General features: G+C 42.0%; 5 protein-coding genes across 9 annotated transcripts in view; all 5 read left to right on the forward strand.

Moving 5' to 3' along the window:
- Window positions 1–3138, forward strand: part of LOC117541008 — a 12041-nt gene extending 8903 nt beyond the window's left edge. For all 3 annotated transcript variants that reach the window (XM_034208042.1, XM_034208041.1, XM_034208040.1), the window contains exon 6: window positions 1–3138. This exon is cut by the window's left edge and continues 43 nt beyond it. In XM_034208042.1, the coding sequence (XP_034063933.1) occupies window positions 1–560 (560 nt within the window). In that variant the 3' untranslated portion in view covers window positions 561–3138.
- Window positions 3139–8359: 5221 nt separating this feature from the next.
- prpf3 (PRP3 pre-mRNA processing factor 3 homolog (yeast)) lies at window positions 8360–16765 on the forward strand. 2 transcript variants are annotated; one of them, XM_034207994.1, is made up of 17 exons: window positions 8360–8544; window positions 9275–9428; window positions 9608–9738; window positions 11229–11396; window positions 11501–11587; window positions 11712–11971; window positions 12082–12200; window positions 12291–12478; window positions 12589–12755; window positions 12888–12970; window positions 14425–14568; window positions 14657–14756; window positions 14886–14999; window positions 15083–15201; window positions 15614–15691; window positions 15787–15842; window positions 15929–16765. In XM_034207994.1, exons 2-17 carry the CDS (start codon window positions 9284–9286, stop codon window positions 16079–16081), a joined length of 2112 nt encoding a protein of 703 aa, XP_034063885.1. In that variant the 5' UTR covers window positions 8360–8544; window positions 9275–9283; the 3' UTR covers window positions 16082–16765. The 2 variants fall into 2 exon arrangements, with proteins under 2 accessions (XP_034063885.1, XP_034063886.1); XM_034207995.1 differs by having other exon boundaries at window positions 11715–11971.
- A 566-nt stretch (window positions 16766–17331) lies between these two features.
- rprd2b (regulation of nuclear pre-mRNA domain containing 2b) lies at window positions 17332–42714 on the forward strand. Its single transcript, XM_034207993.1, is given in 12 exon segments — window positions 17332–17548; window positions 24479–24608; window positions 24741–24964; window positions 25098–25150; window positions 25263–25389; window positions 35366–35541; window positions 35826–36138; window positions 36524–36754; window positions 37992–38159; window positions 38299–39308; window positions 39310–39431; window positions 39433–42714. Coding segments are annotated over 12 exon segments (3537 nt in total). The 5' UTR covers window positions 17332–17361; the 3' UTR covers window positions 40229–42714.
- A 1894-nt stretch (window positions 42715–44608) lies between these two features.
- Window positions 44609–58482, forward strand: tars2 (threonyl-tRNA synthetase 2, mitochondrial). 2 transcript variants are annotated; one of them, XM_034207998.1, is made up of 18 exons: window positions 44609–44785; window positions 46274–46449; window positions 46550–46664; window positions 46967–47088; window positions 47555–47663; window positions 49207–49271; window positions 49362–49440; window positions 50082–50228; window positions 50324–50422; window positions 50899–51068; window positions 51151–51313; window positions 53019–53156; window positions 53513–53587; window positions 56813–56913; window positions 57542–57643; window positions 57737–57809; window positions 57947–58061; window positions 58205–58482. In XM_034207998.1, the coding sequence occupies exons 1-18, from the start codon at window positions 44702–44704 to the stop codon at window positions 58345–58347; spliced, it is 2076 nt and encodes a 691-aa protein (XP_034063889.1). In that variant the 5' UTR covers window positions 44609–44701; the 3' UTR covers window positions 58348–58482. The 2 variants fall into 2 exon arrangements, with proteins under 2 accessions (XP_034063889.1, XP_034063887.1); XM_034207996.1 differs by having other exon boundaries at window positions 44610–44785; window positions 53510–53587.
- A 12158-nt stretch (window positions 58483–70640) lies between these two features.
- Window positions 70641–71535, forward strand: part of adamtsl4 (ADAMTS-like 4) — a 39506-nt gene continuing 38611 nt past the window's right edge. Inside the window, 1 exon segment of the mRNA XM_034208029.1 lies at window positions 70641–71094. Coding sequence (XP_034063920.1) covers window positions 71072–71094 — 23 coding nt within the window. The 5' untranslated portion in view covers window positions 70641–71071.

The raw sequence follows: 71535 nt of genomic DNA on the forward strand, positions 1-71535 counted from the left end.
CCCCGGTGCTTTTCAAGTGCTCTCGTATCAGTGTGGAGGAGAAGAAGGTGAATCAAGAGTGTGATGAAAGGAAGAGCCCTCTTTCTTCGTCATTGGCACCTGATGCAAACCCAGACTCACCAATGGCGGGTAAGGACCAGCTAAATGGGGACACAAAGGGAAAGGACAGTGACAGAGAGGAACTAGGCAAACAATTAAAATACAAAGCAGGGCAAAACTCCGAGCCAAGCCTGACGTGGGTCCACGTTGCCCCCATCCTTTCCCCCCGAAAGCCCTGCGCTTCACATGAGGGCACAACAGTGGGAGGAAACAATGAAAACAAGCCCGTAAACGCCGTCCTACTCCCGCTCAGGAGGAGGGGCCAACCAGCCACACAAGACAGATCCGTCACTTCTTCCTCCGTCGCCAAGCACCCCAAACATCTGAAGAAGCCGAGCCAGCCTGTCACTGGGCAACAGAGTGGGAGTGATACAGCTGAGACATGTCAGGGTCAAAGTGCGGCTCCTCAGGTCATGCTCACTCCTTTGCCCGAGGTGTGCCCCACCCCCTTAAAGACCTGAAGAAGATTTTCACACCAATGGGCTAAAAGCTGCTGTGTGAGGAAGAGGAGAAGAGGATGAAGATGATTATAGATGCATTAAAGGGAGGAAGGGGAGGAAAGAATTATCGGTGATAAATGTTGATGTTTGATCATACATAACACCTCATCAAAACCTCCATTGAAACTAGTATCTCAAACAACAAGACAACATGTGTTTATGAGGAATCAGATCTAGTAGAGTTGATAATCACAACTACGTTATAATATTAACATTTGCACAAAAACAGTTGTGGTTGAGGCGGGTAGGAAAGAACATCTAAAGCCCAACGGCTATTAGCAGCTTATTGAGTGATAATCTAAAGGAGAGATTTGAAGAATTTTAAGGAGCAGTTTCTCCTCAGCTTACAAGCAATCACTTTACTTAAAGATGACTGACAGCCATCTTAACCGAGGCACACACTTTATCCAAAATGTTATGATGTCAATTTTCAGAATGAGAGCTTCCAAGGTTATTGTGATGAGGTAACTTTAATCCAGAGTGAGTGACACAGGGTGAGCTGAATCTGAATCGTCACATTTGACGTTACATACACTTGTAGATAGAGTTGAGTCATCCGGCTGGAAGAGGGATCGTGAGTTTTTGTCATTGCAAATCTTGTAGCTAGAGATGTGAAAAACACAATGTACAGAGCACAGCGTTATACTGTACATGTGGTGGGTGAGAGTCTTTGGAAACTGTGGAAAACATGACGTCATCAATTCATGAATGTAATCCGGGCATAGCATGGAGAGGTGTGTCATCACAGCGATCAGAACTCAAGTTTTCTTGTCAAGCTGTTGATCAGAAGTTTCTTCCCGGTCCTCGACTGCAAACTGAGCTGCAATCATGTCATAAAACTCCAAGAAAGACTTTTAAATACCAGCCAGAGGAAAAAACAAGGACCACTCAAAGACATGCGACTCTCGAGTCCCACAGTTAATTTATTCCGGTGTTGATCAGACACTGCATTTATTTATTGTTTGTGTTTATTCATTGGGCAGCTGATATCGCCTGCTGTGCTCATGCACAGGTTGGCCTACAATTGTATTGAGTGGATTGGGAAGATGCTGTTGAAAGTTGTTTTTTTGCTATCATAACGAGAGAAAAAACTTGAAACGTTTTTGATTGGACTTTTGGACTACTGTGCCTTTTTACCAAATAGGATGTGTTCAGAAAAGCATTTGGTGCTTTCTCAGTCCATTCATACTGCATTTTGATTGTTTGCTTGTATTTCACAAAACCAGGACAAATTCAATCCTGAAAGCCAACATGTAGTCATTTTCATCTTGCTTCCAAATGTACACACAGCATCCAGACCTACAGTATCATAAAATATATTCAAAACCGGAGTCTAAAACTCCATCCACAGTTACATTAACTGCCTACATCTTCAACCTTTATACACACACTAACTGTGGTGTGCTGATATTTGTAGTATTATCAGGCCCTTCCTACAGGAGTGTGGGGCCTCACCTCGCGGAGGGGGCCCTCATCTTGCGGAGGGGGCCGCAAATGCGGCGCACCTATGCGTTTATGCGGCGCAATTAGTGTGGCACGGCTCCACTAGCCTCGCCGTCCGTCGACGCTCGCGAAACAGAGGGCCATCATCTAACTTTGCGTGGGGCCTCAAGTTCGCCAGGGACGGCCCTGAGTATTATTAAGTGTAGCTTTCTTTTGGTGCTTTTCTTTGGGTGCTCTTGATAAACTTGAAATAATATAGAGAGATTCTAAATGTAAGAGAGGAAATCTTTATTTGTACCACCCTCTACTGCTGCTATTGTTATTCGAATTCCAGTCCTAAGTTAGATGTTCGATAGGAGAAATCTGGAAATCTCTATCAATATTCTTCTCAAAGTAGGAGGGGATTAAGCGATGTGATTGGATTTACCTATATTGCAAAAGTATTGTAAATATTTAGAAAACCATTTTTTTAAATTGGTAGGAGTGTGAATTGGAAATCTGTACCTTTCTCTTCCCTAAAAGTGAACACGTGATCACAGAGCCACTGGCAGCCTCCATTTTCCTGCCAATGTTTGTGGAGTTAGGAGTGTAGACCTGTAGACAGACCCAGAGTCTCAGACTAACCCCATCCCGTCTGCAAACGTGATGGTACAATGAGCCAGACGCTGACTCACGATCCGAGGCGGCGGGGGGGGTCGTCCTCCTCCCCACTCCTGTTTTTATACGGTTGTGGTATGACAGAGAAACCAATTGCACTTATTTTACATTGTTTGTGTCCTATTTTCATGTGTGTTTTCTACTGCAGCGACCACTGCTGATTGGCCAGAAATAATGTCTTGTTTAATTTAGCTGCCTTCGTTCTTCCTAAACTGTAAAAGCTGACCGTAGTTCTCTCCCCTCCCCCACTCTGCTGCATTTGTCTGCCCTTGCCCTCTCTCCTTCATCTCCCTCAATCCCGTTAGTATCTTTTCTTTCTTCACTAAACCCTGTCTTTATCTCTTCCCATCTTTACATGCTATTACTCTTCTGGCTACTTTTTCAATAATGATAAATGGGAACAACTCTTTTAATAAATTACACATTTTGGAAATCTGAACTGTCTGTCATTTTGTGCCTGTTTTGTGAACTTTTATATATTATTTGTGTATTTTCTATTTGATGTATTATGTGAGTGAGACTCATATTTGGGAACGCAGCTCTCACTAAACAGATGTGTGGCACAGTGGGGGGGGGGGGCAGATTTACAGACTGTACATTTTGGAGTGAGGGAGGGCAGGGGGTGATGAGGGGAGGGCAGGGGGTGATGAGGGGAAGGAGAGGGTAGTGAGAAGGAGGGGCGGCATGGTGTGAGACTACAGCCTCTGTAATCTGACTGGCACTAATGGGGGGGGTTCTGGCTGATCCTCCTACCAGCTGCTTCCCCACCGATGTAGTTTATATGTGTGTTGTTTATTCCATGATATCAATGAGTAAATACCTCCTGGTAGCAGAGAAGAGCCTGGCACGGTGGACTCTGCGGTACATTCCTGGTGCAGTCTCATCTCTGGACCCCGGCCTGGTGTTTTTAGGCTTCTAAAATAAACCACAGGGTAAAAGTCAAAAATGAACCTCACCCATCACTCCCAAAAGTGCCCCGTGCTGCCGTGACAGTCTGTAACATCTCTGTTGCCAGGGATAGACTTTCTATACAAACACAATATTATGTCTTTGAATGCTGCTGTTAACTCAAACACACACTGAGTGCCCATAAATGTAATATTGTGTAAAACCCATTCATTTTTTCACTTAAATATACTATAGGTTATTGGTGAACATCAGTAAAGCTGTCAACACAACGTTGTGACTATTGGTGAAAATGTAATAATTCATGGGAAACTATTTTGACAATTAACTAATTGTTTGTTATTTAGTGAAGCAAACAATCACATATTCTCTGATTAAAGCTTCACGGATGAAGGATTTGCTGCTTTTTTCTCTTATTGATATATTGGTAAACTGCGTGTCTGGGATTTGGATTATGGTCTGAAAAAACAACAATATGGACTAATTATCTGGCTTTTTATATAGCAAAACATTTATATTTTAAAATAGAAACTGTCATATGTGTAATCCCATTCACATTCCTGAATCAAAGACAGGAGACATTCACCATTTTCTTTCCACCTCAGCATCACATCCATGGATACAGCGTGCACATGGGCACGAGAGTGGCACATTTTAGGAGGGTGTGGTTTGATCTGCTCGTAGGGGATGAAGTCAGCCAAGCCGCATACACACTCATACACACATTTACACACTCACACACAAAAACATGCCCATAGCCAGAATTGTAAACACGCGATAGTGCCACTCCCCTCCACACGCTCTGACACAGTGACTGGCTGATTTTGTGATGGGCCTGTCTCTGACACACTGACTGCTACGCTACAACAACAGAGAGTGCCCTCCCTCCCTCCCTCCCTCCACCCGGCACCCCCCACCCCCATGCCTCCCTCCACCCCCCACCCCCATGCCTCCCTCCCTTCCAGCCCCCCCTTGTATCCATGCAGTTTTTAGCAGAGAAGCCCTTGCCCTCCATCTCCCCCCTCTACTACTTCTCTCTTCCTCCTTTGTAGGATGGAAATGAGGAGCAAGAGGAAAAGGACGGGGAGAGGATGAGTGGAGGGCACAGGGAGGAGACACGACCTCACTCCTTTTTGGGGAGCATGAAGGACATTTGTTGTTTTTCCCACTAAATAATAATCATAATTTTTAGAAGCTTTACTCACTTGTTTTCACTGTTTTTATTTTTTCCTGCTACAATTTTGTTTGAAAACATATTTTATCTTCCTACTAAAAAACAAAACAAATTGATCATGCTGTGTTTGTCTATATTGCACCACCAGTATGCAGAGTATACACCATCCATTCAATTTGTTATTGAGTCATACATGTCTTTGGCTGTTTTCACTTCTGTGAGTATCCTGCCAGCATGTGTTGGATTAGCTGAGCGTGTGTGTGTGCGACTGTGCGTGCATCAATAGGATTGCACATAATGAACTTAATGCCCCTTTTATCCCTCGCTGTGTTGGTTTTAATTGTGGTTCCAAGTCCTCTTATTGGTTTTAACAACTTAATGATTTAAGGGTGTCTGTGCTGTTCCGCTGCATGTGAAATGTACGTTATGACGGGATTGACACAATGAGGTGCTTCTTTACTTGTTCGGAGCTCCCCTCCTCCACATTACACTCACTGAACTCCAGTCAAACTCACGTGAGGGGAAGCCACGCTGTGACTTTACTACTACACAGTCGTGTACCAGCAAAGGCTCACACACTTGCTCTTACTCACCCAAAGTGCTGGGGGGTTTAAGTGCTGGCTAGTCCCAAAACCGCCCCGAAGCTCATTAAAATTGCACAGTGGCCAGCCCTGGGATGGAAATCTGAGCTTCATGGAAGTCATATCTGCCTCGCTTGAGCTCACAGCGATCACAGGCCTTGATGTGTGGGGTTGAAGATGCTGCTCTGCCCCCTGTGGACCCCATCACTGTGAGGGGACACGATAAAAACAAGAGATAACAGGACGACATTCTCAAGGACGCACGTGTATCTCATGACATTGTGTGTGATATTTGGGGTACAGCCAAGCTACAGGCAAATAACATCCTCATAATTTTCTTTGCCCTGAATGTGTTCAAGGGAGCCTGCTCGTGGTGACGCCATCTTACACGACTGCTCAATTATTCAAGTGCAGTGAGTGAAAGGGAATCACCAGATAGAATATACTGAGGAGAGAAAAAAAGATGCATAAAGTAGGAATATTTGGCAAATAAGTGAGAGATAAAAGCTTACACTCTTATGACTTGGGATTCAATGCAAGCACGTGCACTCATACTGATACTCACTCTGAGGTCCTTCCTCTCGGCCCATGTGTGAAGTAAAGACAGCTGATTCCCTGAGATTATACCTTCCAAGATGATTTACAGACCCTGTCAGATGCAATAAAAATAAAACTGGGTCAGCATGATGAAATATACCATAACAATATTTGATGATTCAAAAACTTGTCTGATGAAATAGAGGGAATATCTTAATATGCACTTATGTAATATTCATAGTGTGGCAATAATGAACATCCAACTGACATACCATGTTGATTTTGCGCATTTAGGATTAAATTGTTCACCATATAAAAGGGAAAATGTGGCCATATGGGACTTGAAAAAAATGCAGGCTAAATGGCATTCCAGTAATATATGAATATATTAAAATTATAATAGATTCATTCACACAGCTATCTCCACATGATACTGTAACACTTCAGCTGCACAGACAAATGGATAGCACTGCCTGTGTGTGTGTTTTGTTGTTGCTGTGTGTACTTATATAGAAATATCTGTGGCATTGTTATAATATGGGCTGAGGTGTTGTTGCATAATACAGTTGGCTGGAGAGAGAGGGGCAGACAGTAGCTCAGTGTGTACATGTGAGTAAAAGTGTTGTTTACTGGCTCGCTGACTGTTTGATCACAACCAGATTAAGGATTAACCAGGTTTAACTATAGGTTCTTGTTGTTTTACAAAAATGAAGGTCATAATTGGAGCGAGCATTTCCCAATTGAAAGACAAGCTCGGTTGCAATTGCTGTCTCAAAGAGTGCTAAAATTATAATCAATTTGATATTGATCAATATTGGTTCTGGTTTTTAATACATAAAGATTTGCTGTAATTCTAAATGTAACGTCATTGTAAATTGCATGCAAGATAAAATTCAATCTGAAGACAATTAACTTATTACTCACATTATTAAGTATTACCACCAATTACTCGACTTGGGTAGAACCAACAATTCAAAGCCCCCCACAAATATCAAATTAATGGTCATAGTAATAAAGAAAAGTAGCAATTAGTCACATTTGAGACGTTTTAAATCAGTTTAGCTTAAAAAGATACACTTCATCAATGATCAAAATAATCGTTGATGAATCTCCTCTCTATTGACCTCCTATCTTCTTTGACCATAAAGTCTGATTCCCTATTTAGGTTTTTGTTGGCACACACAGCTGAAAGGTCACAGAGTTAACTGGGTCCAAAGTTGTGTTTCTATACACAGAGGGGCCTGTGGTGGTAGAAAGCTCATATTTCAGCATTGAGAAAAAGAGTTTCACAAATGTCCTCCTAGTTTTCTATATCATCTCATGTAGGAAATTGGCTGACCTCTTCAAACTGAGTAAAAGCACAAACTGGTTATTCACAGAGGCTGGTGTAGCCTCAGGCGTACTGCAGTAGTGCTCAAACTACTACCAATGCACTCAGTTGACCCCATAGGTTGACCCACATCATACAAAGATAGAACAAATGAGGGGGTGGGCCTACAGGGTAAGAAAAACAGAGATCACCTGATAGTGGGATAATGTTTTTAAAAGGGTGTTTCCATGACTAGTCAGTGATTAGTTTGGCTACAGCTAGGCAATGTTTCACTATATTGACTGATAAAAAGGAGATTATGGATACGTTTTATTTTATTGTAAACAAAGACTCAAATCATAACCTTAGCCTACTCAAACGCATATTGTGGACTGTTTGCTTTAGTTTATCCTGTATTTTCCAGTTAATAGTCTATTGAATGCATTTAATCAACTTTGTGAAACAAACCAAATTACAACTCTGACAACCTTTGCATTACAATTATAATTAGACCTGGTTAATAGTTGCAACCAATAATAGTTATTACAAAGGATTATACTTAAATATCACACAAATATTAACTTTGAGTTATAGTAAGTAGGCCTACTGAGTTTTGTTTTTTTAATGCTAAGGTGTGTAGGCTACATGTGTTGCGGATATAGTTACCAGCTGATGTGGTAGACGTTAACTATGGTCTGTAGTTTAAAACAAACGTATGAGCTGATTCTAGTTGCCCCTTTCCCTATAGTTAACTTGCTAGCTAGCCAACTCACATGTCATTTGTTAGACGCTTTTATCCAAAGCGACTTACATACATAATACATTCAGTACTGTGGACAATCCCCACAGGAGCAATTTGGGGTGAAGTGTCTTGCCCAGGGACAAAACGACATGCTGACTGCAGTGGGACTCGGACTTGCCACATGGGACATTTCAACCTGGGTGTATTGGACAAATTAATGGATGAAGATGTCTGTCAATCCTAGTAATACAAAAATGTAACTATTTTGGGTAAATTAAACTTTAAAAAAATAGATGACTTTACTAAACACTGATTTTTCACCACATTCCTACCTTGATACTTTCCTCCATGTGCAGCTAGGTGGAAACGACGAACATTTGACCGAGAAGACTACGCAGAAATGGTCACGAAGAAATAACATTCTCCATTTCCGGTTCCGGGTCTTGAAACAGTAACGTCGTGTGAACGGCGCGACCAAACAGAAACTTTTACAGAAAACTTAAGCATTTTTGAGTTATTTACGCTACCGAAACCTGCTTGTTTCTATTTAAAGTATACAACGTAAACCCGATAGAGGATAAAGGCAGATTCGAAAGGTTTGTAACTCTTTATTGAGCAGTTATTTTCTGATTGTTAGTGGTTCGCAGACAGCACTATGCTAACATGAATTAGCATTTAACGTTAGCCGAGAAGTTGTGGCGGTTGCGATTGATTTATGTTGATTGTGTTGCTCATGTTTGCACATTTTCAGCCAGTCGACTCACAAACTACTGCATGCTTTAGACTGTTTGTGTGTATACATTCATATAATTATTGGATTAGATGTTTGTAAGTGGATGAGTGAGAGCGGATGTATGGTGTCCAGGGCATGCGTGTTCTGATACCTACATTGTTTATGATTTGTCAAGGCTATATTTTACACTGCAAAATAACGAAGGGAGAAGTTTCAACTCCAGTTTGAATGGTAAAACAGTGTTCAACCACTGTGGAGATTTAAATGTCAAAATTCAAGAAAGCTGTCTTGCATGCACATTTTAATATAGCATAGTCTACAGCGGTAAACTGTAACTAGTGTTGAACAATCAACAACATTACATTCCTGACAACCATAAACCGTTTGAAAGATCTCCTTGATGCGTCATATTAAATGTATGCTGATCAGGACTCTTGGAGTAGACACATGTTGCTGTTGTTATTATGTAGCCCTGTTAAGGACTGCATTAAGACTCAGAGGGTTAGAATTCATGGAGAAATAGGCTGATTATTTTTGTTGATCAGCATTAACAAACAATTGTTATATATTATAAATGTTGCAATGTTTTGTAGGATTGGAAGATGTCTCTTCCCAAGCGGGAGGTGGAGGAGCTGAGGCCATGGGTGGAGCGGACTGTGAAGAAGGTGCTTGGTTTCTCAGAGCCCACAGTGGTTACTGCTGCTTTGCACTGTGTTGGAAAGGGACTCGACAAACGAAAGACCATAGGTAACTGTATTGACCTTTTTCATTCATAATGTGTTTTATCCAGATACTTGAAGATGTAATAAATATAGAATTATGACTTGTTTACTTTTACACTTGACTACAGAGGTTAACATAATTAAGACAATGGTCTCAGTACTCCTACATTTGTGCACATTTGTTGACTCTCATTCCCACCGCAGACCAGCTGCGCCCCTTCCTTGATGACTCGGCAGGAGGTTTTGTGGAGCGTCTTTTTGAAGCTTTGGAGGAAAGCCGCAGTGCACGTGGCCACAAAGGATCAGGAGAAAAACACCGCAAGAGAGACCTCAAGGTAAGCAATCAATTTCCCTTGAATTAGCTAAATCTGCATAATACAAAATTGGATTAATAGAAATAGAAATGACAGTCACCACGTCATTTACATGAGCTGTTATGATAGTGAGAACATCTGAGAATGTCTGTACACATGCAGGGCTCAACGCTAACTTTCAAAAGTGGTTGCCAGGCTGGCAACCAGGCATCAGCTTTTGGTTGCCAAAACTGAAAATACGGTTGTCATTTTTAGTCACCTTATATTTTAAATAATTAAGATACTATACAGTTATACATCAACTTAATAATGAACAAGTGACACAAAAGAATGTTCAAATGCTTTACAATAAGTAATTAACACAATTATTTGAAACTTAAGTGGTTTTAAACTTGTCCACCCTCAATTGCTGGTATACAAAATGCCAGCAGTGCAGCTGCTGTCATGTTCTTCACAGATCCACAAATGAATTGAGCAAGTCACTAGTTTCTTGGTCATCCGTTGTCTTCCTTTCAAATGTGGGTTTTCTTGACCTTTGTGCTGACCCCACCCCACCATAGATCCATTGGCCCTTCAGCATTGATTGTGGTTCTGTCATTGGCCAGAATAATACATTTCTAATGTTAAATAAATGAAAACCATTCACAGTTAAGAATTAGATATTAATTAGTAATGCTGTAAATTACCTTTAATATGTCTAACTATATTTAAAATGTGTTGCCTTTTTATAGAAGTGATTATATTTGTATGCCAATATTTTCCTATGGTAAAGTTTCGTTTAGCACTTTTATTTGGTAGTAATAAGATCGGGACTCTTATTTTGAAGGAACTTTTACCTAAAGGGAATGGACAACAGAGCAGAATGTACATATATTTTGCCTCCCAAGACTTTACCTGTTTCCTCTTTGCTTTTCGTTCGGGTTCACCTTGCGCTTTATCAGTTGAATCATTTTGAACATTTGTTTGAGATGTTGACGGGTTGGCCGAACTTTTTACCCCACAGTCAAACAACTTAATTTGCTTCGCCATTTTTTGTAAAACAAACACACGGCGCACCGCGCACAGGAGTAAACGTGCGTCGCTTTCTGGCTCCGTAATCACACCAATGAACATGCAACTTAAGTATCGGGTTACGACTGGTCACAACAATAATTAAATATCACTCTAAATACAACAAATAATTAACATTTATCTATTTTGGGGTGCACATTTAGCCGTTTAATGTCCTCATTGCTTTATGTTAAAAACTGGTTGCCACTGAAACCAAAGGCCAATAAGTGATTGACATTTTTTCTGAATGGTTGCCAATGGCAACCTGGCAACCGTTACTGTCAAGCGCTGACATGCATAGTTTGATTCCTCTCAAAACTCTGTGTGGAGATTATTGACAAAAAACATAATCATATTTGATAAATATATATTTAATCATATAAGTAGACATAGTGTATCAACAATGTGGTTTAATGATGACATGTGATATTGTTGTTTCTCATTTGGCTGGTTGGTCTCAGGATGTATTTGGTGATGAGTCTGAGCCGGTTGCAGTGCGAGAAACTCCAGAGATAGTAGATGTGCCAGCTCCAAAGAGGAAACGCGTCCCCCGCTTCGAGGAGGTGGAGGAGCCCGAGGTCATTCCTGCACCTCCAGCAGAGAGCCCGGGCATGCTCACCAAGATGCAGGTATAAGATTATCTTCTTATGACTGTTAGGATTATACCTGAGCAAGTTGTTTTTATTCAATTTGAATTATTTTTCATCTACTAACCTCTTCTCTGTACTGTTAGATTAAACAGATGATGGAAGCAGCCACAAAACAGATTGAGGAGAGGAAGAAACAGCTGAGCTTTACCTCTCCAGTCCCAGCTGCACATGTAAATACAATTGTCCTTGTTTACTTGAAGACTTAAAAACAAGTATCAGTAATTTCCGACAATGTTTGACATTGTTGTTATTTCTCATTGATTTGAGTGGTTTTCTCTTGTCACACCATTGGAGCAGATGGAAATCCCTCCAGTCTCTCGGCTTCTCGGCAACTCTGCTGCTGCAGCTGGAGGCGGGGGCTCGTCCATCGCCCCCTCCCAGGCTGCTAGCTTCATGAATGACGCCATCGAGAAGGCCCGCAAGGCTGCTGAGCTCCAGGCCCGCATCCAGTCCCAGTTGGCCATGAAACCTGGCATCCTCGGGGCCCTGGGTAACACTGGCGCTCACAACATGGTGGCACTAGCTAATCTTCATGCCATGGGAATTGCCCCACCGTGAGTAATGGGACAGTATTTGGGTTTTTAAACTCTACTTTGAAAATAAAAAACATTTGTTAATGTGACACTGTAAAATAGACTGCTTTCTCTGTGTGCCTGTTTTATAGAAAAGTAGAAATCAAGGAGATAAACAAGCCAACACCTCTTATTCTTGACGACCTGGGAAGAACTGTGGATGCTAGTGGCAAAGAGATTGAACTCACACACCGCATGCCTACTTTGAAAGGTAAGTTCAACCTTGTCTAATACCTGTGCACACACACAATCTTTATTTCTTGATTTCATGTTCTTCAATGCATTTCCCTCTGCTGTGTAGCAAACATTCGAGCTGTAAAGAGGGAGCAGTTCCGTCAGCAGCTGAAGGAGAAGCCTGGGGAGGATTTGGAGTCAACGTCCTATTTCGACCAGCGTGTCAATATTACACCAGCTATTCGTGCTCGAAGGGGCTTCAAATTCCATGACCAGGGGCGCTTCGAGAAGATTGCTCAGAGAATAAGAACTAAGGTCGGTCTTAACTCCAAAACACTCGCATATCAGCCGTGTTCTCGTTTTTTTTTGTAAAGGACATACAATTAAAACAAAATGTTTGTCCCTCTTTGCACTGACCTCACCAGGCCCAGTTGGAAAGGTTGCAGAATGAGATTGCCCAGGCAGCAAAGAAGACAGGAATCCAGGCATCCACCAAGCTGGCACTAATCGCCCCCAGGAAAGACATGGGAATCGGAGAGGTGCCCAACATCGAGTGGTGGGACTCCTACATCACGCCCAACAACGTAGACATGTAAGAAACTGCAGCTATCCTAAGAACTTGTCAGTTTGTAAGGTTAAATGTTACTGCTGTGTTTTCTCATTCAAGTTGTACCTTCAATCTACTGCAGTTAACTGACATGATTTCCCCCCTTATCTTATTAAGATCATCCGACACAGCATTTGAAGAGATGGAGCTCTTCGGTGTGACCAATCTGGTAGAGCATCCTGCCCAAATTAACTCTCCAGGTGAGTGTATGAAAGGTGAAAATAAGGCAGTTGAATGTGCTATCAACCAATGCTGTCCCATCATGGGGTGGTAGTTCACTCTAAGCCAGTGGTTCTCAACTGGTGGGTCGAGGACCCGTTTCGAGTGGGTCGCCGATGTGAGTGGAGAAAAATAAATAATTTTTTTGTTTGTGGAAAAGTAAAAAAAAAAGTAAAACTTTTATTTTGAAGGCCCGATTTCCTAACGCTGTGCATGCAGTAGGCGTTGGACTGGAAGTACCGGAGACATCAACGTTTTGTTTTAGTCTTTTTCTGGCCAATCAGAATCAAAATTGTTGCCGGAAGTCCCCAGGGAGAATGACTACCCTTACCCACAATTTAAAGTAATTCACACAAACTCTTCTCTCTGTGTGGAGCAGCTATCAGAACAAAGTGAAAAACAAACAATGGCATAACATATTATTAATATGTCGGGTAGTAATAGATTTATTTATTTTCTTCTCAGTGTACCAGAATGCGTAGTTTATATGTTTGTATTTCTAAAAATCTCCTGGGGGAGAATAGACCCCAGACCCCCCTTCTGGGGATGGGTTTTCAGCATGTGTGCCTTTTTGTGTTATACAGTTCAGTTTTGATTCCATCATCTCGTTAAACCTTTTTAAAAGCATACTTTAGTTCTGTGAAGGGATATGAGGGATATATGCCCTGTACTTCACTTTAATTAATATTGTATGCTGAAAAGTGTATAAATTACAGCACGATTTTTTGTTGAATATATTTTAGTGGTTCAAAATGTCGGGTCGCGATTTATTGACAAAGGAAAAAGTGGATCCTGAGGCCTGACCAGTTGAGAACCACTGCTCTAAGCCAGTGCTTCTCAAAGTGTGGTGTCCGTGAGTGCCCCCTAGTGGTCCGTGAGTATATTGGTAAAATTTCACATTTGAAATAAATAAATACATTTAGGTTTTCCGCACTCTCGCAATGGAGCGAGCTTAAGTTTAACTTTCGATAGCATGATATAGCCCAGCGCAACACCTTCATCACACATGTTTCCACTTGTTTGTACCATTTGCAGGCGATTTTTAATCTGTTCTAGAAAAAACGATGTGACTTTGGATATTTGTGGAGTAAGGTGGTCCGCGAGTGTTTTTTTATTGGTTAAGTGGTCCTTGGTATGAAAACGTTTGAGAAACACTGCTCGATAACAAATGGTTTCAGACTACATACAAATCCGAAGAAATTGCAATGTAAAAAAGTATACAATTGATGTCGCTCAGTAGTGTGTTTGTTTGTGTGTGTGATACATTTTTGAGTCCCTGAGCAAACCATTGAAGGTGCATGCTCTAATATTTGATTGAACATTATACACCTTTACCCTGACTGGAAGCAAATACAACTCCTTTAAAACAAAGTATTTATTTCAATTGTTAGAATATATAAATGTATATATGTCTTTAAAAAATGTTGTCCCTCAGTTGATACAGATAAGTCGGTAACGTTGGGAGTTTACCTCACAAAGAAAGAACAGAAGAAACTGAGAAGACAGACACGAAGGGAGGGACAAAAAGAAGTTCAAGAAAAGGTTCGTCTGGGGCTGATGCCTCCACCAGAACCAAAAGGTACCCACACACAGATTACTGTTATAAAAAAACGTTTGATAATTAATACTCTCCAGAATGTAACTGATGTTTTCCTTTATTTCACTAGTGCGCATCTCCAACCTGATGAGAGTGCTGGGGATGGAGGCAGTCCAGGATCCAACAAAGGTTGAAGCCCACGTCAGAGCGCAGATGGCCAAGAGACAGAAGTGAGTTGATATGTTTACCTCCACACAGCTTCACTCTCTCCTCATTTCCCCAAGAATCCATTGTAACATTGTGTGATCAAAACAGTACCTTTTCTTGGAGGTTTTCTAATATTTTCCTCCTCTTTGCAGGGCTCACGAGGATGCCAACGCAGCCCGAAAGCTCACATCAGAGCAGAGGAAAGAGAAGACGGTCAAGAGGTTAAAAGAAGACCTCACTGACGGTGTTCACATTGCAGTGTACAGGTGCGCATCTGCCGCAACAGACCAAATACTATTTTTAGTACATTGTGCAATTTGTGTTCAGATGTATTGCCTTCCCTGTACAGGATCCGTTACCTGCAAAATCCTGCCAAGAAGTTTAAAGTGGAGGCCAACGCCAACCAGCTGTACCTGACAGGCACAGTGGTTCTGCACAGAGACGTCAATCTGGTCGTGGTGGAAGGAGGTGAGGCAACTCAGACCTGTCAATGCAAATAAATAAATAGCCCCCTTTAAAAAATCTAATTTGTCACCACTAAGGTTGTGTTTTTCCTCAGACTTTACGCTGTATTTATCCATTAAAATGTTGGAATGTTTTTGTTTGCTGTTTATAATTGTCCCAAAGCTTTTTATTGTTTAGCCTTGCATTTGGTTTGCATTTCTCTCTTACCCCTAGAGACATGAAAGAAGAGTTGGAAGATTTGAAAAAAAGCATTTGATTATTTTGACTTAAATACAATTCTTAGGTGATTCACGACATTTGAGTGAATAATCAGTTCATCAGAAGGATTTTCAATTTCATTAAGAAACGTATTGAAGTTATCATTGCATTTCGCAAGGATCTGTACTAAACAAATGTTTCTCTCTCCTCCTTTAAGGCCCTAAATCCCAGAAAAAGTTCAAGAGGCTGATGATGCACAGAATCAAATGGGTGGAGCACAACAGTAAAAGAGAAGGTAAGAGTAGCTTGACTTAATGTTGTGTGCTAGTTGTTGTGCCTTTGTTCTTCTTTTTAGGAAAACTAAACTCTTTACCACTGTTTCTCCATTAGGACTTGATGGTGATGATGATGCAAAAAGAAACAACAAGTGCTGGTTGATTTGGGAAGTAAGTGTTCACAAAATCTTATACAACTTAAATATAGATATTTTTTTGATTGTATTCAATTCTAATGGTTCATCTTGGATCTCCAGGGCACAGCTAAAGAGCGCAACTTTAAGGGGGAGATGAAGTTCAAGCAGTGCCCGACAGAGAACATGGCCAGGGAACACTTCAAGAAACACGGCACAGAACAGTACTGGGATCTCGCTCTCAGCCAGAGTGTGTTGGACGGCACAGACGACTGAAACCTCCATAACTGAACCTGAACCTTCTACAAGCCCTTGGCCTCACAGCCGGTCAGCCCTCACTGCTGATCGGCTGCCTTCAAATGAGGACATACAGACTTAATCAAGAGACGTGAACATAGCAACAGGCGGAACAATACACCTGTGTGGATGTGTCTGCAAGAATGTGTGACAGATGAGTGAGTGTGTTTATGCCTGCGTCGGTGTTCATCTCTTTGTTGGTAGGCTATTCTGTCAGCTATTGTGATGTCTGTTATTGAATACAATCTGACAGATTGCACTGTGTGATGTCAATCACTTACCTAAGGCTTTTTTGTGATGATGAGTAATGTTTCTCAGATTATGTTTTGACTTTTGTGATGAAGTCCCCCTGAAAATATTCCTTGAGTCAAAGCATTTACTACAAACCACTCCATCAATGAATTACAATACTGCTATTGCAATAACACAAGTAGAGTAAACCAATGCAACTAGATGATAAACTTGGAAGGAGTCATGGGTAATGTAACTACATTGTCATGCAAGTACAACCTATTGAGTCATTACAGGTACATTTCACAGAATGTAAAGTTAATAAATCCCTCCTTTTTTATGTTTTTGAGAAACAAACAAATATTTGACTCAGCTGTAGCTTCTTTTCTCTAACGTTACAGTCACAGCCTTGAATAAACAACGTTCAACCGACTCCTGCCTCTTCTTTCCGCTAGTTTGAAACAAGCCAATCATATTTAATTTGACATTTAAGTTTTATAATTATCAAGTTATATTCGGTACATACCTCATTAACAAAGCCCACTGCCACCTATCCTGAGCCACTCCATATACACTATGCATTGTATTAATGCGAACTACATCTCGTTTTTCTTTCTTTTAAGTACTGTCAATCCTTCACAACCCTCTGAATAATGTGCACATTTTTATACAAAGCAAGCTCTTTTAATGTCTGCACAGCTCTCCACTTTTCGTAGCAGTAATGCTGCACATATTTTATTTCAGTATTCCTAGTATTTTATCATATACCAATAGTCGTTTTGAATATTATTTGTTGTTGGTCGTTTTTCTTCCAGTTTATCTTCTTTAACTAACTTTGTTTGATGTATGACCCATAGGCCTATACACCAAGGCAAATTCCTCGTATGTGTAAACCTACTTGGTGATAAACCTGTGTCTGATTGTGATTTATAAATGCAGACAGCAACGCAACATGGGGGTGTGTTGTTTTCCCCGTCCTGCTCGCGTTAGCTCCTTCATGCGCAGCACCACAGCAGACAGACTGAAAGATGGCGGCTGGTTCTGGGGCTGCTGGAGCCCGCAGCTCCAACGCTGGTCTGGAAGGGTCTTTGGACCGGCGGTTTCAAGGAGTTTCCAACACTATGGAGTCAATACAAGGACTTTCAAACTGGTGCATTGAAAACAAAAAGCACCACAGCCTGATCGTTCGCTACTGGATGAAGTGGCTCAAGAAATGTGAGTAGCTGAGCCTAAATCCGCTAGCTTAGCTCATTTAAGCTAATTCAAATGCATTTCTGCGTTGACCGTGATCAGCTTGCCAAATTCAGCTACTGGTGATAGCTTTGCGAGAAGTGCAATACACTGCTTTATAGATGCATTCAGTTTTAAAAAGTGTAATCGATGTTTTCAATAAAGACATGCGTTGCAATCGTGGCTTAAAAATAGTCAGTAATGTTAGCTAAGCTAATGCTAACATGCACTAATGGCACTGTTTACAGTTGGGCCTCCCGGGGTTCATGCTGTTTTTTTCAAGAATAATTGCCATGCACCACACTGCTTATCTCAAAGGACGGATTCTGGAGATAAATGTTTTAGAAGGTGTTTAGTTAGATTGTATTACATATCAGTTTTAGTCGGGGTTGTATAGTTTAAGATGTGTGGAAGTTCAGCAATGATCGTCTAACATGCATGATTGTTGAAGCGATGTTTAAGTAAACATTTTAAAAATGTAAAGGGAAAGTGCACTCTTACTGAAATATGCATTTGTTTTAAGCATTAGACGATTAACCTAAGATTCCTGGAGCTAAAAACGATGTCACGACGTTGTAATTAAAGTAGTGATACACTTGACAGCAGTACCATTTCATATTTTTTCAAACTTTTCCCACGTATTGTTACATTGGTTTCTTACCTACTGATAGTGTTTGAATGTAACTACGTACAATTACTCAAGTACTTTACTTAGGTAGAGTTTTGAAGATTTGGTATAACATTGTATCTTTCACCAAATATTGGAAGGCAATGCTTTATATTTTACTCCATTGCATTTCTTTTTCAACATTAGTTAATAACAACTTTGCAAATTTTAGATGAATACAACATACGAGTACATTAAGAAGTATCATGATAGATTAACCCTGCACTAACAGCACTTATTTATTTTTTATTTAAATAGGCTATTTTGATGCTAATACTTTACTACAGGGAATTTCTTTCAGTGCATTCTTCTATTTGTGGCACAGTCTTTTGTTGTTGTGTTATACCACTGCCTGCTGAATATACTTAAAATATCAAACTGTTTTTAGTTATAGGTTTATCAGGATAGGTTTTTACTAACCACCATTTTTACCTGGTGTTTGAGTGCATAAAGTAATCGATAAGGAAAAATAACTGTCATTTTGAAAGCCCCCAAAGTTGCCATTGTCTAAAATGGGGTCTTTATAAGAGTTAATTAAATGTACTACATTTGTAAAGCCACTGAACTGCTGTCATGTATTTAGCTTGTGCCTCTAAACAGATTATAGTATAATCCATTTATCGCTTGTTTTGTGAAATCACAGGTAGTATCTGTTGCTTTGGTATTCTGAAGTACTGAATAGTATTTCTATTGTTGCGATTAGGATTTATTATACAATCTCATTACTTCTAATTTCAGTATGTATTAAGTTATCTTATAGCAAGTGTAGAGAAATGTGCATGGCTTCCAACCTTACACCAGTTTTATAATATCACAAAAATCATTTACTATTTTCTAGAGAATTATTTTGATACTGGTTTTTGCTGATTGTGGCCAGAACAACAAATGTTTCGCTCTAACCATTGATTTTGGTGAATGCAGGACTTACCGAAGGTTGTATCTGCTTTATTTAAGCATTATTTATAATTTGAGCATCTATATTGGTTTCGATAGTGAGACATTTGAAGCGTTTTCTAATGAAATGTCGCAAAACTTGGTCTGTTGGTTTTTCCAATTGTCAGACAAGGACCTACTGAAACCGAAGAATCTTTTTTTATTTAGTCATCACTTGCAGGTTTTTCAAAAGTTAAGATTCTCATCTGATTTTGGAAAGAAATTCTAGTAGGAACGTTAGTTAATTTGGAGAATTTATCATAGCTGTAAGGCTATACACCTTGGTTACCTTGTTACACATTGTGTTCGAAGCAGGATTTTTTTTATATTGGAATGCATTGCTTTTGTTTCATGGTGCAGATTTGTTGTTTTTGTATGTATTGAAGCAAAGACATTGATCATAACCTCTTACAGAAACATTTACATATATGCCAGTCACCATTGTTCATACAGCTGAATTCTTGAGAATGGAAGAGTTGATTGGAAAATAGTGTAAGATGAAGGACAGAAATGACTAAAATCTTTGACCGTTAAAGGGGGAATCCACATTATTACTTTAATTGTCTTAAAGTTGAAGTTGATTGCATATGTTGGCTGCAGGAACATTTATTTTTCTATTATTGTACCCTGCATATCTTTTATAGGCTTCAGTCCTAACATTTAGAGATATCAATTATCCATAGTTTCAAGTTAGTTTCAGTGCCTGTCGAATCATCATGTGGATTTTCTTATCAGTGCACATCACTGCCTGCAGAGCACAGCATGATGAAAGCTGACGGCACACTGGGAATGACTGCTGTGCTCTGCTGAGCTGTTGTTTCTCAGGGAGAGCGCTGCCAACCAACCCAGAGTCAATCTTTCTGGCTGTACGCTAGGACATGTTTGGTTCGAGCTAAAAGAATAATGCTATAAAGTAGGTTCATTTTGAGTAAAGACAATCTATGCTAATCTCATATATTTATTTTGTTTAACAGCAGCAACATTAGTTTGCATTAATTTTTAGTAAGGTATGTCATATTTTATTGTTTGAGAATAGTTATGGTGCATATTAAGAAAGAGACCTAAAAGCTCTTCTTTGATATAAAAAGCTGTGCAGATCAATCAATGTTTATTTAGCCCAATATCACAAATGTTACATTTGTCTCAGTGGACTTCACAGTTTGTACAGAATATCAGTATGACAATACGACACCCTCTGTCCTTAGACCCTCACATCGTACAAGGAAACACTTCCAGAGAAACCCCACAGTTTGCAGATGTACAGTATGGGAGAGTGGCAGAAATGAAATGCTTGCAGTCACTTTAAGCACCACTGTGTCATACATAATGTTTATATTGTCTTTGTAGCATAGGTTGTGTCTAAATCGTAATTATCGGTATCAGAGCTTGTCAAATAGAAGTGCTTATTTCATTGGATAATAAACATGTTCAAATGTTAAAGGTCCCATGTCATGGCCATTTCCACTGATCATAATTCCATTGTTGAGGTCTACTAGAATAGATTTATACTGTGCAATTTTCCAAACTCACATTGGTTTCGCATACAGCATCTCTGTAAAGTATGTGCATTCAGCAGTATTCACTCTCTCCACTAAACGGCTCGTTGCAGCTCTTGCCCCCCCCCTCCCTGTGAGCCCAGTGTGCTCCGATTGGTCGGGACCAGTCGGGACGTTGTGAATCGCGCTGAGCTCCGTGGAGGTGTGATTTCCTTGTTTAGCGATACACAGCGAAACACAGCCAAACTCACCCTGAGCACACACAAAGTCACAGCCGAAGTAAAAACAATAAGTGTGGCTTGATATTGAGTAAGAAAAGGGTTGATAAACGCTGTGAGAATGGGTCTGCAGAGAGAATTTCGCCGCGATCCCAACTGTCTGTTATCAGCCTGCAGCCAGGGAGGAGAGATCAGCAGAGCTGCCTGCACTGAGTGTGTGAGGAAGTCCGTGGATTGGTCAATTTGGACCAATCAGCGGGGGCTTAACGTAACGGCTCCGCGGACGTAACAGCTCCACGGATTGGTCCATTTCGTTCCGGGGACGACATGACATCATGATGTACCCGGAAGAATCAAATGGACAGTGACGTATCTCCAATGAGGCGTTTTGGGGAGGGTTTTGACTCTGCACACCATTTACATGCATAAAAAAAACCTTCATAACACACAAGGGGACGGGTAATAATTGGAAAAGCATGACATATTGTCACCTTTAAGTTTCTAGAAATGTAAAATCTTTTTTTCAGTGCTAATCGGAGATAATGAGATGCAACCTTGTATGTATCCAGTCTATGGGTGCAATAATTTGTTGATCAACGAAAATATTATATTCAATCCTATCATTATGTTAAAGGTACCATGTCATGCTTTTCCGGTTATTACCCGTCCCCTTGTGTGTTATGAAGGTTTTTCTGCATGTAAACGGTCTGCAAAGTCACAAACCCTCAAAGTACACCCTGTAGCGAGTAAAACTCTAACACAGAAGATACCTGTCTGTGCTGCCCCAGAACGCCTCGTTGGAGATTTCTCTTTTTCTTCCTGAGTAGAGTGATGTGCCCATACCCAAATGGCACCATTGGTCCAAATGGACCAATCCGAGGACTTCCTCACACACACACTCAATCTTTTCTCAGCTGCAGCTCCGCCGATTTCTCCTCCCTGAGACGGCGGGACTCGGCGAGGCTGTGAGTCTGTGTGTGAGCACACACATAAACTCCCAGCCAGGCTGCGGGTGTGTATGTGTGTGTGTGTGTGTGTGTGCTCGGGCTGGTTTCGGGCTAGGTCTGGCTGGCCACTGGGCTCATAGGGAGGGGGGGGGGGCAGGAGCTCCAACAAGCCGTTTAGGACAGACACATACTATACAGAGATGCTGTATGAAAAACCAATGTGAGTTTGGAAAATTGCACAGTATAAATCTATTCTAGTAGACCTTAACAATGGAATTATGATCAGTAGAAATGGCCATGGGACCTTTTTAATTTGACTGTATTTGGGTTTATGAACTGAAAAAAAGACATTTAAAGGCAAATTGTGACCTTGGACATTTTATAAATTCAAACTATTTAATCTAGAAAATAGCTGACTGATAATCAATAATTCCAATTTCTGAAAGTTGCAGCCCTATGTATAACATTTACTGATAGTTATACAAGTTGTTATTATATTCTCTACACAAATGTGTTTTTTGTCAAAAGGGGTAAAACGAAAAAGAGTGATTTTGTATATCATCTTTGACATTATTGGGCAAAAGCTATATTTAGGTAACTAACTTTTTTATTATATTATTCATCAAAGAAAATAAACAACACGATATTATCTCACAGTCTTACTTTGTTTTATATATATATATATATATATATATAACAAAGTAAGACTGTGTGTGTGTGTGTATATATATATACATATACACACAGTCTTACTTTGTTATATATATATAAAAACCCTCTCCAAAAGGCTTTGGCATGACATTTTTATCTCATCTAATAACGATGAGAAAAACTGATTTTAGGTTTTTTCCAGCACGTTTGCTTCAGCAGCAAAATGATCTTTTAACTATTGGCACATACTCGTTTTGTAATGAATTATACTTTTAATGTCGGAACCTTAAGTTGATGCCGTCCATGGCTAACAAATTTTTTGGATGTTTTCCATGGTGGCTTTTATGTAATTCATAAGTTTGTGACTTTTACACACTGTTTCAGAGTTGAATGTGTTTTGAGGATCTTAGTGTTTATCAGAGCGGTCTCCCTTTTCAAGTGATGAATGCAGTGTGTTGGGATCTGTATGTGCATGAGTGTGTGTTGACTTTGAGTAGGGACATGTTGTTCAAAGGTACATTTAATATTGAAGTGGCACAACACATGCAACCCCCTTGAATTAGTTATGGCATTAATGGGATTTGATTTAGTCAAAAACAAAATAAATCAAAACCAGCCCATGTATTACTGATATTTTGGCCTTTTGTGATTTTAAAGAAACCTCTTTGTATTTGTATTTGTTAAATAAATGTACAAATCAGTGTTAAAACTAATTTCACAATAAAATAGAGGTGAAACAATATTATTGTGCTTAGTTTGAAGAGCATAATTGCCTTTTTTCAGTATATTTTGATATGATATATTTAATTACATTAACTTCCCTAGATAACCATTTATCTTTTAGACTAAATGAGAAGCTAATCAGAAAGATTTAGATCTTTTATAGTTGTTGCTCCAAAACCGATAATAGCAGAACTATAAAAAGCAGTAGAAATCATCGTATCCTTGCCAGTGTTGTATTTCTTTTAGAAATGGAAATATATAACTGATATTAATACTAAAGTAAGACTGTAAGAAACACGTTTCTGGGTGAATGAATAATCGTACAAAAACAGGCACACTCATTTGCCTTCAGTTTTTCTGTGTTATTATTATTCGCTGAGACTAGTTTAATTTATGAGAGTACTTGAAGGCATTTCAATGAAACACAAGTGACATTGAAGACTCAAGAGCTGATTTTATTGGATGATATTCATTCATGTGACGGATGCATGTGTATCGGTGTGTATACAACACAAGTTGTCACTGTGACAAGGTTTTGACCATTAACATTATTCAATGTTAATATTATAGCCTGCTTGATACTGAGTAAAATATATATATTTTAAATGTACTTGGTGGTACAGAGTTATTTGTATTATTAACTTTAACGCATGTTTAACGGTCTAGTTTTTAAATGCATACTGAGCAGGACACTTTACAAATCAGCTATGTGATGCATCATTACTTGTTCTAAATTAACACAAACAGTATTTGGGTTATTCCTGTATTGCAATAACTTGTTCGTTATCATCCAAACATAAAATACCAATGTAAATTGATCATGAGTTATTCCTTAAAGAAGTTGGCTACTTGTATGACACACTTGATGTTTTTTATCTATTTTTTAAATCTGCTATGCTAAGGGCGGCCGAAACCTGAAGCTTTGGCTTTTTGGAATGACGATACATGACATCTAATGTTAAAAAAAGCACATTGGACCTTGAGAAACTAGGATGGATTTGGTTTTACTATTTTCTAACTTCTAATAGACCAAGCGATTAATTTATGAATCTAAAAAATAATGGGCTCTTGAATTGATGGTGAAAGTGATCTGCAACCCCTTCTTCTGCTATAAAATAATCTGCTTATTAATACCAATCAACTTGAAAGTGTTCTGGTCAGGAAAATGTTATCCCCGAAAATCTGAATCAGCCACATCATGCTAATAAACTTTATACATGTTTAATTATTTCTAAGATTAGGAAGCCGTGGGAATCTAATTCTTTGTTTTGTTTGTTCAGCTGACAACCCTCATCGCTTGAATCTCTTCTACGTTGCAAACGATGTGATACAGAACTGCAAGAGAAAGAATGCTATCGTCTTTCGTGCGTCCTTTGCAGAGGTCCTTCCCAACGCTGCTCAGTTCATCAGGTGAGTACAGTTTTTATTCAGCTGTAGTATTGGACCAACATAACTCAAATGTCCGAGCTACAAGTAAGAAATGCTAAATCTTCTCGTGTTTAAAATAAATGGTCTTGTGTTTCCATTTTGCATTATTTTCAGAGATCCGAAGGTCCGCAACTCAGTGGAGAGGATTTTTGGGATTTGGGAGGAGAGGAGCGTGTATCCCAAGGAGGTCATTGCCGGGTTTAAGGCTGGCATAAACAAAAAGGAAAAGGAGCGAGAGAAGCAGAAGGAAAAAGAGAAAGAAAGGAAGAAGGAAAAGGAGAAGCAGAAAGAGAAAGAGAAGGAAAAGGAGAAAGAAAAAGAGACGCCCCCGGCAACTGGTCAGTAGTGGTCATGTTATAAAATCAAAAGTTTAATAACTTCCTAACATTTGCATAATCCTTTAGTTTAACATTTTGAACAGTTGCATTTATGGTTGTTTGTTAATCAATGTTTTACCTTTTTATTTTGTAGCACCAGCCAACACCAAAGCTGCCCTGAAGTCCAAGATCTTAGCGGAGTTCACCGTGAGTCTTGTTTCTTAGTGTTGTCCTGCATTACTTTGTTTTTCATGTTGTGTTTAAAGTCTAAAACATTTGAATTACTGTCAATAATTTCTTTGCATTCTTTCTTTTCCAGCCCCAGTCCCTCATCGATCAGTTGTCGAAATATAAGCAGGTGGTTTCAGAAGAGGAGTTCAGGGAGAACCAGCTGGCAGCTCTCAGGGTGGATGTTTGCAGCACAGAGGCTCTCAAGAGACTGAAAGGTCAGAGGTCACTGGGCCCATTTCTGCATCATCACACACTCATTGGCCTTTGTACTGTATGTATTAGACCACATACAGACTTGTCACTTGATGTGTCCTCTTCATTTCATTTCATTTCAAACCTTTATTTATACAGATAAATCCCATTGAGATCATTGATCTCTTTTTCAAGGGAGACCTGCTCAAGTAGTTCCACATGAAACATAAAAACATAAATAGAACAACAAAAGGACATCATACAGCATCATTTACATAATTATCCACATAAACAGGTACCAATAGCTTCCGATTGAGTAGCATCCAACGGAGCTTTAAAAACATTTAGTGGCACCAGATTGCTCAGTTTCCATTTCAGTTGCAGACTATTCCAAGACAGAGGAGCTGCGCATCGAAAAGCTGTCTTCCCTAAGACAGTCCTAGCAGTTGGCACATTTAATAAAACCACGGCATTTGATCTCAGGCAGTAGCCACTTACAATTTTCCGTGAGATCAGGGAGCAGATATAAGATGGAAGTTTCCCTAACATGGCTTTGTATATAAAAATGTATCAGTGACTGAGCCTCCGTACAGTTAGCGAAGGCAAACCAGCCCTTGCATACAGGGTACAGTGATGCGTTAATGCTTTACAGTTTGTCACAAATCTCAGTGCACTGTGATACGCAGCATCTAACTTGACCAGGTAATTGGCAGGTGCATTCATATACATCAAATCACCATAGTCCAGCACAGGTAAAAAGGTCACAGTGACTAGCCTTTTCCTGGCCTCAAGCGAGAAACAGGACTTGTTCCTGTAGAAGAAACCTAGCCTAACCCTCAGCTTTTTAAGCAGGTTATTGACATGAAGTTTAAAAGTGAGACAATCATCAAGCCAGATACCAAGGTATTTGTAACAGGTAACCACTTCAATGTTTATTCCTTGCGTAGTTACAATATCTACAACAGGCTCTGGTGTCTTTTTAGCTTTTGAAAAGAGCATTACCTTGGTTTTCTCAACATTTAAAAGAAGCTTTAGTTCAGAGAGCTGAGTCTGAATAATGTTAAACTGCTTGCAATTCAACAACAGCCTCCTTAATGGAGGGACCTGCACAGTACATCACGATATCATCCGCATAAAAATGTAAAGTTGCTCCATCCACATTTTCACCTAAACTGTTGATGTAGATGGAGAATAAAAGTGGACCTAAAACAGAACCTTGGGGAACACCATTAGCAATGTTCAACCACTCAGAAGACAGCCCATCAAAGTGAACACATTGGGACCTTTCAGAGAGGAAGTTCACAAACCACCCCACTGCATGGCTGGACATGCCTATACTGGCTAGCCTCTGCTTTAAAATGTGATGATCGACGGTGTCAAATGCTTTTGAAAGGTCAATAAATAGAGCTGCACAACTCTGCTTATTATCTAAAATACTGGCCACAACATTCACCACTTTCATTGTGGCAGTGATGGTGCTATGTTGTTTTCTGAAGCCTGACTGATGTTTAGACAGGATGTCATTTGTACATAAAAACACCTTTACCTGTTCACTCACTAGGCGTTCAAGAACCTTAGCCAGAACTGAAAACGTAGAGATTGGCCTATAGTTATTTAATAAGGTGGCCTCCCCTCCTTTTAGCAAAGGCAGGACATACGCTGACTTCCACAATTTTGGAATTGTGTTAGTGCTGAGGGAGAGGTTAAAAAGAGTAGTGAGAGGTGGAGCAATAAAATCTGCAGCTATCTTTAAAAAGAAAGGTTCTACGTTGTCCGGGCCAGCCGGTTTCTTAGGATCTAACTTGGTTAAAGCTTCACGAACAACATCAACAGTAAAAGGGGTAAAACTAAAAGGGTTTTCCAACACACGTTTTTCAGAGTCACAGACTATGGTAGGGAGGAAGGGGAGAGAGAGAGAAAGAGAGATATTTGCGAGTTGCATATGAACCATGATATGAACTCAGGGCCGGCCCGTAGCACTGGCTAGTTGTTCGCCTAGGGCGCCAGATCTGGGGAGGTGCTGCGCTGGCAGTTCTGGGAGGGAAAAAAACATTTGGATCGTTGTGGCTCATCCTAATTTTCGGCCTTGATCTAACAATATTCATAATTAAGTAAATGTAACACCCTTTTCACCCCGGTTCCACCTTTCATTTGCCCTGTACGATGGGCGCTGTAAGTGATGAAAATGGGGGATGTTGGCTTATCTGGCGCCCGCAGCTCACAGCCAAAATGCGAGGGAGAGAGGGAGGGTGCACCGGTACCAGCGCTGTTGTTATTAGAATCTGGTGCCGTGCTAGCTACCAAAAATATCCTTTAAAACTGGAGAGATAAGAAAAAAATGCATAAATAAATAAATGTTAAGGTAAAATAAGATATGAATGAACAACACAAATAAAATAAGTTACATTAATTTGTTATTGGCTATGGTAGGTTATTGGTTATGTTCACATACTTATTTGATTACATCCACTTGTCTAAGATGACAACAGAGACTTTCGACCCAAACCCAGCTGTTGACTTGTGGATGCAAGCAGCTAATCGCAGACTCAACCAGAGAGAAAGTAGTAGGCCTACATCATCAGCTACCATGTCTGACAGAGAGGAAGACAGAGAGGAGAACAGTCAGGAGGGTAGTGATGACAGCTTGTAGGATTACTGGTCGTGCTAATGTTGTCTTGTGTTCACCTCTGCATGTGTGTTCTGTGTTCACCTCTGCATGTGTGTTCAGTGCCGTGTGTCTGGCAAATAAAGTCAAGAGCCCCTCAAAAGTTCCGGTTTATTTCATTTTAAGGATGAGCACCAAGCAACATCTCCAGGTGCTCCTTTGAGAACCAGGGCAAAAAAGTTATGTGCACCCCTGGATATAGTGCCAGATGCTGTGGTAATGCACGGAGGTAGCTCATTACGGATATCGTCGGTGGATAACGATTTAATGGCTTTCCAAAATTTTCCAGGATTATTCAGATTCTTTGTGGTTACTGACAGATTGTACTTTGATTTAGCACTTTTGATATGTGAAGTGAAGCTATTCCTTAGCTGCCTAAAACGCAGCCATTCTACCTCTAAGCCTGATTTCCTAGCCTTTGCCCAGGCCTTGTTTCTATCATGAAGGAGACTGGACAGATTAGCAGAAAACCAAGGATTGTCTCATCCCTTTACTCTAAATGTACGCAGGGGTGCATGTCTATCAATGATCTCCATAAAACCAAGATAAAAATAAGACCATGCGGTTTCTACATCAGCACACAGATCGATTTTACCCCCATCAAAATCAAACAGATCATGCACAAAACCCTGCTCCACAAAATGTTTTTTGTCTCTCTTAATGATAATGCGAGGTTTAACCTTTTGGACCTTAGTGTCCCTAATTGTGGCTACAACACAGTGATCGCTCAGATCATTTGCAAATACTCCCACAGATGAATATTTATGGGGAACATTAGTTAAAATGAGATCAATTAGGGAGGATTTATTAGGGGACTTAATGTTAGGGCGAGTAGGACTGTCCACAATCTGAGTAACATTCAAAGAGATACAAAGGTTTTTAAAATCCTCTGACACTGCAGTTAACCAGTCCCAGTTAAAATCTCCAAGTAGCACTATTTCCTTGTAGTCTAGTTGTGATAAAAGATTTGCTAGTGAAGACAAGGAGTCTTTGACAGCTGAGGGGGGTCTGTAACAGCCCACCACCATGACCTGTTGACCCTTTGCCACTTCTATATTTATGGCTAACTGATCGATTTGGAAACTAATGTGGTTACACTGAACTTATTCTTAACATAAATGGCAACGCCACCACCTTTATTAGGCCGGTCGGAACGATACACATTAAAACCATTTAAGGCAATGTCAGAGGCCAAAATAGATTTGTTTAGCCATGTTTCTGATAAAACAATGACGTCAGTTGAGCTCACCCAGATACGGACAAAATCTAGTTTACCTAACAGACTGCGCACATTCAAGTGGATGAAACCCAACCCAGACCTAGCTTTAAAATCAGCAGGAGTAGCGATCTGACTACTACTGGGTGGACCAGGGTTAGGTTGTACATTTCCTGACAGTAATAACAAAACAAAAAAACAGGCATCTTTTCCTCTTAAACGACACACATACATTGTCATCTAATTTAGAAACACCGGAAAAGTCTGCGAGAGCGTGATTAGAGCTTAAGAAGCAGTCCTGAAGAACCATCATCGCAGGAAAACAAAAAAGACAAACATATTTTGTCGAGCAGATTGTCTGTGACAAGGCAACCGGTAATTGTTTGAGCAACACATCCGAACCTTTGCAGGGGATTCCCACTGCGGGTGGCAGAACAGACCTGAATCCAGTAGACTCCTCAGAATTACTAGAGATCTTCTCATAGTCCAAAACAGTTAACAGGCACAGCAGAATCCCGATATGGGCCATTTTCCCAGACCAGCACACAGTATCCGCGATGTTCCTGGAGCAAAATCAGCACAGCAGCAAAGGACAGGCGAAAACAGCAGCGTGGAAGTGCTCCGGTCCCTCCGTGGTATCCCCGGGGTGAAAGCAGGCCTCTGCAACAGCAGAACCAGGACAGGTGGAAAGCAGGCCCCAGCGGTGGTAAAATCCTCCTCCGTACAGCAGCACACGCCCGGTGGAAGCAGGCCAAGCCCGAAGCTTGGATCCACTCCGTCTCTCCGCGACGACTCCGGGGTAAAAACCTCTCCAGTACAGCCGTATTCTACAGGTGGGAGCAGACCTCCGTAGATCGCAGATCGCAGAATCGCAGGCAGCAACAGGTGGAGCCGCTCCGTCTCTTCGCGACGAGCAGGCCTCCGTAAATCGCAGATCGCATGCAGCAACAGGTGGAGCCGCTCCGTCTCTTCGCGACGTCTCCGGAGGAAAAATACCTCAGTACAGCCGTACTCGACAGGTGGGAGTAGGCCTCGGCAGATCGCAGACAAATAAAACGACTACTTGTATAAGCAGGGATGGCTAAAAGTTTGTAAGCAGCAGAGCTAGATGCTAACAGATGCCAGATGCTAACAGGTAGTGCGAGCCTGTAGAAATTGCGACTGCCTCCAATGACTCTTCAGGTCAAGTGCAGGAATGAACACAACCCAGTAGAGGTGTAGCAGTGAGAATATTTCTTCCATAGAAAGTAGATTAAATTAAAACAGGTCTGTGGAGTATCCTGAGGGAGCAGGATATTTGCTGCTGAGATATATTACACTGAACAAAAATATAAATGCAACACTTATGTTTTTGTTCCCATTTTTCATGAGATGAACTCAAAGATCTAAAACATTTTCTATATACACAAAATAACCATTTCTCTCAAATATTGTTCACAAATCTGAAACAATCTGTGATAGTGAGCACTTCTCCTTTGCCGAGATAATCCATCCCACCTCACAGGTGTGGCATATCAAGATGCTGATTAGACAGCATGATTATTGCACAGGTGTGCCTTAGGCTGGCCACAATAAAAGGCCACTCTGAAACGTGCAGTTTTGCTTTATTGGGGGGGTCCGGGGGGGTCCGAAAACCAGTTAGTATCTTGTGTGACCACCATTTGCCTCACGCAGTGCAACACATCTCCTTCGCATAGAGTTGATCAGGTTGTTGATTGTGGCCTGTGGAATGTTGGTCCACTCCTCTTCAATGGCTGTGCGAAGTTGCTGGATATTGGCAGGAACTGTAACACGCTGTCGTATACGCCGATCCAGAGCATCCCAAACATGCTCAATGGGTGACATGTCCGGTGAGTATGCTGGCCATGCAAGAACTGGGATGTTTTCAGCCTCCAGGAATTGTGTACAGATCCTTGCAACATGGGGCCGTGCATTATCATGCTGCAACATGAGGTGATGGTCGTGGATGAATGGCACAACAATGGGCCTCAGGATCTCGTCACGGTATCTCTGTGCATTCACAATGCCATCAATAAAATGCACCTGTGTTCGTCGCCCATAACATACGCCTGCCCATACCATAACCCCACCACCACCATGGGCCACTCGATTCACAACATTGACATCAGAAAACCGCTTACCCACACAACGCCACACACGCTGTCTGCCATCTGCCCTGAACAGTGAAAACCGGGATTCATCCGTGAAGAGAACACCTCTCCAACGTGCCAGACGCCATCGAATGTGAGCATTTGCCCACTCAAGTCGGTTACGACGACGAACCGGAGTCAGGTCGAGACCCCGATGAGGACGACGAGCATGCAGATGAGCTTCCCTGAGATGGTTTCTGACAGTTTGTGCAGAAATTCTTTGGTTATGCAAACCGATTGTTGCAGCAGCTGTCCGAGTGGCTGGTCTCAGACGATCTTGGAGGTGAACATGCTGGATGTGGAGGTCCTGGGCTGGTGTGGTTACACTTGGTCTGCGGTTGTGAGGCCGGTTGGATGTACTGCCAAATTCTCTGAAACGCCTTTGGAGACGGCTTATGGTAGAGAAATTAACATTCAATTCGCGGGCAACAGCTCTGGTGGACATTCCTGCTGTCAGCATGCCAATTGCACGCTCCCTCAAAACTTGCGACATCTGTGGCATTGTGCTGTGTGATAAAACTGAACATTTTAGAGTGGCCTTTTATTGTGGCCAGCCTAAGGCACACCTGTGCAATAATCATGATGTCTAATCAGCATCTTGATATGCCACACCTGTGAGGTGGGATGGATTATCTCGGCAAAGGAGAAGTGCTCACTATCACAGATTTATTCAGATTTGTGAACATTATTTGAGAGAAATGGTTATTGTGTATTTGTATTTTTTTTTCCTGGCTTAGTTTCAACCAAAATATAGACTAATGCTAAAAATAGTAATAGTATTAATAATTGTAAATGGCCATTGGTCACACCACCAGTTTGTTTTACTGTAAACTCGGAGGAAGCCAGCAGTGCAGACTGCTGCACTCTGCGCAGCCCTTCGCTGCGCTGCTACACACCGACCCCCCCCCCCTCTCCGTCACACGTGCGATTGATTTATTGGAGTGAGAACACAACTAAAGATGAACAAACGAAAGAAGAGTTCCTCGTGGAACTACTTCAAACTGACAAGTGCAAATGAAGTCAAATGCAAGCTCTGCGAAAAGACTTTGGTGTACCACAGCTCAACATCAACAATGCGTTCGCATTTGAGTGCGAAGCATGCCAAAGAAGTGCCTGCAGAGAAAGACGCAGCGCAGCCGGCCATTACTAACTTCACTTCAAGACCACGTCGTTGTGATGACAGGCGTGCAGGTGACATAACTGCACTAATTACCAATATGATAGTGAAGGACATGCTGCCAATAAGTTTCGTGGAAGGAGGGGGTTTCCTTGAGCTTATGGCAAGCGTGGAACCAGATTACAGGGTCCCGGGCCGTACTACAATGACCAAACGAATTGAAAAGCGGTACAAAGATAAGGCAAAAGATCTGCGCGGAAGCTTATCAGCTGTCTCAAAGGTGTCGATAACCACGGACGGCACTCACAACTGAATCCTATGTTACCATAACCTGCCATTATATCGATAGTGAATGGGAGATGAAGAGTGCGGTTCTACAGACCCGTGCAACGCCCGAACGGCACACGGCAGAGAATTTAGCTGAGGTGCTACCGAGTCCTGGAGGATACTGGCGAAAGTGACAGCGTGTGTGCATGACAATGCGAGCAATGTTACTCTTGCCAACAATGAGTACTTGGATTGGGATTCAAGTCCATGTTATGCCCATACACTCCAACTTGCAATAAATGATGGATTCAAGCTGAAGCCCATACATCATATTGTCGCCGGTGCCAGTCGACTTGTGTCACATTTCCACCACAGCACAGTAGCAACACAGGCGCTTTGTCAGAAGCAGGTTTGTTTGTTTCTTTGCACCCCCCTTTTATTTTTTATGGAAGTAATAAAAACGATAGAACTTGCATAAAAACACATTTTTGCTTCTTTTCTTTTACTTATGTAAACCTGTGATGTGACAAGAAAGCTAATTCTGATTATGATTCAGGTTGATCAAACACTGCCAGATCACCGCCTGATACAGTACTGTCGTACAAGGTGGAATTCCATCTACGACATGTTTGATCGCCTGCTGGAGCAGCGCTGGGCTGTTGCTGCGGTTCTTTCGGACCGAAGTGTCACAACTCTGTCAGACGCTAGGACCCTTGACCTAGCCGATGACAGCTGGATCGTGATGGAAGAGATGCTGCCGGTGTTGCGCTCCCTGAAATGCGCTACTACTGCCCTGTGTGGAGAGTCAGGGGTTTCCAGCTCTATGATTTATCCTGTCACAGCAACTTTGCTGACCAAACACCTGCCTGTTGCTCCAGGAGAGTCTAAAAAGGTTGCAGAGTACAAACAAACCGTGTCTGTGTCACTGAAACGGCGACTGAACCCGACGAAGTGGAGAGTGCCAAGAAAGTTCCGTTCATTGCATCGTTTCTTGACCCGCGGCATAAACATCTAAAGTTTGCTAACGATGCGCTCAGGGATGCTGTCAAGGCCAGAGTCAAGGAGCTGCTTTCAGCCGTAGCTGTAGGAGCAGACGCCAAACCAGAGATCACCGAGGAGGACTCCTCTGAGTCTGAATCAGCGGGGGGGTCTGCAGCGGCCAAGAGACCACGATGCAACAACAAGTCTGCAATGCTAACATTGTTTGCCGAAGAATACCACGCGGAGACACCTGAAATGGAATTAAGCCACTACTGTGATGAAAAGTGCATCGCTCCCCATTTGGATCCCCTCGATTGGTGGAGAGTAAATGAGACGAAGTACGAAAGGTTGGCACAACTTGCGAGGTCATATTTGTGTGTGCCAGCCACGTCTGTGCCCTCGGAAAGGTTTTTTTCGGCAGCAGGACTAATCCTTAACCGGCTGCGCTCTCGCCTACACCCTGACCACGTCGACCAGCTCATCTTTTTGAACAAGAACTAAATAGTAAGACGTTTTGTTGTTGCAAGTGAAGCTGATTTAATTTGTATTATTTGGAGCCTAATTTTCAATCTATAGCCTAAAAGACTCACTCGCTACTGTTTGTTAGAATGTTCAATACAATAGGCCTTATTTATAGACTATGCAATTTTGATTTATTGTTTTTATGCATAAGCAAGTGATGCTATTGTTTTTGTTGACTGATTACTGCAGTATTCTTTTATTCGTGATTGTTAACTAGGCTATGAAGGTGAAATTGTACGGCCTATTGTTCTAAAGTGCCTGCCATTGCCTTTATTTGAAGATGTGCGATGCGCACACACGTGAAGTTTATTTGTTGTTATTGCTTTGTACTGTTCTACCTGAAGAGCCCTTTTATTTGTACCATGTACATGTTCCAGTAAAAGAACACAACGGAATTCCATTTGACTGTTTGACGGGGGGGGGGGGGCGTCGTCGAATAATCGATTATTATTCGCCAGGGCTGTCCGATTTTCAATTTTGATCATGGTCAGTTTCTGGCATCCCTAGTTCATCTCATGAAAAATGGGAGCAAAAACAAAAGTGTTGCATTTATATTTTTGTTCAGTGTATATTCTGATGCGTTGAGTACCAGCACTGGCCACGTAACTATTGCAGTTTATTTAATAAATGTGTCAACAGAAGTCAATACAAAGGTTTTTTGCCCTGGGTCTGTAGTTGCATAGTAGTTTGATTACCTAAATGCAGATAAATTAGCCAGACTTATTTTTTATCATTTATTTTAAAGTGATTTTAAGATGCAACGATTGCAATTTTAGTAGCTGATTTCTATTTTTTACAAAGCCTTTTAGTGATGGTACAAACAAACTTGTGTAACCTTTTTTTAAAAGACAATTATAGAGGTGCAGGGATGCTTTTTGCAGAAGCGGCATTGGCAATGAGTTGATATATATTACGGTCTCAAGAGGTTACCGAAACTCTCAATCAAGCGAGAAAGTCTGAACACTATTCAAGAATCGTTCACTGTCACCTCCTCTCACTATGTCTTGGATGAACCATATGAAATATGTATAAACCTTTTTTTTAAACTTTTTGCTTGTTCATCAACTGTGTCCTATTCCAGACAAGGCTGGAGGGAACAAGTTTGAGACGGACTTTGAGGAAGGCAGTCTGAAGCTGCAGGAGTTTGTGGGCTTCATGGAGACAGAGCTGACGACGGGGCCTCCTCTGCTGGAAGCTTTGGGAAATGCAGACATTTTCTACGAGATGCAGTACAAGGAGGTTAAGATCGTGGCCAATGTAAGTGTTCCGATACCCTTTCAGAGAGATTGCTATGCCAAAATCATGATTTTGGTTTCTGTGGATTGAAGTTAAGAGTGATTCAGCAAAACATTGATTCATGGTAAATTGCACATTTTCTCTGTTTAATGGAAAATGCATTATCGAAAATGGTGACCCAGACATCTTTCATTGTTCCTAGTATCCTTTGGGAAAATGATCTCTCAAATTGTTCCTTAAAAAAAAAAAAAATCGTTCTTATATCCCCCATGTTATTCCTCCCTTCTCTTTCTGCCATCTTCCAGGCGTACAATGCCTTTGCCAACCGTGTGGCTAGTCTTAAAAGGAAACTGGATTCCCTCAAGTCGACTCTACCTGGATCTGAGGACTCTCCCATCCCCTCCCCCTCAGAAGACGCCCCCTCTCCCACCGGCTCTGACTCCCCCTTCATGGGACTGGGGTCCATCAGGGCCCAGGTGGACCCAGAGCTGGATGGCAAGGCCATGGATGAAGGAGAGAATGCCAATGACAGCAGAGACATGGAGGACATGGAGGACATGGAGGACATGGAGGACATGGAACTGTCTGATGAAGAGGCTGACGCTGCCACAGCAGAGGGTCAGTGGGTCAATAATAGTCTTTCCCATGTAGTCAAAGTCAACTTTATTGTCAATATTCCAGTTTGTGTGTACAGCCATAGAGATCATTGTTTCCCACAATCCTGAATATACAAATACAAATATGTATAAAATATGTATATCATATATATATATATACACAATCAATAGACACATTTATACATATGCACATATTAAGATAAAAAACACAACAATCAATATATACAAAATAACAGTCAAGGTCAATACCTTTGGGAATGTGCATTAGTGTAAGATTGTCCATAACAGCGTAAAAAAGTGTCTGATGTAGATCCATATGTGGCTGCCCAGTTGTAATGTTTTGATTCAGATTTGTAAATATATCGGCTTTTGATTATATTTACTAGCAGGTGACAAGAAGGACAATCCGTCCACTGCTGTTGCAAAGTCAGATGCACCGACGAAGGCTCTGAAGACCATCACCACCACTGCTGCTGCCACGGCAACCCCATTGACTCCCACCTCTGCTGCTGCTCAAAGCGCCGCAGTAACCACAATGGGAGTCAATCTGGACAAGGTGGACCTGGGAAAGATCAGCTCCATTCTGAGCTCCCTCACATCTGCCATGAAGAATACAGGTGTGTTCAAGGGCTGGGTGAAGATGAGTGTTATGGCCGGCCTCGCACGGCTTAGTACGGTATAGTTAGGCCTTGGTAGGCCAGGCTCACTTTATGCTGCGTTTCCATTACAGTTTAGTAGCTGGGGCAGTAACTATAATAACGCATTGTAGGTGGAGCCGTGACGTCATCTTCAATGCAAACCACAAAACCAAACATCAGCCGTTAGCTCTTAGCACTCAGAGCTCACAGCTCTTCATATCTGTTCAGAAACTAGACAAAAGTTAAACAAGTACAAACCACAGACTGCCTGTGTTATGGCGAATACAGTCGCTGGTTTATTTATGTCTGTAGGCCGTTGTTGTGAGTGTGCACGGTCGGAGCATATACAACGTTAGCTCTCCATTCAGAAAACACGCATTTTAAAAGGGTTTTTCTCCTGCCGTCTGTCTGCAGACTTGTCAAAGCATTAATTCATGGTTTTTACTAACCGGTATCAGTATGTTGTTACTTCGGCATCATTTTGAAACGTGTATTACAATTAAATCACGGTCAAATATATTCATTTTGTTGTAGTTGTAGCCACTCATGTCACTAGTTTAGCATATTCATCCCGGTTGTTGACCCGGAAAGAACCACGATTTTGGAGGGCCAGAAAAACTGTGAAAAAGTACCCGTTAGCTGGAACTACCCCTATTGGAAACGCAACAAAAAACGGGCCGGGTTTGGCACGGCACGCTTAAACCGTGCTACGCGCTGCAGTGGAAATGCGCCATTATACTGATCAGAACCTGCAACGAAATGTAACGGGGTCATGTCCAAAAAAAAGTACAAATTAATTAGTATTTGCTCTTTCTGGGCCTCGAGGAGATGTGTCGCTATCTGAAATCGGTGTTCCTCCACAGTAGCATCAAAGGGTTTGTACAGTAATTAAATTGTACAATGACCACTACATAATTCATGTTTTAAGGTGGTTAATATTTGACTCTCTATTAGTTTGAAATAACTAATAACTTATACATTAAGTTAATATATAATGCCATATTCAAACTGTCTGAAACTGTACAAATAAATGGGTATTAGGTATGCGGTATTGTATAAATTATTAACGACCCTTTGGTTGTAGCAATAGAGTTGAAATACTTTAACAATGTATGTAGCACAGGGAAATTGAGTTTGGATTATTGTTTGATTTACCTCGGAATTTCTGCGCTTCCCTTTTTAAACCTATTATTTTCTGTCTTTAAAATGTTTCCAGCAGCTAGCCCCTCACCTCGCCCGTCTCCAGGAACCCCCACCACTCCTTCTGGCCAACCAGCAGCCTCCAAAGCGACCTCTTCGAGCCCTCGCCTGGCGAGCATCCTGTCACGAGTTGACATCACACCTGAAGGCATACTCAATGCTCTGACTAAAACAAACACACCAGGTAAGACGCATGTAGGAAACACACTAATACAGTCCCTTTTTAATGAAAGAATGTACATAAACAATAACTAATATGTCACTTTTTCTCTTTGTCATCTCTTTTGTCTCTGGCTCCCCACCCTTTTTCTGTCTCCCTGCAGGTTTGTCCTCTCTCCTGCAAAGTGTGTCAAACAACTCCTCTGCTACTCCCACCCGAACCTCCCCAGAATCCTCAGCAGTTAAAACCCTGCTCTCCCCCACCACCCCAAAAGCAAAACCCACCATAGGGAACAGCCTCAAAAGAGACACACCTGGGAGGAGCAGAGATTGGGAGAAAGAGAGGAAGCTGTCTCCTCCCCCTCCTCCGCCCCCTCCTCGTACCTCAGCTCCCTCTGTCTCTCCCCCCAGCCTGGAATCAAAAATCAACAGTTTCCTGCAGGGTAACCCCGGCTTCAGTCTCGCCATGGGTGATGGCAGTCCCGACGGGGTGGACGGGACCCCGGTGAGAGACGAGGCCGCTGGCACCCCCACCCAGGACGAGATCATGGACACACCTGGGAGTGTGCCAGAGTCTTTAGGGTCATCTGGAGGTCATACCCTCTCACCCACAGCCTACCGCAGTGAACCCTGGGACGCTGTGATCACCCCGTCAGGGAGCAGCAGCAATGGAGACTTTCTGAGCTCCTCCTCCTCTCGGTATGGAGCTGACAAAAAGGGGGCCACAAAATCAAAGGACGATGCAGTGAGGAAACAGGTCTCCTCTTCTCCCAGCAGTGACATAAAGGGTAAGAAAGATGGACACCAGCTGAAGATCATGGGAAACAACAGAGGAAACGGTGAACGGAAACACTCAGCAGGCTCTCGTAGGGCCAGCAGCGGGTCGGAGGAGGGGGGGAAACGAGAGGGTCCCGAGTCTCCGGGGGGGAAGGGGAAGGAGGGCCAGTACCATCGCATTGAGACTCTAGTGTCCCCCTGCACTGAAGGGGCTCCGATCCAAACTCTTGGCTACTCGAACCGCCCCCACGCCGGGGAGCGCATCAAGACGGTGGAGAGCATCCGCCTGATTGTCCGAGACTCCCGGCGGGGGGGAGGGGCCGGCGCTCGACCAGGGGGAGCGATGTGGTACGAGGAGGAGGAGTACATGGACGCTCAGTCTCCCTCCCCCCACGACGGCCCCACCTCCTCTTAACATTGGAAACGACGACATGAGCCCCTCCATGCCTCCTCCCCCTCCTCACCTCCTCCACCAACATCTCCACCCTCCTCCGTCCCACCACCACGCACACCCTCCTCCTTTCCCAATGCCCCTACCACCCTGAGAACATCCAGTCTCCTCCCCCCTCCCATCTCCACCAGCATCCTCCCCCGTCCCATTTTTTCGGCCCTCCTCCACCCATCCCCAGACCCCCTCCGCCTCCCATACCCCAGCGCCCTTCCCCTCCACCTTCCCACCATTCTGTGCCCTCTGCAGTCATGGTAGGGGGAGTGTTGGTCCCTATCGAGCGTCCCCTTTCTCTCCCCCTCCCACTGAGACCTGAAGGTGTAGAGCGAGGCGGAATGGGGCCCAGAGGAAACAAAATGCCCCCCCCACCCCTCATGTCCTCGTTGCTAGGTGATCCCCCCAAGCTGCCCCGTCCTGGTACAGTTAAAGAGCCTTTTGGCCCCCGCCATGCCCCCCTCCTGCACCGCCCAGGTGTTCCTCTTCCCTTGCTGGGCCGAGTGAAGGAGCCTCTCAATCTACCTCTTCCTCCCTCCTCTCCCACATGCTCTACACCCTCTCCCTCCACCCCCAATCCCCCTGCACTCGACTCCCACCCCCCTCGCCACCCTGCTCACTCCTCTGGCCCTCCCACCAGTCCTCCAGCTCATTCCCGCAACCACACCTCCAACCCCGTTCCCCTGCTTAACTTACCCCCGATTCTCCCAGTTAACCTCCAACAGAGACCTATGCAGCGAGGCCGAGCCCCCTCTCAGCAGTTTAACCAGCACCGACCCCGGGGGGGATATCGAGGGGGCAAGCGGCAGGGTCCTCCATTCACAGGTGGTCCCTTCCATTCGCAGAAGAGACCCTTCCTACCCCCACGATACTGAAGTGGTCGTCTATCACATGCTGAATGAGAAGTGAAGCGCCCTGCCCTGAAGAGCAGAGTGTGTGTTAGCCCTGCTGGTATGAGCCTAGATACCTTTACTCTGTTAATTAGCTTGAATTAAAACTACCATAGGTTGTGTGTAAATGGCTGATTTAATCTTTATGCTTCAGCTAAGTAGCCAGCCAGTCTTCTTACACTGTACAGTGCAGCTTTGAGGTTAGCAGTTACATAGAGTGTTGTGTCACAACCTTCAATCTTTCCCTCCTTTTTTATCCATTTCTCCAGCTCCTGTCTAACATTACAAACAAACACAGATAGTTCAAGCAGATATTAAACTTTATTTTGTTTGGAGCTTGCCTGCCTGTGTGATTGTTGAGTTAACTGAGAGAGAGAGAGAGAGAGAGAGAGAGCAGGAGAGACAGATGTATGGATCTAAGTTTGACATTTTGGGATATAGGCTTATTTGCTTCTAACTGAAAGCTGTATGAGAAGATCAATACCACTCTCACATCTGTGCAGTAAATTAAAAGCTAGAGCTTAGCATAACAACTGGAAATGGGGACAGCTACCCTGGATCTGCCTGAAGGTCAATACGCCATTTTTTACCACCTCTAAAGCCAATGTTTAATGTTTAATCTGTACAAATGTAAAATTATTTGTAATGGGGGTTATGTGTGAGACAGTTTCATGGTAACAAGACTTCAGGAAGTCACAGCCCATGGCCACACAATTATTTAGTTACCTTCAGACAGGTTAGGCCCCTGATTTGAATATGTATGCTAAGCTAAGGCAATTGTCTAATATCTGCATCTTATTTAACACCCAGATAATGTCACCTGACAAAGCCAATAACCATATTTCCTAAAGTGTCCAATTATTCCTTACAAATTACAAGTAGTTTCCAAATGAATATCTTCATTCATGAGTGTGTGGGTGTGTGCTGTGTGTGCTAACATGGTGTTTCTCATTAGAAGTGATGAGACTGGTTCTGAAGCTTTTGTTCCTGCTGTAAATAATATTGTTCTCTTGCTCGACCTTTTTCACCCTCCCATCTCTCCCACTGTATATTTCTAAACTTGTAAATATGAAATCTGAGATGACACAGCTTTTTTTCTTTTCAAGCTCTTATTTCTGTTAATGAGGACAATGATCGTCATTTTTGAACCCCGTCTTTACTGTGATTGAGGCCTCGGCTAAGCTTTAGCTTCAGAAGAATTTCTCTGAAGTATCTGTCGCAGCTTTCTGTCCTCCTTTTGAAACCACCATGCAGAAGAGGAGGGTGAAGATAATTATGTATTTTTATTTCAACATACTTGTATGCCTATGCGGGCTTCACATTAGACTGAGTCATGAAGACCCTCCGTAGTGGATGGCGGGTGGGGGGGAGGTTTTTCAGTTCTGAAACACTCTTGCTAGGCTTCATCATGTACTGACTTGAATAAAATCCAGAGTTTCAATTCAACTGGGGGGGGAGGTATTTTATTTGGTCACTAATTATCACTTGAATTGCGCTGTTGTAATTTTGTTGCGCTGTTCAGCTGATTTCTGAGAATTTGTTTTCATATATTTACATAGCTGCTGCCATTCTCATAGTGCATAAGTATTATTTTTTGGCACTGTATTTTTCTAATAGATTTAGCAATTTTCCGTTTGCAACAGCGCCCACAGGTGGCATTAGGGGGCGAAAACATATGAGCTAATAAGGGTTGTTTTGAAAATGGTTTATTTAAATACTCCAGTTATTATGGCCCCTTCCTCTGTGTTTTTCTTTGCTAATTTCATGCTTTTTCCCTCAAACCCCTGTGCTTATCTTGTGCTCACAATGGCTTTGTTCATAAACACTTGTGCCCCTCGTCTGAGGGTAAAAAAAGGGGCACAATGGCAGTAATCCTCCTTCTTTTACAGGAGTTACTGCCGTAATGCTTCCCTCTGTTCTACACTGATGTAGTTTCCCTCCCCAGTGAGAGGTGCATGGTGGGAACTGCTGCTCAAAGCCTTGTGTGTCCTTTGTTTGTGTGATCATGGAGTGTGTGTGTTCTCTCCTGTGCTCATTTACAGTTCATCAAGAAACACTGAGCACCCCATGAAGTTAGATACATTGTAAAAATGTAACCATGAAGAGCATATCTGTCACTACAGTGTTGGCAGATCATCAGAGTACGATGTGTCATTGAATGTTATACAAGTCTGTTACCACCTTCTGTAAACTGTCTTTTATCTCATCGAAACAGCTAAATATCAAATCGGTTTGGTGTGTTCATGATGCACAGCGAGAAAGCTAGATGTATTGTTCCCTCACACTAAGCAGCTACCAAGTTCCACATTTTCAATTGTCTCTGTAAATAACCCCAGTCTGTTAACTCTTTGACAAATTAAGTTTGAAACTGACTGAAGATGTGACGAAGATGATGGTCTGTGAATATTTGCTAAGTTGAATTTCTGCTGTTCTCATCAATGATGCTATTACACAGGTCTTTGAGTGTCCAATCCTTTCTGGTGTGATGAACATGCACTCATTATATTTTTGGAACAGTTAAAATATGCATAGCTGTATACAGCTTCTTATATATTTTTTGAAACCTTTTTTTACACAAAGCACATTGAGGAATCCATCTGGGAGACAACATTTTTTTAGTGCTTTAGTTGTTTTTTCCTCAAATTTTAAGAAAACCCCTCATTTTGTTTCTGGTGGCACTGTTGACTGTAAGCAGTTGGTGCACCATTTAAATTAACAATGGAGGCGATTTCCTGTTTGCTCTGACTTTCTCCTTTTGCAAAAACCTCAACTCTATCCTTTTTTTGATTGTTGCTAAACATATTTGCGCTACAATGCACAGTTTGAGATCCACATTTTAGAAAGGCCAATTTGTGACACTATTGAGTTTATTGAGCTTTAGCCCTACATATTGACTATTGTGGTACATTGGCTCCATTTACAGATTTCACTTAATACATTGTGACACAGAAACAGTTTGATGACCCACTTCCAGTGAAACAGCCCTAACCTCATTATCAGAAACCCACTAAGCAATGGCTGTACACTTTCACAACATGTTTTAATCTTAAAATGTCAGCATTCATGATGCAGCACATTTTAAGCTACACCAGACATTTAAAGAAAAAAACGTCATGGTGGCCTCTGTGCCCCTTTTCCACAGTAACCAGTTGCTGATAGTTAATTGTACAGACAAGTTAGGGCTTTATTGTGAAATACTTTTATCATTAGGCAAATTCATCGGCTCTCTTTTGTATTGAGTTATCTGACAAACTAGTATAACGTCTAGTGTATTTCATGTACATAGTGAAAATAATGGCAAATAGGGAAGGGTCCCACGTTTAAAGATCCATAAAGAGTTTAACTATAATCGGTTCCAGTAAAACTGTCTGGAAGTGGCCAGTTAACAGTGGATAGTCAGATAAAAACGTAAGAGCTTTCTGAATGCACGGTATTTTATACATTTTAGATGCCTAAATGTAATTTAACATTGATAATAGTTGGTATTTATGACTGAAGATGGAACATAAACCTCTTGAAAGTGATTTAGCTCCCCTTAGTGGCAGTTAAGTGGTATTTCAGCTCTTACTCCAGGTCAATGACAGACCTCCATCATGCACTGCTGTTACCGCAGTGCCTCTTGTGCTGTGCTTATTCTTCCAAAAATGTTGAAAGCTAAAATTGATTATCTTCCCATGTTAGATTTAAGTTCATAATTAACCTAGCTATAGCAGTCCACCTGACAGTCTTTACTTCAAGACACTATTGAATGATTAATGCATGGAGTTAACATTTCTTAACTTTTTACATTGCGTCTTTTGTTGTTCTATTATCCGCTGGGAAGGCTTAACATGATGTAGATTGCTTTCTTATGGGGTATATATAAACTGTATTGAGTAAGACTTATTCGATTTAGTAATTGATCTCAAATGCATCGGGCACTAACCAGGCTTTGAATGCAGCTGTAGCTATCAGGCGGGGTTTAAAGCAAAGTGCGCAGCTCCGTAATGGAGCATCGACTGTGCTGTTCAGCCTGGCTGCCAGTCGTGATGCTGCAGGTCTCTGTGAACATACTGTGACAAGTGGATCACTGAAGTACTGGCGCAGTTTAGCTGATGTCCTGTGGTTATAGCTGAGCTTGTGTTATGTTTCACCTGTCGCCAACTCCCGGATTTTAAATGCAATGTTTCGTTTATATTTCATCATATTTAAATATGTGAGAAATTCCTGATCTGCATGTGCATGGCTCTATTAGCCCTCTAACAACTGCAGAGCTCCCGTATGTGCAGATCTCATGTGGATGCGCGCTCTGGTGTGTACGCCCGTGTGCGCGCACGCACTGAGCTTCATAGCAGCGTCATATGTTTACGCCCACAACGTCAGCGCGTACTTCCTAATCTGTGTTTCCGGTGTTATGGCCGCTCACAGAGAAGGTTGACAGAAATGTGTGATATTTGGAAATGACCGAGTGTGTTTAGGATGGCAGTGACACAGCTGTTTAGACTGGTTGTCTGTCGCTCGACAGCTCGTGCGACACTTCGCGTGCACAGGAGGTACAGCCAGGTGCGCGAGTTTGTCCTTTCTACTGTACAGTAACTCGCGTGACAGCTAAGGCTAGCTAACAGTGTCAGAGGTAGAGAGAGAGATCAAGTGTATGAGACTGCTGTGTAACACTTATTCATCTCTATTTGAAATGTCATTTTGACTTGTATATTTAACATGTTTTGGTACTTTCTTGAAGTATACCTGTAATAATTTCAGAGGTGGGAGAAGTACTCAGGTCGTGTACTTAAGTAAAAGTAGAAAGTGTAGGAAAACTGACAAGTAAAAGTCCTACTTTCAAAATGTTACTCGAGTAAAAGTGCAAACATGATTAGCATCAACAATTCTTAAAGCACCAAAAGTAAAAGTACTTTTCGCCCATTTCAGAATAATATATATTATGTTTTAATTATAATTATTGATGCATTAATGTTTTATTAAAGCTGGTAAAGGTGCAGCTAGTTTAAATCACTTTGTAGTTTGTATACTGCAGGGTGGATTGTGAATGTAACTTCAGGTGTAACTAACTTCTCATTCAAGTCTTGTTTATATTTCACATTAATTATCCAAATCTGCAAAGCAACTAAAGTTATTAAGAGTAAACGTACATTATTTATCTGTGAAGTGGAGGAGAAGTAAAAAGTATCAAAACATTTAAATATTCAGGTAGAGAGGAAGTCTCCTAAATGTTGACTTAAGTGCAGTACTTGAGTAAATGTACTTTGTTACTTTACACACTGTAATTTATATACCAATACCCAAAATATTTTGACTGAATACCTCCAAATCGATCATTTGGGCTGTGGGTGTCAGCTGTTCGTATACAATTTAATGTAAATAAGAAGTGGATTATAAAGTTAGTGCGAAGAACATCATTAATGTGATGTGTAAAAGGCAATTCCTGTTTTGATTAATTTATTACTTTTTCTAACAATACTGTGTTAAGCGAGTCACTTAACAAATGTCTGGAGCTCTTTGTGCTTGGATGCACCTTGTTGATTTGAGGCTTAATGTGATTTTCAGTTGATAGGACATGTCCTGGTACTGGGTTTCTGGACATACTTGTGATGTAGTTAATATACAGTACAGTGTTATATAAGTTAAATGAACCCAATCTTACCTACATGTCTGCTTCCTTGCTCACATTTGGTTCCCTAATATAGTAGGAGTGAAGTAGTCCTCGTATAATAATAACAATTCATAATTTGGTGTATGGCTGTTTTCAGTTTGTTATCTATTAACTGAAGTAAACTAGGAGTGTGTGAACATAAATGAGAAGGAAATCATAAAGTGTGTGTGTTTAAGACTTTTCATGTATTTATATAATTATTACTGCACAATGCACACTGTTACTGGTTTATTAATTACAGTTAGGTTGAACTAATGCATTCTAGTACAGCAGCCCAGCAGTAATTCAACTTAATGAAGGTCATAATATTCAGTGTTACAGATGCCATCTTTTCTACCTTTTTTAAAATCCTGATCTAAATGTTTCCTTTGTTCCTACAGGTGTGCTCGGCTTTATCTGAGCGACTGCGGGTCTTTGAGTCCCTTCGAGAAAAGCAAGGCAATAAGAGCGGAGCTGAAGCTGCAGAAACTCGCCTCAGTATCCAACTGGCTGACGGCCGGACAGTAAAGGCAACAGCCGGTGTCACCACACCTCTCTTTATTGCTCAGAGTTCCCGGTAAATACATTTAGCAGAAATCAAATATATAATTATCTAATGTTGTATTGTGTTTGTTCTTACTAAAGTGATATAACATTGTTTTTGCATCTCTTTGCAGTGTGAAGGGAGCGCTGGTCAGTAAGGTGAATGGAGAGCTGTGGGAGCTTGGACGGCCCCTAGAGGCAGACTGTGAACTACAGCTGCTGGGGTTTGACACAGATGAGGGGAGACAGGTAATCACTTTGCACGTGCTTTCATTCTCACATTGCCTTTTTAAGGTGGATTTTAATAAGCTAAACAATTCAGACTTCTTTTCACATTCCCGTTGCCAGTGTAACTCCTGGATATTTATGATTGTGTTTCAAACATTGCTTGAACAAGTAATTAAAAACGTTTTTTTGTTTACTAAAGGAGGCACTGAAGAACATCTTCTTAGTAATTACTGGATTCCAATTGCATGTTTTCATGTTAGTGAAACTGTTTAAAACACGCTCTATATCTCCACCCTTACTCTGTACCACCCTCCCTCTCTCAGGCAGCATGGCGGACAGGAGCCTGCGTCCTGAGCGGAGTGTTGCAGACGGTGTTCGGTGCCGAGGTGTGCAGAGAAGGAGCGTCAGAGCTCGGGCTTTACTGCGACCATCTACTGGAAAACAGGTGAGCCGTTACAATCTGTCTCAAGATCTGGATTTGTGTGGACCACTTTCATTTCTAGAGTGCTTTAACAATTTAGCCTAAATTCTGCTTAATACTTGGGCTTCATTCATAATATTGACATTCAAACAACATTCAGATGCTTTTCAACTTTTTTGCATGCCTATTTATTCTGAATAATCCCAGTATATTTAGCAAAATGATGAAACAGATTAGGCTACATAATGTTATTATTATAATGCTATTCTTAGAATTAGATACCAGGGGTGACTACGTTAGATTGTGTCCAACTCGGTTTATCTAAATATTTCCAGTAACTCTAGAGCTTTGTAAAGACAAAATAGTTGTAGTGATTCCCAAAATTCACAATGGGCCTTGTTTAGCCTTTTTAAAAACAACATTTTCATTCCCGCCAAGTCTGATCACGTATTGCTTTTGATGTTTTCGTGTCTCTGTCCTCTCCACACAGTGCCTTGTCTCTGAGTGATGTGGAGGAGAAATGTAAACAAGCCGCAGCCCTTAAACTTCCTCTGACCAGACTGGAGCTGAACACTGAAGAGGTCCGAGAGCTCTTCCAGGTCAGAAATAACAATGTTCTATATTTGATAGGGGTGTAACGGTTCACAAACATTTCGGTTCGGTACGTACCTCGGTTTTTAGGTCACGGTTCGGTACGTTTTCGGAACAGCAGAAAAAATGATCACAAAACATAAAATATATATATATATATATTTTTTATTATTAAACTGTGAATATTCACTCAAATAAATACAAAATATAATAAAACATTAAGGTGCATCATTTCGATGAACTGAAATAATCTGTATTTGAACTGTACTGGTACCTGAGCAGCCAGTTTGACATTAGGACTTGCTTGTCATTGTATTTTCATGTTTTTTTAAAGAAAGATTAACTTGTCCACATTGCTTGCTGAAAGGGCAGATCTGCTGGCACTAACAATGTCTCCTGCTGTGGAGAACACCCTCTCGCTAGGGACAGAGGTAGCAGATACAGCCAGGTAGCGCTTTGCTAACATGGCAACATAAGGATATTTGGCGTTTGTAATAGCTTTGGCTCGGTCTGATCTTTCTGCGAGTGGTGGAGGCTTACATGCTAGCGGGAGTTGGGTTTGCACTTCAGTCTTTTTTCTTTTGGTACCGGTGATATTCACGTTCGGGTGATGCCTTTTCAAGAGTGTGCAAGTTTGATGTATTGCCAGCCGCGTAACCAATGTTAGTTGAACAATGCGGACAAACAGCTTTGGTTCGGTCCACCTGTCTTTGTCTGTCATCCTTGTTCGTAACTGTGAAACCAAAATGTTCCCAAACCGGAGACTTCAATGATGCTGGAGGATTTTCTAGCTCAACTTTATCTGCGTTTGCCATTTCCTCAAATTACTGACTAAATTTGAACGCATCACTGTGACCAGCTCTCATAGTATGCCTCTCGTCCAATGAAATGACTTGCTCGCTCTATGACGCGTTGAACCCAATGTGAGCAAATTACTCTGAATGCTGCGACGCAGCACCTGAGATTACTTCCAAGAAGTTGTTCACGTTCTCAATTGTTTATGTTTAACGTTATATTCGTTATATTCGTTCGGTACACTTCGGTACACACGTGTGCCGAACCGAAGGGCCCATACCGAATAATTTCGATACGTATACCGTTACACCCCTAATATTTGTTAACAATACACAGTTTTAACAGCACACAGTTTAACTTGTCATTGTAACCAAGGGCCTAAAACCATGTCCCTGAAACTGGCCAAACGTAATAGACTGCTGTCATTCATTTGAATTTGCATATACATTTTCATGTAGAGTTGGTTAATATGTTCTACCAGTAAAATTAAGAATTAGCAGAATCATTATTCATACATTAATAAATACAGGTCCTGTTCAGCCATGCTGAATTGCTCTGTTCCTTTTTGCAATTTGTGTAACTGAGTGTTGATGTTGCATTTGATAACATATGAGTAGCAGTGATATTACTCACTGTGTAGGAGTGGCTCCTTATGCTGTGCCGGTTATATTTACTTACAGATGTCAGGCCCCTTCATATTGTCCTGCTCTCCATATGTGACATGTATGAATGTTCTGTGTTTTTTACTTCTTACAGAACAGTAAACTGAGACTGCAGCTCGTGGAGGAGCAGATGAGCGGCCCCACTGTCACAGTGTACAGGTATTAATACTCACACCTGATGTGGATTTACCTGCAGTCTCTTCCAAACTCAAACATTTAACCCAGTTTATCCTTTCTTGTGTGATTCAGATGTGGAGACAGCCTAGCGGTCTGCGACGGCCCCCTTCTCCCACACACTGGCCTCCTCAAGGTCTTCAAGACAATACAGGTGTGTGTTTTTGTGTGAGTGTGTCAGTGTGCCTTTTTTTGGTTTAGTATATCTGAATGTTCTCTCCTTTTGTCTCTTTGAATTTGTATTGTACAACTATTCCCAAATGTGTTAATTAGCCATGTTATCCAATCTCATCTTGTGAATTGTTGAAAGCTCAACAATTGAATCTATTATAGCTGTACTTTTTAGCTGTGTATCCGTATAAATATATATATTTAAGGTTTGAATAATACTTTTAATAATTTACATTTTATACATGATGATCAAAAAGGGTGGCTTAACCTCATCTACCCTCTAAAAGTGTGTTTAATTTGGACTCCTTTGGCCCAGTGGGACACATGCCGGGTTGGAGGAATGTCCCTTGTCTGTATTGATCCAGGGAGAGGGAGGAGTTTTCATTCTGGGCAGCCACTGGGCAGGAAATATCTGCAGCAGGATGTTGTGTTTGTCAGAGGCCAGTTTCCTGTTCTCAGCCCCTACAAACACACTGCCATCTATCAGACATGCTGTCACTCTCATGGTTAGCCCTTCTCTCCTGGCAGACCCTCACTCCCCCTTTGTCTTTTGCCGCCTCTTTGTTCACTCATGATTTTCTCTCTTCCTCTTCTCCTCCTCGCTTCACATCTATTACATCCCAGCTCTCGCCCGTGACCCTGGCCAATGAGACCGAGTCCTCAGGTTTGATGCGTCTTTTAGGTGTGGCCTTTCCAGGAGAGAAGGACAAGGAGGAGTGGGAGAGGGAGCGGGAGGAGGCGAGGAGGAGGGACCACAGACGCATCGGGACGGTGAGACAAAATCTAAATTAGGACAGTTTCATAAAATAAGATCAGGAAATTGTGTTTTATGGTCATAAATATTCATGTGTATGGTTTTTGTACAGGACCAGGACCTGTTCTTCTTTAATGATGTGAGTCCAGGCAGCTGCTTTTTCCTGCCTAAAGGCGCCTACATCTACAACACCCTCACCGACTTCATCAAGGTGAACATAAACTCTGTTCAGTCTGTTTAAATAACTGAACAAATAAACTCTACAGTATAACTTCACCTGCAGCCTCTTTCACATCTGCAGCACTATTCCTAAAATGAACCTAAATGTTATAACTCTGTTCAGCCCAGCTTATGTAACTCGAAGTGAAATACCCCACAGGTCGTCATTTAAATATTAAACTTCAACTCTGACCTCAGTATGGTTTGGGTAATCAAAAAATTAATTTAAATGCTATCCCCTTTTGGGTTAAAATTATAATATCGTGCATGTTAGCATCCCTCACATAAACATGTACACACATAAAGAAAACAATAAATGCTGTGTTGATGGTATCCTGAGGTTAAACATGTTCATACCAGCCGTCAGGATATTGCTCTTGTTAGCCTTCAATTAGTGCTCTGTTGTGACAGTCTGCCCCCCCTCCTACACTCACTGTCACACACATCCTTCCTTCCTGCTTCTCGTAGAGTGAATACCGAAGGCGAGGATTCAACGAGGTCGTGACCCCAACCCTGTACAGCACTGCATTATGGGAGCGCTCGGGCCACTGGGAGCACTACAGCGAGCACATGTTCACTGTGACGTCCGAGGGCTCTCAGACCTACGCTCTCAAGCCCATGAACTGTCCTGCTCACTGGTAAACACACACACTCACACAAAAACACACCCAGTTTAGCACCTTCATAGAGACCGAGCCTCACTCTGCTTCTTGTGTTTAGTCTGATGTTTGAACAGCGTGTGCGCTCCTGGAGGGAGCTGCCTCTGCGGTGGGCCGACTTCGGGGCGCTGCACCGTAACGAGCTCTCCGGAGCGCTCGTGGGTCTCACTCGGGTTCGAAGGTTCTGCCAGGACGACGCTCACATCTTCTGCACACCTGATCAGGTACACATAACCCATCTGAATATGCATACATTGTTGCAGTTTTTTTACTAGACCACAGCAAGTTTCACCCAATAATAAGAAACACAAATGTTTCCACTTGCCTGTAGTCTAATTGTATCAATCTAGAATGTTTTGGTCTGAGTTTCCAAGTGTTCAAGATATCTTATTCAGAGATATCTCCCTCCTTTCAAATATAATGGTATGAGATGGCAACATTTTTCCAGAATTCATGACAATTATGTTGTGCATTTCTATTTTAGAACAATCTTTCCTGGCTAAAAAATTCTGAATTGAGTTGCATTCTGTATTATATAATGATTCAAATATATACTTAGTTAAATCAGCAAATACAGATTCTCCAAAAAATCAATATATTATTGTTGTGTCATGATAAAATTAGTGACATTGTGGTTTGTCAGAAAGAAAACGACTAAGTCTGCGGATTATCTTGAAAAACGAGTCATGATTTCTGTAAAGAGAAGTAGCTGTTGAGTATGATCCCCACAAGCCAAGCACTATCTAGTTTCATTACACTACAAAAGAGGCTGATATCTCAGACTTTGCAACTCACACAGAACAAGCCAACTAAGAAAAGCAATAAGTTATTTTTATTCTGGGTTGAACTTTAAAGGTCGTTACACACCAAGCCGATTTTGGCCCTCGATAGATGTCTGGCCGTCGATGAGCGTCCTGTCGCCCTACTCAGATTGGTGTGTCCCGCCCCGTCGTGTCTTTTCGGCCGTGCCGACACCTTCCGCCGCCGATTCAACAGGCTGTCGGCCAACGAAATCACTCTGATTGGCTGTTCAGCTTAGTGAAACGGAAGTGAAGGTCCCAAACAAACTATTAAGAAGGCAAATCTGAGATTTAATTTAACTCCAGCTCTCGACACAGGTTCGGGAAAGCCCCATGAGCTTCTCGTTGTAGAGTGGAAATGGAACGCACACGCTATTTGTTGTTTGTTTATATCACGCAGTCTGTTCTTCTTCTCTCGGTTATCACGCAGTCTATCTTCCGGTTGTTGCCTCTTTTGAATGCACACTACTGCTGGTAAGGAGAGTTATTGCCACTCACGCATGCGCAGTTCGTACGTGCTACTTGGCCGTCGGCTGAAGTCTTTGCGGTGTGTTCCAGTGCGACTGTTGGCCAAGACGCAGGAGACGTGAGGCCACACAACAATCGCGTTCCGTCGGGACGTGTTCTTTGGTGTCAGTTTGGTGTGTAGGCCCCTTAAGGTGCTGTAAGTGTGGTGGTAGCTTTGAATGGGACACATGTGGGACCACTTTACAGTGATAAGATGGGCTGTACAAATAACTTTCAAGACATTCCAGGAGGCCTTGGACTGTATGAATGAAGGTCTTTGTCCTGTTTAAACATTACACCTCAATATGTGCATCACTGCGGCTGAACAGGCTCTAATCCTGATTCCCCACATAGTGCCCTGTGACGTTCCCATGATACTGCTTGGATCCTGATAATTCTCCAAGCTCCTATTCACAGGATAATCATCGCTCTGTACATTTCTTAAATACTGATTCAATCTATGGAGGCCTTGCAGTAAAAACACCGGCAGATTTATTTTTCTTAATTCTGCCTTGTTGAAATGTACACTCCTCTAACCTATGTCGATGTCCCATTATTTGTATTTCTTATGTCCTCTTGTTGCCTCAGTCGTCACATGTTTTACTCTTTCCCCCCCCCCCAGCTGGAAGAAGAGATTGTGGCATGTTTGGACTTTGTGAGGAGTGTGTATCAAGTGTTTGGATTTTCCTTCCACTGCCTCCTGTCTACACGTCCTACACCATGTCTCGGGGAGCCTGAGCAATGGGATAATGCTGAGCAGGTACACACACACACACCTTCATCGGACCATATTGTGATATGCCATGATCACACAGGCCCAGCTGAAACTAAATGACATGGTGTAATGATATCCACAATGAGCTCCACTCGTGGTACTTTCCAAATAGAAATCTGCTCTGTGCCGAGCTGCTGGGTAGATGCATATCTTTAAATCCCCACAGACGTCCTTAAATAGGCACAGCAGCAGTGTAAGCTGATTCAATTGACTGTAATTGAACATATTGGTTCCAAGCTCCACACACAGAAAGGCCATCATGGTGGTAATGTGCATTAAATCTTACATGAACTGCTACGCCTACTTACTTACTGAGCTGTGTTTGTGTGTGTGATCAGCAGTTGGAAAGGAGTCTGCAGCACTTTGGGGAACGATGGGAGTTGAACCCAGGAGACGGAGCCTTCTACGGACCAAAGGTCAGTGGGAAGGGCAACACGCAGTAAAAGAAACTGACTGACCACACAAGTGTAAATAATGCTTATAATATTAAAAACAGGCTGGGTTTGTTATGATAAGCCAATCAGCTGTAGCTTCATATATAATGGACGGACATGAGAGTGGTATCAATCTTTTCATCTAACTCTCGGAAGAAAACACAAAATGAGTATGATTTCCCTAGAAAACAATGTGTAAACTTTTACAAGAATAATCCCTCTCAATCAAATCTAATGACCCACTACTAGTGTGTGGCCATGTCTTTGCCTGCAGAGACCCTGCAACCCTCTGCCTGAATCTATTTTAGTTTGGCGAATTAAAGGTCCCCTATTATACTGTTTGTCATCAATATATTATAGGTCTCAGATATATGCAAAACGTGTCTCTGAAGTGTTTGACTCCAAATACCAAACAGATCCTGCATTGCAGCATCCCATAATCCCCTCTGTTTCAGCCCTGTTTCAAAAGTGCTGATTCTCTGTCTTTTACTTTAGATGAAAATAAGGAGCCCCTCCCCACGCCCCTCTGAGAGATATTTGGTTAAAAAGAAGACAATGGTGCTCTAGGAGGAGATTCAGGTGATAAGGTGGGGGGGGGTTACCTTGGTTGGTGATTGGCTAATGGTTACACAAGCCAAAACATCGTTATGACATCATAAAGTGGCCAAAATCTGAACAACTCATTTTCAGACAGGTTTTTATATAAATGGATCAGGACAAAAAGAGAGAGAATCTTGTTTCCTGAGACTTCCAGAATCTCTTTACACAGAGGAAACACATGTTGATGTAGAAGAGACATGAAAAAGTGGATTTTGCATAATAGGTGACTTTTTAAGAGACATTTCTGAGTTTCAACTTCAGCAAACATCTTCCAGATACTATACAGGCATCCAATAGGAAGCTAAAAGAATAGATGACTCGTCACAGAAAAAACACACACATAGCACGGTGGAACAGCTATGCGATGCTTGTTCAAAAACAAGGGTGCATCTAGCGTTGGTTTCGCCTGTTGGCCAACACCGACACCCTTGTTAAACCAGGGAGGTGGAATCAATCTTAAATGTTGTCTTCAAACTGCAACTGACAAATCCTACTCATTGTTCCTTTACCAATTTTACAATCTCATTTCCCATCTTATCAGGGGATTCTTCTATAATGAGTTTATTGGTGTTACCTCACAGATTAGAGAGCAACAGAGACGTCTTTGTGTTCCTCCTGGCTCTGCAGGGAGACATTTTAGAGCGTTAAATTATAGTTCACACTCAGTGGCGGCTGGTGGAAAATATTTTTGGTGGGGTTGTTGATATAGCGAGTAAAACATTTTTTTTGGGGAGAAATGACCCCTTAAATTAGGACTTCTGGTGATGTAATGGCGCGTTTCCAGTGCAGCGCGGAGCTCGCTTTAAGCGTGCCGAGCGGGGCCCGTTTTTGGTTGCGTTTCCACTTGGCCTAGTAACGGCTAGCGGGTCCTAATTCGCAGTTTTTCTGGCCCCATAAAATCGTGGTTCTAGGGCCAGGAACAACCAGGCTGAGTCGGGCTGAGTATGCTAAACTAGAGAGAGAATCTCTGGCAAGGGGGCTACAACTACAACAAGATGAACATATTTTACCGTGATTTAATTGTAATACACGTTTCAAAATGATGCCGAATTAACAACATACTGATACCGGTTAGTAAAAACCATGAATTAATGCTTTGACAAGTCTGCAGACAGACGGCAGGAGAAAAACCCTTTTAAAATGCGTGTTTTCTAAATGGAGCTTGGCTTGGCTAAGCTAACGTTATATATGCTCCGACCGTCCACACTCACAACAACGGCCTATACAGACATAAATAAACCAGCGACTGTATTCTCCATGACACAGGCAGTCTGTGGTTTGTACTTGTTTAACTTTTGTCTAGTTTCTGAACAGATCGTATCTGTCCCCGGCTGTTTGAAGAGCAAGCATTGGAAACAAAAGACAGCATTTACCTGTTTGCATCCAGCTTGCCATGCCTTTCTGGTGTACCAGCTACGTGAGAAGCCTCGTTGATATGTTTTGTATTTTTCACGAGCTTGCTGCGATATATACAAATCGGGTTGGTCCGGTCCAAGGTCTTTAAGCAACAGTTTATCTCCCAAACTTCTCCTTTCGAAAGGATTGGAGATTAGCTCTTGAACGGAATTGGGCGGGGACCGAGACTCCACCTGCACATGAAGCCATCCTCATCAACTATTGCCGTACTGCGTCACCCCACCGGATACGAGTCACTAGTGTCCAAACTACTCACAGACTGGACCGGGCGCTGACATTGGCGCCCGGTGATCATCAGATTTGACGACGCTGATTGGCTGAAATTATGTTTCGGCATCATAGTTTACAGATAGCAACAGTCAGCTGCTAGTGGCTGCTGCTGCACTGGTTGAGGGCTCCTTTCTTACCGCCCAGACGAGAGAGGGTAATGACCATAGACTGTATATATAAAGGTAATGACACATGGGCAAGGCCAGGCAGGAAACATGTGACTTATCAGTAACTTTAGACATCGTCGTAACACAATTTTAAACGAGATTTTATTGTAGATTATACATTTTACTGATACCAATTATATAATATTTACCTTGTTTATTAAAAATACAAATAAAATTTAAAAAAATCTTTTTTTAATATATATATTTTTTTCATTTTGTATGTGGGAAGAGGTGGGGCGGCGCCCCTAGCGCCCCTATGGGCCGGCCGCCACTGCTCAAACTGTCCTCAACCGCAGCAACTGCAATAAAAACAGAAATGTGTGACATTTGTTCATAAAAACTTGTTATAGCTACTATGGTTTTATGAAAATAGAAAGAAGCTGGACTCGAGAATGGTCTTTGTTTTATTTGAGGCGATTTTCATTTTTACTTTTACTCGTGCAGTCAGTCAGTAAGCATCAAGAGGAAGTCAGCTTCAGACAGACGGTGCATGCTGGAGCTCATGTGGAGGGACAGAGAGTGGAGGTAGGTTAAGTCAGGGTGCGGTTAGAAACACACTAACAAGCTCCATGTAACAAACAAACATTCCTCACAGCCATCTAGCCAGGGTGTGTGAGCCACAATGAGCTAGATCAGCTTCTCTTGGAAACCATTTGTAAACATTTCTGTCCACAAATATGCAGTTTGTCCCCTGCAGTGTTAGGGTAGAGAAGTGAAGTCTGATGCTAACACTCTCCCACGTGTTTCTTTATAGATTGACATCCTGATCAAAGATGCAATTGGCAGGCAACACCAGTGTGCCACGATCCAGTTAGACTTCCAGCTGCCGATCAGATTTGACCTTCAGTATGTCGGGTGAGTCGGTTATAAATGTCTGCATTTGGCTATTAACCTCTTAAACATTCCTACATCTGTAGTGATTTAAACCTGCACATCGGTACTTTTGTATGATATTTTTAGCTTTTTTTTAATGAACCCACATGCTTACTGTGATGTCCTGTAATTGTGAAGGTTGATATGGCAGATTCATCGGGATCTAATTGAATTATGAAAGATGAGTCCTTTATTGAATTTATCACTTTTCATCGCCAACGTGCTCCTTGTTTCTGCCTTTGACCTCTTTTTGCCTCTTATCAGTCTGCTCTACTTCCCTTACAGTTTCCATATATCTATATTTATATATAGATATATATCCTTTTGGTGTTTATCATGAAATATGGTATTAGACATTGCTAAATTGACATTTGTAAAGATACGATAGAGTAACTTTTATAAACTCATTATGCATTAAAGAACCAAATGGGAATGTCTGACTTTGCTTACTCCAGCATATTAACAAGGTGCTCTAATTATTTTAACATCAAAGTTATGATCTATTGCTTTTACTTTTTGATTGACCTTTCTTGTTTTTTTTATAAATCCTAATATTGCCATGAACGTCATTCTTTCTTGATTTTAATGTATTTCTTTACCACCTCTATAGTACGGACGGACAGTTGCACAGGCCGGTGATGATCCACAGAGCAGTGCTGGGATCTCTGGAGAGGATGATCGCTATACTGGCTGAAAACTTTGGAGGGAGATGGTGAGAAGACGTTAATAATAACATGGGCTCATATTCATTATATAAGTATTTAAGTGTATCTTCACTGTTACCAATTACCTCTCTTCTCCCCAGGCCCCTTTGGTTGTCCCCAGCGCAGGTCATGGTGATTCCTGTAGGGGGCAACAGTGAGTCGTACAGCAAACAGGTATGTTTATTTTGAAGATTTATTTCTGGTACCCAGTGTACTTCCTCTCTGACTTTTATTTCTTTCTGTCATTATTAATTCACTTGTTGATGTGAGTACAGATTCAATCTTTAAAGACGTGCCTCTCCTCTATTAAGGTGGTCCGGCAGCTCCGTGAAGCTGGCTTCATGGCTGACCTCAATGACGATCAGGGAGCCACCTTAAACAAGAAGATCCGCTCTGCTCAGCTGGCCCAGTACAACTACATATTTGGTAAAGATCAGAAAAAGAATGAAAACTATGGCTATTATCTTGAACTAAAGCTCTCTTCTTTAACTAAAGCTCCCTTCTAATCTATACAGATCTTACCATTACTGATAATGACTACTGAACATTCTTTGTGTGTTTTTGTCTAGTGTTGGGGGATAAGGAGAGTGAGAGTGGGACAGTGAATGTGAGGAGCAGGGGCGGTAAGCAGCTCGGGAGGAGGCCGACAGAGGACGTGCTGACCGCCCTCACACAGCTACGAGACTCCCGGAGCAACCTAGAAGACTTTTGAGGAAAACACCCTTTCAATAAGATGTCACTGATGAAATAAATGTTTGTTTTACATGTTCAAGCTGTTGCTGTTATACATTGGCTCTATCTGAGGAGTCGGCTGCCAACATTTGTAATAAAAGTTTATAAAAGCGTACTCACTCGTTGATTGGTCCATTAATGGCATCCACTGGCAAGTCTGTGATGTATTTTAAGATCACTATCAGTCTACTATCAGCATTACTCTGCTAAAGTTGCAATTTGTTCACTAAAAGTCGTAAAATATGCATACCTCCCACTTATGTAAGTATGTGTCATGATGTCAGAATAGAAAACCAGGCAGACCTTTAAAAGAGTGGAAGAGAGGGAGGATACGGAGGGGGATTTGACTAAAATAGGAGAAGGATCAGCAGCAGTGTCAGGGCTGTGTGTTTTCATCTGTGTTTATTGGAAACAGCCAAGTCAAGGTAAAGGTCAGAAAAATGTGAAGTTTTTTCCTTTTTAATTGAGAGAGGGCAGCAGGATGGAAAATACATCAGTCACAACAATGACACAGAGAGAGAGAGGGAGAGGGAGGCGTCAGCCAACAGACTGGACAAAAGCAGTCTCTTCAACAAAGCTGGTTGTGAAACAGGTGAAGTGGATTGTGTGTTTAGTTCTTCTGGAGATCATTTAGTGTGGAAAGGTGAAGCAGGTTCATGATGAAGCATCCGCTCTAAGTCATACCCAGGTCACCTCAGATAGAAAGAAGGTCCTAAACACGCTTAGATCAAACTAAAACAAAAGAATGACCACCATGCTTTGAACTCTACAGATGTAATCATTGGACCGTGTTATTTCTCTGACGAATGGAACTCGTAAGAAATGCCACCAAATCCTCTTATTTCTTCATAGGCTGTTGCTGCTAGTACTGTTAAGTATTGGAATCACAGGAGACATGAGGCTCAACAGTATGGTGTTAGTCAGTAAAAAAAACTCCTTATTGAGACATGTTGACATTTTTGGTTTTAGGGCTCAGTTTTTGACTTGTCTAGCTGAGCTTTCCGCTGTTACCCTCATTTATTGGAGGTGAATTTAATTCACTGTAATAAGACTAGGAACATCTACATCCATGCGAGCAGCTCAGACTCTACTAACACAACTGTGCTGCTAGCTAACATGCAACACAACTTTCCACTATCTTAGTTAAGGACATTAAGCATGCAAATATTTGCTAATTGTCACTTGGCGCAAAAGAGCTTAGGCTGATCGGAATGCCATTAGTTTTGCAGGAATTTGGATATACACCAAGAAGTGAAGTGATGTTTTGATTGGTGATACAAATCAGGAGAGTTTAAAGTTGTTACAATTAATCCTGAAGGGAAGTCGAATGTCTGTACCAAATTAAGTAATAATCCATTGAGGTGGTTCACTCAATCATTCAATAATACTAGCACATGCATGCACAACCAAAAATGGCCTTACAAGGGATAGAAAATAAAATGTTTTGGGAATTTGGGTGCATTGACCCTTTAAGACTAAACAAACTAAGGTCTTTCTCTCTGATTCTGTATATTCTCGATATCATACCATGTTAGTATTTATAGGACTGCGTGTTGTTAGCCTGTGCTCTCACTCTGCTGTCGGCTTTGTGCTAAATGAGAAGATAAAACCCAGCTCAGCCAACATTGCACAGTAGTTGCGTAGTGATGACACACACCATTAGCTCTGGTAAACACTGAAATCTTTACCTAATAGATAACAATATCAGGCTCCCTTCTTACATCCCCACTGCTCTCACCCTCTATCGGTACAGACACACACACACACACACACACACACACACACACACACATACACACACACACACACACACACACACACACACACACACACACACACACACACACACACACACACACACACCACATCACACAGCAATCCTTCATTCAACATGAGGAGTCGCAGAGTTCATAGGAAGTTATATTTAAACGGGTTTACCGCAAAAGAAGGCAGCTTTCGGGGCAGTAAGGAAAACAGCTTTTTACTACAATATACAGTAAGACAATAAAGAAAATTAATTCTGGGAAGCAGAGATGGATATATATTTCAGTGTTATATGAGAGGTCCTCATGGGAAAACCATAAAGATCTGTCCATCTCCCTAAGAGTTTAAAGCCTTGAAAAAGTATTTCGTCAATAAGCTTCTCACAATGAGTGATGGAGTTTCAAATGTGCACACTATTTTCGGCTGCTTTGGTTATTTCACATGAGAACTTACTGTATTCCCTTTCTCTCTCTCTAGAGTTTTTACCGGGAACAATTGATGGCACATACTTCCGTGCACCAATCAGGATTCAGCAACATTTGAGTTGGCTGGTTGTTTGGTTGCTGTCAATCAGGGCTGCGAATAGAGATTATTTTTATAATTGAATATCGGTCCATTCTTCTAGTTTAATAATCAGAAAATAATCTGTGTCGTGTGTATTTCCCAAAGCTTAAAGTAGGGTCAAATGTTGTGTTTAGACAGTTGAAAGCCCAAATATATTCTGTATACTATCAGTAATGACAAAGAAAGACATTAAATCCTCAAATTTCAGAGTCTGGAATAGTTTACGTTTGTGCTTAAAAATAACAAATGGAAGATTACTTAATCCTCAAACAATTGCGGATTTATTGTTTGCATATTAATTTATGAATATCAGTGTTTTAGAGAATACTTTACATTTTAAGCAACATCTTTTGGGGGGCTTTTTGTGTTTTAGTGTTTTGCACTACTAAGCTGGAGGTTAGAGAAACCATTTCCTAATTGAGAAGCATTTTGGGAGCCCAGCAGGCTTGTAAAGTGACAGATGTTGACCGTTGTCCTGAAAGTCCAGTTTTCCTGGAGGCAGGCAGGGTGACGGTGACCCAGGCCGGGAGGCAGAGCCCGACAGGAAGATAAACAGGCAGCTCTGTATTGTTCTCCTGGTATCACTGAGAAACTGTCAGCCTGACTGATTGAAGGCCGAACCTCCCAAAATAGGCTCTGTGAGGCCGGCCTGCCTCTCCCTTCCACCCCATTATAAATAACCCCTCTGTCTGTCTGTGTGTCTGTGTGTGTGTGTGTGTGTGTGTGTGTGTGTGTGTGTGTGTGTGTGTGTGTGTGTGTGTGTGTGTGTGTGTGTGTGTGTGTGTGTGTGCGCGTGTGTGTGTGTGTGTGTGTGTGTGTGCGCGTGTGTGTGTGTGTGTTCATGCATTTTATGTGTGTGTGTGTGTGTGTGTTATAGATTAGGGGCAAGAAAGAAAGAAAGAGAGTGTGAGCAGAGTGAGAGAGAGAGAAATGTGATCAGTGTCAAGACCTTAGAAAGTGAAGCCACTGAAAACAATAACAGGAGGTCTGGGGGGCTCAAAGCCAAACTGTGACAGGGACCCAGCGGTCAGGACCCTCGGCTGACCTCTTCTCAACACACACACACACACACACACACACACACACACACACACACACACACACACACACACACACACACACACACACACACACACACTGATGTGGACTTATAATACACACCCCCTCCGTCAAATATTCAGGTTCAATGGCTTTGTGTGTTTGTTTGGATAGCGGCTTATTAATCACCACATGAGGAAATATTTATTGATCATTCGAAGTATTTACTTGGTTGAACAGGTGTGGCAGGGAAAATAGCACACGTATAACAAAACTACGTTGAATGCCTACATTTAGTTCAAGGGATAGTGTCTATCGTGAATTTTCTTTTGTAATGTTTCTCTGCAATATTCTGCTGTGGTCCCAGTATTATTTGCTCTCACGTGTACTGAATGTCATATGGTTAATCTATGTCAAGTAATTTGGCATTCAATATGATCATGCTCTTTCTCACTTGTTGCTCGTATCTATCTAAGTAACATTCATCTGTTATAAATGTTACTTTGTTCAGCAGTCTTTGTAAACGTGCCAACAGCCTCAAATGTGCTGCTGTGTTTATTCATACAAACTGAAACATACGCTAAATTTACTACCACTTGACATCTTCACGGCTTATTTCTCATCCGCTCCGATCGCTAACACCTGCCAGCTCTGAGCAAATCCATCTCTCTCTTTCTCGCTCACACAAAATCAGTGTAGACACCCTACAATGAAAGTATTTGACCACAATTTAGATACGTACTGGAAAATATATTTACGTATGTATTTTAGACACAAAAAAACACATACAATTGCGATACTTATTCCTCCCTCCATGATGCTTTCTGGGTTGAGCTTTGCACAACAACAACTTCTCATTTATGGAGAATGTGGATCAGTTGATTGATCTCAGACGCAGAGCCATTACTAGCAGAAGCACGGTCTGGCCTTTTCATTTTGAAAGAGCAACAGCAAAAAACACCTACCTAAACTGCTGGGTGGGGACTCGTTTGTTTGTTTGCAGAGCAGAGCAACCATCAAGCTAAATTCCTTCTTTTACATGTAAAACAAGGGAATGAAGTTGAATGCTTTCTTCTTCTTCGACCACAGACCCTCAGCCCACCCGCACTGCTTGGCCTTACAGCCTCAGCTCTCTTCCCCTCTTGCCAACTCCCTCTCCGTATCGCCTTTCCTTCCCTCTCACTGTTCGGGGTCCAGTAACTCAGCTCAGCACAGTCCCAACTCTCAGTTTATACAAGGAGTTTTTGGGGTACGTTGCATCTTATTTGAACTGGCTGCTCTCTCAGCCCGTCAGACCGTCTCCGCTTTAATCCACTCGTGTGCACTTCACGCCTTTGATTTTGTCTATGCTTGCTCTTGGCTTTAGATTAATTTAGCAGTAACAGATGCTCACTGAGCTGGTGGTGACTGTGCCAGGCCGGGGAAGTCTCACACACGGATAGCTCATAACTCAGCACAGTAGTGTACAGTCTCGCCCTGGCCCTCGTCTGCTCCAAAGTATGTCTGCTATGCTCTGCTCTCATCAAAGTGGGATACCTAGAGAGAAGAGAGAGCAGACAGAGGCCAGAGAAAGAAAGTCTCTGTGCGAAAGAGGCATTTGGTTTATTGTTCTAGCCAACCTGTTGAATCGCTCTCAGGAGGGAGGAGTTAATGGGTTCAGGAGAGGGTCAGAGGTCATGTTGACTCTCATGCCTGTTTAGTAAGCGAGGAGGATAAACCAACCCCTCTTCAAATTTACAAATATTTACAGTTGCCTTTCTACCCCAACTGCAACTCACTGTAAATTCTTACTTTTTGTATGAGGGGGAGGAGAGGGAATGGCTCCGGAGGCAAGCATCAGTTTTGAATTTGCTAGCATGACTTTGTGCCAACCCATGAGAAAGACGCCCATGCTCTGATATCCCACACTGCTGCTTGTGTTTTACATTTGACAGGACACAAAAAAACAAGGCAGACTCAATAATCAATGGGCTGACAGAAAACCTGTGGGCTTGTCATGAATCCAGACTCAGACACTTCCAAGATGCAAGTGAACTACTTAACAAACGAAAACTGATAGCTAGAAAAGAACATTTTGGATATGAGGAAAATCGAAATAATGTGATTTTGTTTAGTTATGGAATAATTATTCTATAACACATAGGTGTGAGCAAGCTCTCTGATTGGTCAATAGGCGTGTTTGATTCCACGATCAAAGAACGGTCAAATAGAACGTGCCTTTTCACAACGAGTCAGTATCCCTCCGCGTCTGAGAAAAACGGTATACCCTTGGCCTGAAAAGCAAACTGCTTGCCAGTACAGGCGTACGGACCTCGGCGCAAGCGCCTCGGTCCTGCCGCAGTACTGTCGTACCAATAATGACGTTAAAGAACTGCCTCTCGTGTATGATTGCTTAATTAGATGATTTGCTAACCAAAGTCTTTAAAGATCTTTTCCAACTATGCTCTAGCTGTAGTTGAAGCCAAAGTTCATTGTGTTCATTTAGAAATGCAGCCCTTCCCATGTCTACTGAGGAGTAGTATATCCCAAGCCTGTTGGATAAACTTTCGCCCCTTTCTCCGTTTCAGTTTGTTGTGGAGATACATGTGAGGCCTTGGAGAGAAAGAGGAGGAGATGCTGCCCTCTGACGTTGACCTCAGGTTGTTTTCAGGATTCCTGCTTGTGGAGGGTGCGGTAACTTAAACTTAAGCCGTGGGTAGGAGAGACAGACCGGTCAGTTTATACAAGGCTAAAGTAGGGGGGAGGAGGGGGCTGACTGCACGGCCAAGTCCTTGATGTAGATGTGGCTCAGGTTTGAGATTTTGTAGGGCTTTATCATGAAACACAGATATTTTGTGACTGTTTCTGTGATTGTATGCCTCTTGATATTATACATGACGTTGTATGTTGTTTAGATTACAGATAGACAAACTAAATAGTTAGTTATTTTAAAGATATTCTAACTTAATCTGTTGGCCTCCTAAATTAAGTTAATTGTCCAAGAGTTTGGAAAACAAGCTCATTTGCTTTTTTGGCGAGATTTTGATGAGATGATCGGTACCACTCTGATATCTGTTCATTAAATCAACAGCTAGCTTCTACCTATATGAGCTTATCATAAATACTGTAATCAGCTTGCCTTGTTCGCTCTGTCCACTTAAGCTCACATAAAAAGATGTCCTTTTTAAATAATCCGTCCAAAACCAAAGCGTAAAGTTGCACATTTCATCAAGGCCATTTTTCCATCTTCTCATAAGCAAAAACTATATTTCCCAAATGTTGAGCTATTCCAATAAACAATATTTTTTCTGTATGCACACTGAGAGTAAAGTGTTATTTTTTGCATTTTTTAATCTTCTAGAGTAGACTGTCTATCTATCACATACTTTTCAGACCACAGATAATATTTAGGGAGAAGTATTACCATTGAGGTTGGATTACAACTCAAGCAAGCCAGTCCACTGCTGCAGGGCTCCAAATGCTGGGGCGCCCCCGTACTTCCCAAATTCACCTTGTTTCATTTGTCATTTGGTAACTTGATTAAATGCTAATTTGTGTGGGAATATGCACTATTCAGGCACAGTATCAACTGAAGTGATAGGGGCCTCTCTCAGAGTCCTGCATTATTATCCTGCCTTGGGTCTCTGTTGTGTAGAAATCCGGGCCCCTTCACACAACAGTGGCTGGGACTCACGGTACATTTTTGCCCTGGGGCTACCACAGCGAGTTAATCTGGTCGAGGTTTATGTGCATAAGTAAAAAGGCACAGAAGAGTTTGTTAGTTTGTCTTTTTGAACCAATAACATTTTGATAGGATAGGATAGGATTAAGGCATTTAGACCTTATTTACCATGCAAGTGGCATGTCTCTTTGCATTCTGTTGGTTGGTCCAACCAAACCACCACTTTTGTCTAGACTGACATTTCTGAAGTATCAAAGAAATTGCTACGTTTGTTTCAGATGTTCATGTCCCTCTTTGGATGGATTTAAATAACTTTTCAGCTGAGTTAGTTGCTTCCACAGTGACTTAAATGTTCTGTTTATATATTTGAGAAGGGAGAATGCATATTAACATTACCATGTGCCAGATTTAGCCACACAGAATAACCTTTCTCCTGCCCTTTTCATCACGTAAAGAATGTTAATAGTTTTTTACATTGATTTATGATCTCCAAAACAAATATCATCTTAAATCCAGAGTCTCTGACCATTTGGCAGTCTTCAAGTTTAACAAAACTTTCACACATTATGAAGTGGTGAAGTACATGACAGGAATTCTCCATCAGCAGCAGTTCATTGAAATGCAGGTTGTGATACAACACAGTGGTCTATAAGCACTGGACCATAAACATACCAAGGCACTTATTACCCAGCTGCAGCCTTCCACAGCTCTTTTTGGCGGTGTGTCCGATGCCAAACATGGCTGCACTGTGCCAAGCCGTATCTTACATGCCTGTTCACACAGACATAGATCCTGTTGTTTGTTGTTGTCATGTGTACATACGTGGCCCAGTGGCTTCTATGAATGGGCAACAATGGCTCTTTGTGTGAATAATTGGAACATGGTTATTTCAGCAGTTTCGTCAGCCAATTAGAGTCCGACTGAGCTGACCTCTCTCGCTCTCTCTCTCATGTCCTCTTCTCGCCACTGACGACTGTAACTCCTCATTAGAGTTTTCCACTCATCCCCTTCTTTTATCCCTAAGTTTCCCTTTTCTTTTTATTGTCACCCTTACCGACCTTCCTACCTGAGGGGCCCTTGCTTTCAGTCTCACATAACTTTAAAGTGAAATACTTTTAGTGAAAAGGCATCTCTTGGTTTTCTCAGCCACATTCAGACGAGACTGTAAAGATGTCCGCCGTTTTTCTCCTCTGGCTCTCTGTGCCCTTTCCAGAGCACACACGCCCTGCTTTGATCCGGACCCTGGCACAGGATTGGTGGAATGGAGCAAATATTGACTCCATCTGAGCCTGACAAATCTCTCCCCCTTCCTGCCTTCTTTCTCTTCCCCTCTCCTTTACACTTGCTCTGTTCCCATCTAATCTGCCATTACCTCTTTCTCTCACATTCGCCTTTCATCCCCTTTCTGCTGCTGCCTTTCTTTTCACTCCCATTGTGTCGCCGTCTGTCAGTCTCCCTCTCGCGTCGACTCCAGGCTTCTCAGGCTGTCTGTACTGTTGGGTCAGGACTCTCTGATGAGTGAGGAGGCATCACAGACAGTTTGCATTTCACACTGTCCAAATGGTTATGGGTCACCTTCATGTGCTGTATGTTGAATAACATGCTACTGCCTTAAGCCTTGAACATATTTGTACACCTGCCAGTCCTTTAACATGCACAGGCAGAGTGTGAAGACATTTGTGAAGGTATGTGCTACCATACTTTCATGCAATGTTCATATGTGCTCCAACCTGGCTGCCACATTTACAAAACCAGACTACACAGAAGCGTAAAGAAATCTCTGTTAAAGAAAACCCCTTTTTAACCTTAGAAATTATCCATCTTTGTGCTTTAACCTTCGTGGTTCTTTGTTTTGCTTCCATGTTGGCGAAACCCCAATGTGAATGCAGCTACTTGATGCATGATTGATGCTCTGGATTGTAAATATGACGATAGATATACGTCGGTAAATACTGGCAGAGGAGCTGACCTACACCCCTGCCAAGTCCCAACAATATGTTGTACAGACCTGCACGCCAAGCCATCTCATTGGTAATCCAATTCCTGTTTGAAGTCTGCTTCTAGAGAGAAAGAAATGATAAACGTTACACCAATTGTAGGTACAAGTAAAAAGTAAGCCATGTAAATGTTTCAAATGGTACCCCGTTGAGGTATACAGATTGAAAGAGCATGTTTTGGCCAGAAATATCCATCTGAACTGTCCAAATGTTTGCCTATCCTCCCAGTAGAGCTATTTGTGAAGGCTTTGGCATGTTGGTAGGGTTAGAAGAACATTCAGGGAATTACTTAAGTCCTTAGGATCCATTAGGGCCCCCTGAATGTATGCCAATCCTGACAAAACATAAAATAATTACGAAGACATATCACTAAAAAACGAAATTGTATTGGTGGGACTGGAGACATAGTTAGGGGATTCCAAAGTGGGTTAGCTCTATCCCTTAGAGACCATGAACAGTTTATTTAAACAACATCCCATGGCAATCCATCTCAGAGTTGTTCAGCTATTTCAGTCTGGACCAAAGAGGTCCACCGACAGAACAACTGCACCCTCTCCTACACAAAGACGATTACATACATCTCTGTTGATGCATGTTTCAGCCCTGACTCCTCTTGAGTGATTTTATATTGAGTTATTCTGTCATCATTACAGGAACAATGTTACATGAACAAGGATTACTGGGTCCAGTGGTCTGAAAATAGTTAATTATAACCATCACACAGGTCCTTGTACTCTTCCCCTCTGTTTGACCTATTTGAGTCCCACTGCTGTCCTCACAGGCTGCAGCCCTGACCCTCTGCTGGTCTGCAGAAGCCTGGAGGCCTCATTAACTTTAGCAGTAAAAGGGTTGCGGGCCTGCTGTGTCCGGGCCTGAGGCCGGGGTGTGAGAGTGTTTTCTGGAGGCAGGGTGTGTGTACATGCAAGGAGTCTTCTAGTGATGTATCACTCCCATGGGGCCTGGCTACTCTGATCTGCACTGCAATTACTCAGATCGGTCATCCGAGTCGCATAACAGATCTGCGGCTACATGGACACACACACACACACACACACACACACACACACACACACACACACACACACACACACACACACACACACACACACACACACACACACACACACACACACACACATCTGTGTATTGTGGTGACTGCTTGATACAGACATTTTGTTAATCAAGATTTTGTGGTTAGTGTTGCGTGTCGGCAAGCCAACACGTTGGTTATTGCTTCTCAGGGATCCAGAGAGAGACGGAGGTAGGAGTGGAGCAGAGGGCTATAAGTGGTCATGGGCCAATGGTGGCCATGGCAATGACCTCTGGCTAATTGTAGTTACTGATAGACATGCTGCTTAAAAGTACAGAGATATCCATTTCACTAATCTCACGTATAATACACACACACCCTAGTCTAGTGCATGTGTCTATGCATGTGCATTAACTTCTGGGATCTACCATCGTCATTCCTGATACGCCTTTAACATTAGCTTGTTTTATTTTGACAGATCAGATCATGAGCCCGCTTTGTAATGTGGTTTAAGTCCTAAATTGTGGGATTGCAGCGGGCTTTGAAGTCACTAATCTCCGTCACCATCGCTGCGTCCATGTTGTAGGATGCCTGTCCAAGAAAAGCAGCAGCAGCTTGGCCCTGGGACGTCTCAACCCCTGGGTGTGTTAATATGCGTCCAACCATAACTCACTGCGGACCCGCCCTCCCTTTTTACTCATCAGCCTCTCTCATATTTCCAACATCTTGCCTTTCTTCTTAATGGCAGCTGGGTGGGAAATATTCATTTTGACGAGATTGGCTGTGATCTCTGCAGTAGGAAACAATGTTTAAGAATCACATAACCTCATTTTCCCGCAGCAACCCATATATCATCTGACTCTAATTCTCTCATGGACTTCTTACTGTAAGTTCCCTTCTTCCTTCATCCTCTGTTGTCTTCACTGATCATCTCAATGCTATTCTCTCGTGTTTTTCTGCATGAAGATGATGCGTTACATGCATGCAACTGTGCTCAAGCATCACAGCCTTAAAAGCCATTACTTATTAAAATAAACCAGATCCAGAAAGAAGCACATGCATTTAAACTCTTTTCACAACAAATTACAGAGATTTATAATCACATGTTCAAAATATTTAAGATTATAACAACTAAATAAAGCAAAAATAAACACTAAATAGTTCCTGTTGACTTCCTTCTACAGGTTTGAGACAAAGTTGGCAAATCAAAATGAACACTTAACACATTTTTTTGACATTCCTATCACCATTCCACACTGACACAGCTCACAAAGTCCTTTTACTCTTGAATAAACTGCATTTTAATCTGCCTACCTCCATATTCATCACTACCAGTCCTTATTTGTACATCTTTGTGCAACAATGTTGGTTTTTACAATATATTTTTTCTAACAAATTACATTAGGTGGATAAAATCCTAACTAACATTACACCAGAAGTCTCTCAAGATAAACAATTATCAGGCTCTTTACAAATTAGTTAAGCTCTTTATCCCGTGGAGAACCCTGCTTTTTTTCCGCTCCACCTCTGTGTCACTCTTCTTTACCCCCCACTGTCCCCTGTGGTGTTGACCAATGTGATTGGTCAACATGTTATTTTTTAGAAAACGATCCTGACTGGCTGGAAAGGTTGGTGGATTGCAACCAAATAAATATTTTGTAAACAAGTCAGACCGTTTTCACATCTGCTTTAGACCGCATCCAAGAAGAGTTCACAGCCCACACACACGCACAAACACACACAGACACACACAGTCATCATTCCTCTTCAGAAGTGGCTTGTCTCTCGGGTACTTATCTGATGGAGCATGTCTGTTTTTGTGCACTTATGTGATTAAACAGTTATGAGAAAACACAGCCATGTTTATATCATTAGAAATATATTTTTCACAGCAACTACATGCTGCCAGTGCCAACAGCCATATTTCATTCATGCAGAATATATAAAAAAAGAAAATACTTTTCAACTTTCAACATTAATTTTCCACTTTGTTACAGAACAATTAGTGTTTGTTTTGGCACAATGTTAAGCCCGTACAGCTTTGTACTTCCATGCTGCAGATGCTGCCAGCTCAGGGCTGTTCCGACAATGAGTAGATCATTTCTACTGATCAGTGTGACCCAGTACAATGTAGCATTCTTAGGCTGGATTGTGCAACTAAGAAAGCGGCTCTGAGAGTTATTATAGCTTAGTCAGGGACCATAGAGGTGTGTGTGTTTATGTGTGAGAGAGAGAGAGGGGCAGTGGGAGTATGGTCTATGTGAGTGAAAGAGAGACAGAGAGTTGTGTAATCTGTCCATTTTGTGTCTCCTGTCCCCCTCCTCTCTCTCCCCCCTGGCCCCCTGGCTGCCAGGCGTCACACCAGTTTATAATAAGGACTCAAAAAAAGTTGTCGAGTGAACGGACTGAAAGAGAGAAAAAAAAAACACAGAACCCTTCCCACTCCTAAAATCACGGGGAGTGACTGTGACAGGAGGAAGGGGACAGAGAGAGAGAGAAGCTGAAGAAGCCCTTGCAGGACTTCATCACATTTCTTTCAGGACTGCTCGGACCGACACGGACCATAAACCGATCACTAAACCTGGACTGATATTCTATTGCGGTGATTAGTCGCGGAGTGAGGACTTCTGTAGGAGACTCTTGGAGGAGCATGCGGCTCGGTTTACTATTCAGGTACAACTTTGACTTTTACAGATGCAACCTGCTGCGTCTCAGTCCGCTTGTACACAACTCCACATGCTGGGGTTTGCATCCTCATTTGAGCGCGTTGAGAGGAATAACTTTGAATACGTTTTAAAAAAAAAAAGTTTGACTAAGTATGTTTTGTTGCGAGGTTTTGGCTTTTAAGCGCGACCTCTTGTTGCGCACTGGGCGATGTGCTTACAGGAATTTACCCGAAGGCTGGGTTAAAGTTAGATTATTTCTCCTCAGGGCAGATTTTATGTGAGCTTTCCCCGTTGATGCATATCTATTTCTCCCTCTCTCTTTCCCCTTGTCCCCGCGACTCTGAGTTTATTCTACAATGTGCCACTGTAGCGGCCAGGGAAACGTGGACACGGGTAGGGGGTCGTTACTTCGGCATGAGCGGCTCTGTTGTGCCGGACTGTGCAGGAC

This window comes from Gymnodraco acuticeps, unplaced genomic scaffold (assembly GCF_902827175.1).
Source record: "Gymnodraco acuticeps unplaced genomic scaffold, fGymAcu1.1, whole genome shotgun sequence".
NCBI lineage: Eukaryota > Metazoa > Chordata > Actinopteri > Perciformes > Bathydraconidae > Gymnodraco > Gymnodraco acuticeps.

Excerpts from the sequence above, each read along its gene's own strand:
- prpf3 (XM_034207994.1), top strand. The coding sequence starts at position 9,284 with ATGTCTCTTCCCAAGCGGGAGGTGGAGGAGCTGAGGCCATGGGTGGAG. Across the intron at positions 12,201-12,290 it reads CCGCATGCCTACTTTGAAAG|CAAACATTCGAGCTGTAAAG; the intron begins GTAAGTTCAACC and ends TCTGCTGTGTAG. Across the intron at positions 14,757-14,885 it reads CAGATGGCCAAGAGACAGAA|GGCTCACGAGGATGCCAACG; the intron begins GTGAGTTGATAT and ends TCCTCTTTGCAG.
- tars2 (XM_034207996.1), top strand. The coding sequence starts at position 44,702 with ATGGCAGTGACACAGCTGTTTAGACTGGTTGTCTGTCGCTCGACAGCT. Across the intron at positions 51,314-53,018 it reads TCTTCTGCACACCTGATCAG|CTGGAAGAAGAGATTGTGGC; the intron begins GTACACATAACC and ends CCCCCCCCCCAG. Across the intron at positions 56,914-57,541 it reads TTTGACCTTCAGTATGTCGG|TACGGACGGACAGTTGCACA; the intron begins GTGAGTCGGTTA and ends CCACCTCTATAG.